Source organism: Physella acuta, unplaced genomic scaffold (genome assembly GCF_028476545.2).
Source record: "Physella acuta isolate Inbredline_101_S28 unplaced genomic scaffold, ASM2847654v3 ptg000017l, whole genome shotgun sequence".
Classification (NCBI taxonomy): domain Eukaryota; kingdom Metazoa; phylum Mollusca; class Gastropoda; family Physidae; genus Physella; species Physella acuta.
This window is the reverse complement of record NW_026731537.1, coordinates 487347-559435: the sequence shown is the minus strand read 5'-3', so window position 1 is coordinate 559435 and position 72089 is coordinate 487347. Positions and strand designations below refer to the sequence as shown.

Sequence of the window (72089 nt, the reverse complement as noted above, 5' to 3'; positions counted from 1 at the left end):
CTACCTTTCAGGGAACGCCACTCTGTCGTGTCTCTACAGCCTGGCAGAAGGGGACACAACCTACGTCACACTGGTCAACAGAAATCTGGAGAGTGACGGCACTTTGCCCCACAAGTTTGTCTGTCTGGTAAGTTTACATCAGTGTCTGTCTGTCTGTTCAGTTTCTGAGGCTGTCGTCATGTTATGTATCTCCTCTCAGAATGTCCTGAATGTCCTGTTTAATAGTTCTAGTGCCCCCCCCCCCCCCTCATTGTGTTGCAGGCGATGATCCTGAACGGCAGCACCATCCTGGTGAGACAGAACTACAGCGAGTGTTATGGTCTGGCCACGCCCACTTCCGTCACAGCTGACTTCATCCTGACGCCATACAGTAAGTTTGTCTAGTGACGTCATCCTGACGCCATACAGTAAGTTTGTCTAGTGACGTCAACGTGACGTCATCAACGTGGTGTTGTAACGTTGCGACCCACTTATTAACTGGACTCACATCACCTTAACATCGGTGTATCAGGAGAACCTTTTAAACCCCACATTACCTCAACTAATTAGGTAGACATCATCTAAACTAATTAGACACCATCTCAATCAACTTATTCATCATTTACACGTATATGTTTTAAAGCTTAATTAATTATTTTTTTATCAATTTGTTTTCCAGATCTCTGCCGTAAGTACGCTTTATTCATCTAAACTGGTTATTCTAGAACAATCATAATGTTGATTGTTCTATCAAAACAAAACGTTGATTGTTTTAGTAAGTGACGAGTAACGCCATCTTTAACGATTTTATCAAATTTTTCAAAGTAGATTCTTAAGCCGTGACGTCAACCTTTCTATAACAGATTTCAAAGTTTGTTAAATACTGTCACTTTCACGTCTACATGTCATTCAAAACGTCTACATGTCATTCAAAATCTCCCATGACATTTGACCTGACATTTCAGCGATCGGCTGCACATTTGCCGCCTTTTTGGTGGGCAACTGGTCGAGCAGCAGGAAGGGCGAGCTGGTGGTGACCAACGCGACGATTGAAGGGTTCGAACCCTACAGTGACGCCTGCAGGTCGGACACCTGCGACAACCTGCCGACCACCTTCGAGTGTTACCTGCGGGATGGTGATCAATACTTGATCAGGTGATTGCTTCATACCTCTCTCTCTATCTCTTCATACCTCTCTCTATCTCTTCACACCTCTCTCTATCTCTTCATACCTCTCTCTATCTCTTCATACCTCTCTCTCTATCTCTTCATACCTCTCTCTATCTCTTCATACCTCTCTCTATCTCTCTATACCTCTCTATCTCTTCATACCTCTCTCTCTATCTCTTCATACCTCTCTCTATCTCTTCATACTTCTCTCTATCTCTTCATACCTCTCTCTATCTCTTCATACCTCTCTCTATCTCTCTATACCTCTCTCTCTTCATACCTCTCTCTCTATCTGTTCATACCTCTCTATCTCTTCATACCTCTCTGTCTATCTCTTCATACCTCTCTCTATCTCGTCATACCTCTCTCTATCTCTTCATACCTCTCTCTATCTCTTCATATCTCTCTCTATCTCTTCATACCTCTCTCTATCTCTTCATACCTCTCTCATTCTCTCTATACCTCTCTCTCTCTTCATACCTCTCTCTCTATCTGTTCATACCTCTCTATCTCTTCATACCTCTCTGTCTATCTCTTCATACCTCTCTCTATCTCTTCATACCTCTCTCTATCTCTTCATACCTCTCTGTCTATCTCTTCATACCTCTCTCTATCTCATCATACCTCTCTCTATCTCTTCATACCTCTCTCTATCTCTTCATACCTCTCTCTCTATCTCTTCATACCTCTCTCTATCTCTTCATACCTCTCTCTATCTCTTCATACCTCTCTCTATCTCTTCATACCTCTCTCTATCTCTCTATACCTCTCTATCTCTTCATACCTCTCTCTCTATCTCTTCATACCTCTCTCTATCTCTTCATACTTCTCTCTATCTCTTCATACCTCTCTCTATCTCTTCATACCTCTCTCTATCTCTCTATACCTCTCTCTCTTCATACCTCTCTCTCTATCTGTTCATACCTCTCTATCTCTTCATACCTCTCTGTCTATCTCTTCATACCTCTCTCTATCTCGTCATACCTCTCTCTATCTCTTCATACCTCTCTCTATCTCTTCATATCTCTCTCTATCTCTTCATACCTCTCTCTATCTCTTCATACCTCTCTCATTCTCTCTATACCTCTCTCTCTCTTCATACCTCTCTCTCTATCTGTTCATACCTCTCTATCTCTTCATACCTCTCTGTCTATCTCTTCATACCTCTCTCTATCTCTTCATACCTCTCTCTATCTCTTCATACCTCTCTGTCTATCTCTTCATACCTCTCTCTATCTCATCATACCTCTCTCTATCTCTTCATACCTCTCTCTATCTCTTCATACTTCTCTCTATCTCTTCATACCTCTCTCTATCTCTTCATACCTCTCTCTATCCCTCTATACCTCTCTCTCTTCATACCTCTCTCTCTATCTGTTCATACCTCTCTATCTCTTCATACCTCTCTGTCTATCTCTTCATACCTCTCTCTATCTCGTCATACCTCTCTCTATCTCTTCATACCTCTCTCTATCTCTTCATACCTCTCTCTATCTCTTCATACCTCTCTCTATCTCTTCATACTTCTCTCTATCTCTTCATGCCTCTCTCTATCTCTTCATACCTCTCTCTATCTCTCTATACCTCTCTCTCTTCATACCTCTCTCTCTATCTGTTCATACCTCTCTATCTCTTCATACCCTCTGTCTATCTCTTCATACCTCTCTCTATCTCTTCATACCTCTCTCTATCTCTTCATACCTCTCTCTATCTCTTCATACCTCTCTCTATCTCTTCATATCTCTCCATATCTCTCTATACCTCTCTATCTCTCTCTATATACATACATCTATATCTCTGCATCTCTCTTTCTTGATAAATATCTCTCTCTGTCTCTGTCTCTGTCTCTCTCTCTCTCTCTCTCTCTCTCTCTCTATATATATATATATATATATATATATATATATATATACATATAGCACTTACTTCCCTTTGATAAATTAGGAAAACACAATTACTTGCCTTTATAAAACATTGGATTAGTGGAAAAGAATTTACTTTTTATTACTTTGTTTTGGTGTTGGGAAAAAAATAATTACACAATTAGCGGGGATTGATCAAGTGCAAATGTTGTAGGTATTTTACGGATAAGCTTGGAGTATTATAATTGTTCATTAGGTTTGGTTTGGCACCTACGTTCGTTTAAGTGAGTGCAAAAGACTATAAATAAATTGGGTACTATAGTTGTTTATTAAGCTGAAACAGGCGATTCTGCCCCGGGCTAGACTGTGAGCACTTTGCGTTTATGTTCGCGTTTGTGTTTTCTTTATGTTTAGGTTGGGTTTGCGTTAGTGGTTGCGTTTTGATTTGGTTCGTTTTTGTTCTTTCTTTTTTCGTTTTCGTTTGTGTTTTTTTCTTTGGGTTTGTGTTTGTGTTTGTGGTAGATTTTGCGTTTGGATTTGGATTGTTTTCGTTTTACTTTTTCGTTTGTTTTTTTCTTTGTATTCGTATTGGTGTTTGTGGTTGTGGTTGGGTTTGTTGTTAGGTTTTTGCTTTCGTTTGCTTTTTTGTTTGTTTTTTCTTTGTGTTTGTATTGGTCTTTGTGGTTGTGGTTGGGTTTGTTGTTAGGCTTTTGTTTTCGTTTGTATTTGTATTTGTAATTGTGTTAGCGTTATGTTTGCGTTTTGTTGTTTTGGTTTTGGTTGGTTGTGGTTTGGGTGGGCAGTGCCGGGTTTATGATGATTAATAAACAAACAGGTAATGGTCTTTAACAGAAAGGTTTTTCACAGAAGCCAGAGCAGGGCCCGGCCGGGACGGCTAGTATATATATATATATGTATATATATATATATATATATATATATATATATATATATATATATATATATATATATATATATATATATATATATATATATATATATATATCTGCCTCTTTAATTGGTCAACAGATCACGCATGGCGGTAACACGTGATATTACTGGTGTCTAAAAATAGATTAATGTTTACAAACAATTCACAGCTGTCAGAGTGGACAAAAAATAAAAATAAACATTTACAGTTCACACCCCCCTCCCACACACCAAGTGTTGAATAATGTAAACACAACTGTAATGACCGCTATTTGAATTGTTCTCCTCCCCCCCCCCCCCCCCACAGATCAGCTCACACATTAATTGGGTCAAGTTACGTCAGGATTTACGCTTGTGTTCACGTGACTTCAGTGGCGACCAATAAGATCATCTACTATCAGGTCATGCAGGGTAAGCCCCGCCCATTTCAATTGGGTTGTCATATAATTAAGGAAGATTGTCGTGTAATTCAGTAAGATTGTCATGAAATTAAGTAAGATTGTCATGTAAAACTTATTTCTCTTGAGAGAATCCCAACAACCCAAACAATCCAAAAAAAACAAAGAAAAAAAAACAATCCAAACGAACAATCCAAACAATATACGGTAGACAATCATTGCTACAATCTTCCCCCCCCCCTTCCACAGAGAAAGACCCGACCCTCCAGGATTACGTCACAACTCTCAACGCTGCCGTGTCAGTTGATTACGTCACTGACATCTGCACGGCGCCACTGCCGTACGACGCGGCACTACACAGCGTGCTCATCAGATCAGGTGTGTCAATGTGTGTTTTAGGTCAGATGAGTTGTGTTGCTGTGTTATAGGTCAGTTGCTGTGAGGGTCAACACACGTTTTAGGCCAAAACCTATTGGAGATAGGACTAACATGGACATTTTGTCCTCGCGTAGGACTAACTAAGACATTTTGCCCTCATGTAGGACTAACTACGACATTTCCTCCGACAGGTCACCTGACCGAGGCCGCGGTCAACTGCCCAGGTGTGTTTGAGGCCATGTACAACACATCCAACCCACAGTGCGACTACACACTGACCACATGTTTTCACAAGACGGTCATCAAACTCTCTAACACAGCGTGTCAAACTAGACCTTTTTATTCGGGTAGGTCAGTCCTAGGTCACCTAGTAGGTCAGTCATAGGTCACCTGGTAGGTCAGTCATAGGTCACCTGGTAGGTCAGTCATAGGTCACCTGGTAGGTCAGTCATAGGTCAATCGGTTGGTACTTAGGTCACCTGGTAGGTCTGTCATAGGTCACCTGGTAGGTCAGTCATAGGTCACCTGGTAGGTCTGTCATAGGTCAATCGGTTGGTACTTAGGTCACCTGGTAGGTCTGTCATAGGTCACCTGGTAGGTCTGTCATAGGTCACCTGGTAGATCCATATTAGGTCACCTGGCAGGTCTGTCATAGGTCACCTGGTAGGTCAGTCATATGTCACCTGTTAGGTCTGACCTCGCCAAAATTTCTGTAACACAAAGTGTTCCCCAGCTGGCGGTGCCATGACCTGCATCTACAACGTCACTTCCGGGTCACGTAACTACCTGACCCTCCTCAACAACGATGACGTCACAGACAACAACGTCACCTACCAGTTTGTCTGTCTGGTAAGTTCCGGTTTTATTATCTCAACAGCTAATTCTCTCTAATCAAATTATAGTGTTAGCTAATGATCTCTAATCTAATTATATTATTAGTTAATGGTCTCTAACAATATTACATTATTAGCTACTGATCTGGAATCTATTTTATTTTTAGTTAATGATCTCTAATCTAATTACATTATTAGCTAATGATCTCCGGTGTCTGTCATTTAAATTAATGACAGCTCTAGAAATTTTTATTTAGATAATTTAATTAGCCAGAGAAAAGTGTACGTCATATAGTGTCTTTTGTACCTCATATATTGTTTTTTGTACATCATACCGTGTCTTTGTCTCCTCCCCCACCCACAGGCCTACGAGGTGTCTGGTCAAACTCTGCGCTTCACCGAGTCACCCAGAGGATGTGACGTCAACCAATCAGCTGATGGGGTCTCGGGGTTCACCTACATCCACATAGGTGAGCTCTTAGGGGTCATCAAATGTAGGGGTCATGACTTAAAGGGGTCGACAGATGTGGGGAGGGAATATGTACAAAAAGTTCCTAGAAATTAGACTTTAAAAAGTTGTATGGTTAGCTAATTGTTTCATCTAATTACAGATTTTTAATTTTTTTCTCCAGGTTCTTGTCGTAAGTAAAGTCTATTTCTCTAAAGTCTATTTGTGTGTAAAGTCTATTTTTGTGTAAAGTCCATTTGTGTAAAGTCCATTTGTGTGTAAAGTCCATTTGTGTAAAGTCCATTTCTGTGTAAAGTCTATTTTTGTGTAGTCTATTTTTGTGTAAAGTCTATTTGTGTAAAGTCTATTTGTGTAAAGTCTATTTGTGTGTAAAGTCTATTTTTGTGTAGTCTATTTGTGTGTAAAGTCTATTTTTGTGTAAAGTCCATTTGTGTAAAGTCCATTTGTGTGTAAAGTCCATTTGTGTAAAGTCCATTTCTGTGTAAAGTCTATTTTTGTGTAGTCTATTTTTGTGTAAAGTCTATTTGTGTAAAGTCTATTTGTGTAAAGTCTATTTGTGTGTAAAGTCTATTTTTGTGTAGTCTATTTTTGTGTAAAGTCTATTTACGTGTAATTTATAACTTGGCCATTAGAGATACAAGCGTGTGTGTGTGTGTGGGGGGGGGGGGGGGGGTTATTTAAAGTAGTCCTTGTATGTTGTTACTGTTTCGTCACTGTGTCGTCACCGTGACGTCACACTTTGTACATTCTCCCAGCCTGACAGTTCAACACACGTGTGCTAATTACTTGTCGTGACGTGTAGATTGGCTTGAGTAATTGACATGTTGTGAATTTCATGACATTAACGGCTAATGAACTTTTGCAGCTGTGGATGAAATTAATTGGGTCATCATCGTGTCAGTGATTGCCGCTGTCGTCGTGTTGGTCATCATACTGTGTCTGCTCTGGTACTGTCTGCGGGGTAGACGGTGTCTTCGGCGGCTGAGGAAGGCGAGGGATGATGAGGAGAGAATTGCCGGCAGGGGAGGGGACGATGGTGACGATCGGAGAGAGGGAGGAGGTGGGAGGGATGAGGAACAATTAAAGGGAGGGTGGAGGGAGTTGGTTGGGAAGGGAGGGGCGGGGTACATGGACATTTTCACCACGTCTGTAGACAAGGCCCCAGAAATTCGACTTTTGAAAAGGTCCAAGTTTAAATTTACGCATGAGCAGCCGAAACCGGAAGTGGGAGAGGGGGAGAATGACGTCACAGATGAGATCGACAGGAGACAGGATGTTGACAACGAAAGAGATGAAGGTGACGATGAAATGAAGGAGACTGATGGTGTCGTGAGAGGAAGTGCTACAGCTACTGTAAGTTTTTTTTTGGTTGGGGTAACTTAAGACGGCGTTCAGTGTTTCTTCCAGACTTTTTTCTCCGGGGGGGGGGGGCACTTGAAATCTTCGGGGGGGGGGGGCGGTAAACTTTCTTCGGGGGGGCGGACACTGTTAAAAGTATATATTTTCTATATAAATTATATAAATTTCATTTCGTTCGGGGGGGCGGTAAAAAATTTTCGGGGGGGCTTTGCCCCCCCCCCCCGAAGAGATGTCTGGAAGAAACTCTGACGGCGTTAGAACTTAAATCTAGAACATAGATCTAGTACATATAATTAGAACATAGATCTAGAACATAGATTTAGAACATAGAGTTGTACATAGAAAATCTAGATCTAGATCATAGATCCAGCACTGGTATATTTAGCCACTCTAGTTTAGTTCAAGCGAGAGGCTATGTTGGACTTCCTGTCTAGACAGATCTATGTTCTATGTTCTATGTTCTAGATCTATGTATCAGATCCAAAATATTTCAGGTTAAAAGAAAGAAGGGGAGGCGACGAAAACGTCATCAATCTGGTGGAAGGTCTAAGACTGAGGTGAGTCTTGTGGTAGGTTTACAGGTGAGTCGTGTTAGGTTTAGATCTACAATTGCCTGATGAACTACACTTGTCAACTGCTAGTGCTGCCTACTTGATCCATTGATAGATTCTTACGTCACCACCTTTGGATTTTTTGTTTACAAATGTCAAGGTCGACGGCAGCGACAGCAGCCATGACGTCACAGACGACAGTTCCGGTTCCGGTGAATCGACCGGTGAGTCGACCGGTGGGACGACCGGTGGGACGACCGGCCGAGGGTCTGACGAGGGCTTTCAAACAGACAGCAGTGGCACCACTGGGTCCGGCTCGGGTTCCAGGACAAGATCTCACCTGGGCTCTGGAACTGACCAGGACTCAGACACCAACAGCGATGACAGCGAGGTGAGTACTTGTTTGTGTCCAGCAGTGATAGACGGTACTCTTGATATTTTTCTTAGCGCATATATTCCATTGAATCCAAACTTGTAGTCAAATTTTGGCGTATTTTAAATGGGGCGAAATATTTTTCTGTGCAGGCAACTGATTTACTTTCACTACTGTCTTACATCGAGTTACTGCCCCTGCTGTCTTACATCGAGTTACTGCCCCTGCTGTCTTACATCGAGTTACTGTCCCTGCTGTCTTACATCGAGTTACTGCCCCTGCTCTTACATCGAGTTACTGCCCCTGCTGTCTTACATCGAGTTACTGCCCCTGCTGTCTTACATCGAGTTACTGTCCCTGCTGTCTTACATCGAGTTACTGTCCCTGCTGTCTTACATCGAGTTACTGCCCCTGCTGTCTTACATCGAGTTACTGCCCTTGCTGTCTTACATCGAGTTACTGCCCTTGCTGTCTTACATCGAGTTACTGCCCCTGCTGTCTTACATCGAGTTACTGCCCCTGCTGTCTTACATCGAGTTACTGGCCCTGCTGTCTTACATCGAGTTACTGCCCCTGCTGTCTTACATCGAGTTACTGGCCCTGCTGTCTTACATCGAGTTACTGCCCCTGCTGTCTTACATAGAGTTACTGCCCTTATGGGCTAACATCGAGTTACTGCCCCTGCTGTCTTACATCGAGTTACTGTCCCTGCTGTCTTACAGCGAGTTACTGCCCCTGCTGTCTTACATCGAGTTATTGCCCCTGCTGTCTTACATCGAGTTACTGTCCTTACAACCAACCCATGCGTTTCACTTTGATTTTCTCCCCGCATACAAACACCCCGTATTCTATTGGAACTGGGGCGGCCTTTTGAAATTATGTAAATCATGGCCCGACCCCACTGCCCGTGTATATCGTGATCTTACCCCAGGGTCAGTCCCATCAATAGATCGAACAGGGGGAGCGGTAGTAGAATCACTGGCTGGGGTCGTGTTAGGGATCGTGGCTGGGGTCGTGGCTGGGATCGCGCCTGTTAGCCGACTTTGTGCACATTGTCTCCCTACAGTTAGAGAAGTTGTTTGACGCCGTTAGCCATTCAATACTTAAATGTTTGGGGGGTGGGGATAGGGGGGGGGGGGTAAGTTGTTTCAGGAGACACTGTTGTCAGTCGTTCAAAACATTTTTATGTTACCACGTGTGTGGGGTTTGTGTGTGGGGTATGTGTGTGGGGTTTGTGTGTGGGGTGTGTGGGGGTTGTGTGTGGGGCTAGACCTCGTAAGATCTTGTAACAGTCAGTGGTCGTTCAGGACTCAGACTGTGTATGTGACTATATCTGGATGGTTTTTGTTAAACTAACCTAGAGGTTTAACCAGTGGTTAAACCAGGCTAGAGGTTTAGCCTGTCAAACGTCAGACATGTGGTAGTGCGCGGATTTAGCCGGAAAACAGGTGGGTTTTAAGCTTAACCTCAGACCTCAAATGTTTATTTGAAGGTTGAAGTTAAGTGTGAATTGTTTGCTCCGCAATGATATTAATTAAATCTTTTCCTAAATAAACGTCAAGTTTATATCATCTTTATGTAATGAAGCTAAAAAGACGCACGATAGATATAATCTTTTTATAATTTTGCCAAGTGCCACACAGAAAGTGATGAGATTTTTATAATTTTGCCAAGTGCTACACAGAAAGTGATGAGATTTTTATAATTTTCATTTCACTGATATTTTGGACACTTTGCAACGGCAACATCTCACTGATATTTTGGACACTTTGAAATCAATCAATTTAACTTTTGACGTAAAAAATCAGCAACCTGAAGAAAATAATGGCCTTTATCGCCTGCAGTATTGGAATTTGGATTTGATGAATTAAAATCTTAATCTTGTAGGACGCCAGACATTCACTGTTCATTTCACTTGGGAGCATTCGTATGCTAATGTGTCGCAATCAATATGCTATCGTCACGACACACTACGACACATTAAGACACACACTGTGTTGCTGGGGGCTTGGTGGCAAGTCTGTTGAAAATTTGCCAGATAAAATATGTTACCTTTGGGACATTTTAATTCCGTGTTGTCATGTAATCAGTAGGTAGGCCAAGATGGATAACGTGTAGTGGATAATCGATTGTAAGTAGCATTGAATGGATGCCATGAACCTTATACTTGATGTGTCATTTGTCATTCAGTTGGATATCATGGGGAGTAAATGACATACTGACGTTTTAAGTAGAATGATAATTATGACGTCATGAAACTGTGTTGTTTTGTCGAATGACGTCATTTCCGTATTTCTGACAGAGACGCGCTAAGATGATCATCGCTAGCCACTACCAGGCCAGGCTAGCTAAATCTTGGGAGCAGAGGGTCAACGACCCAACCTTAGTGCAGGTAAATATAGGGGTCAATGACCCCCACCTTAGTGTAGGTAAATATAGGGGTCAATGACCCCCACCTTAGTGTAGGTAAATATAGGGGTCAATGACCCCCACCTTAGTGTAGGTAAATATAGGGGTCAATGACCCCCACCTTAGTGCAGGTAAATATAGGGGTCAACGACCCCCACCTTAGTGCAGGTAAATATAGGGGTCAACGACCCCACCTTAGTGTAGGTAAATATAAGGGTCAATGACCCCCACCTTAGTGCAGGTAAATATAGGGGTCAACGACCCCACTTTAGTGCAGGTAAATATAGGGGTCAACGACCCCCACCTTAGTGCAGGTAAATATAGGGGTCAACGACCCCACTTTAGTGCAGGTAAATATAGGGGTCAACGACCCCCACCTTAGTGCAGGTAAATATAGGGGTCAACGACCCCACTTTAGTGCATGTATATATATGTATAGTTGTCAACTATCCCTCTCTGTGACTAGACAGCCCAGACTATTTTAAACTCTGCCACAGGACAAGACCAAGCCAAAGTTCCGGAAAGATCTGGAGGCAAGAGACGCCGTCACCAAAACTCTGACGTCATCCGGTGTGGGAATTTCCGTCGATCTGATGACGTCGATGAGAGCGGCGTTAGCCAGGGCAGGATGGGACAGAAAGAGAGGAACCAAGGGCAGGGGCGTGCTGGTGGGAATCAGGTGTGTTGTCAGTCAGGTTTGTTGTCAGGTGCGTTGTCAGGTGTGTTGTCAGGTGTGTTGTCAGTCAGGTGTGTTGTCAGTCAGGTGTGTTGTCAGTCAGGTGTGTTGTCAGTCAGGTGTGTTGTCAGTCAGGTGTGTTGTCAGTCAGGTGTGTTGTCAGTCAGGTGTGTTGTCAGTCAGGTGTGTTGTCAGTCAGGTGTGTTGTCAGTCAGGTGTGTTGTCAGGTGTGTTGTCAGTCAGGTGTGTTGTCAGTCAGGTGTGCTATATGTCAGTATTATCGGCATGACAAATATGTACACGATAAAAAGTCTGCGCAGATTGACTGCAGTACAAAACCTACAGTGGTCCACATCACATTGAACGTTGTGTCTTATCTTTGTACGTGGGACGTATGTTGGTTTTATCGTACGTGGGACGTATGTTGGTTTTATCGTACGTGGGTCGTATGTTGGTTTTATCGTACGTGGGTCGTATGTTGGTTTTATCGTACGTGGGACGTATGTTGGTTTTATCGTACGCGGGTCGTATGTTGGTTTTATCGTACGTGGGACGTATGTTGGTTTTATCGTACGCGGGTCGTATGTTGGTTTTATCGTACATGGGACGTATGTTGGTTTTATCGTACGTGAGACGTATGTTGGTTTTATCGTACGTGAGACGTATGTTGGTTTTATCGTACATGGGACGTATGTTGGTTTTATCGTACGTGAGACGTATGTTGGTTTTATCGTACGTGAGACGTATGTTGGTTTTATCGTACGTGGGACGTATGTTGGTTTTATCGTACGTGAGACGTATGTTGGTTTTATCGTACGCGGGTCGTATGTTGGTTTTATCGTACATGGGACGTATGTTGGTTTTATCGTACGTGGGACGTATGTTGGTTTTATCGTACGTGAGACGTATGTTGGTTTTATCGTACATGGGACGTATGTTGGTTTTATCGTACGTGGGACGTATGTTGGTTTTATCGTACGTGGGACGTATATAGGTTTTATCGTACGTACGACGTATGTTGGTTTTATCGTACATGGGACGTATGTTGGTTTTATATTACGTACGACGTATGTTGGTTTTATCGTACGTGGGACGTATGTTGGTTTTATCGTACGTGGGACGTATGTTGGTTTTATCGTACGTGAGACGTATGTTGGTTTTATCGTACGCGGGTCGTATGTTGGTTTTATCGTACATGGGACGTATGTTGGTTTTATCGTACGTGGGACGTATGTTGGTTTTATCGTACGTGAGACGTATGTTGGTTTTATCGTACATGGGACGTATGTTGGTTTTATCGTACGTGGGACGTATGTTGGTTTTATCGTACGTGGGACGTATATAGGTTTTATCGTACGTACGACGTATGTTGGTTTTATCGTACATGGGACGTATGTTGGTTTTATCGTACATGGGACGTATGTTGGTTTTATCGTACGTGGGACGTATGTTGGTTTTATCGTACGTGGGACGTATATAGGTTTTATCGTACGTACGACGTATGTTGGTTTTATCGTACATGGGACGTATGTTGGTTTTATCGTACGTACGACGTATGTTGGTTTTATCGTACGTGAGACGTATGTTGGTTTTATCGTACGTGAGACGTATGTTGGTTTTATCGTACGTGAGACGTATGTTGGTTTTATCGTACGTGGGACGTATGTTGGTTTTATCGTACATGGGACGTATATAGGTTTTATCGTACGTACGACGTATGTTGGTTTTATCGTACGTCGGTCGTATGTTGGTTTTATCGTACGTGGGACGTATGTTGGTTTTATCGTACGTGGTACGTATGTTGGTTTTATCGTACATGGGACGTATGTTGGTTTTATCGTACGTACGACGTATGTTGGTTTTATCGTACGTCGGTCGTATGTTGGTTTTATCGTACGTGTGACGTATGTTGGTTTTATCGTACGTGAGACGTATATTGGTTTTATCGTACGTACGACGTATGTTGGTTTTATCGTACGTGGGACGTATGTTGGTTTTATCGTACGTGAGACGTATGTTGGTTTTATCGTACGTGGGTCGTATGTTGGTTTTATCGTACGTGGGACGTATGTTGGTTATATCGTACGTTGGTTTTATCGTACGTGGGTCGTATGTTGGTTTTATCGTATGTTGGTTTTATCGTACGTGGGTCGTATGTTGGTTTTATCGTATGTTGGTTTTATCGTACGTCGTCGTATGTTGGTTTTATCGTACGTTGGTTTTATCGTACGTGAGACGTATGTTGGTTTTATCGTACGTGGGTCGTATGTTGGTTTTATCGTACGTGGGACGTATGTTGGTTTTATCGTACGTTGGTTTTATCGTACGCGGGTCGTATGTTGGTTTTATCGTACGTGGGTCGTATGTTGGTTTTATCGTACGTGAGACGTATGTTGGTTTTATCGTACGTGGGACGTATGTTGGTTTTATCGTACGTGAGACGTATGTTGGTTTTATCGTACGTGGGACGTATGTTAGTTTTATCGTACGTGAGACGTATGTTGGTTTTATCGTACGTGGGATGTATGTTGGTTTTATCGTACGTGAGACGCATGTTGGTTTTATCGTACGTGGGACGTATGTTGGTTTATCGTACGTGGGACGTATGTTGGTTTTATCGTACGTTGGTTTTATCGTACGCGGGTCGTATGTTGGTTTTATCGTACGTGGGTCGTATGTTGGTTTTATCGTACGTGAGACGTATGTTGGTTTTATCGTACGTGTGACGTATGTTGGTTTTATCGTACGTGGGACGTATTTTGGTTTTATCGTACGAGGGACGTATGTTGGTTTTATCGTACGTGGGACGTATGTTGGTTTTATCGTACGTGGGTCGTATGTTGGTTTTAAGACGTCCTAATTTTTGATGAACGTATGTTATTGTCCGCGTGTTGTCCATATATGTGTGTTGTGTATGTCTGTTTGTGAACGTCTCAGCGTGATGATTGAGCCACATATTTTTATCTCCCCACCCCCATTCAGCGACAAGAAAGTCCACCCTCTGGATCACAGGAGCCGTCACCCCGGGGGTAGTGAGCCCGGGGGGTCTGCAGACATCCCATATTTCTCCCAGTATCAGCACTACACGACAGCCAGACAACAGCTACAGGAGCAGGGAGTGTTGGACAGTCGGGGGGAGGGGAGGTTTAGGACATCAGAGGAGGAGTTTGTGAGTAGGGGAGGGGAGGGGAGGAGTTTGTGAGTAGGGGAGGGGTGGGGGGAGTTTGTGAGTAGGGGAGGGAAGGAGTTTGTGAGTAGGGGAGGGGTGGGGGGAGTTTGTGAGTAGGGGAGGGGTGGTGGGAGTTTGTGAGTAGGGGAGGGGAGGGGGGAGTTTGTGAGTAGGGGAGGGGAGGAGTTTGTGAGTAGGGGAGGGGTGGGGGGAGTTTGTGAGTAGGGGAGGGGTGGTGGGAGTTTGTGAGTAGGGGAGGGGAGGGGGGAGTTTGTGAGTAGGGGAGGGGAGGAGTTTGTGAGTAGGGGAGGGGTGGGGGGAGTTTGTGAGTAGGGGAGGGGAGGAGTTTGTGAGTAGGGGAGGGGTGGGGGGAGTTTGTGAGTAGGGGAGGGGAGGAGTTTGTGAGTAGGGGAGGGGTGGGGGGAGTTTGTGAGTAGGGGAGGGGAGGAGTGTGAGTAGGGGAGGGGTGGGGGGAGTTTGTGAGTAGGGGAGGGGAGGAGTTTGTGAGTAGGGGAGGGGTGGGGGGAGTTTGTGAGTAGGGGAGGGGTGGGGGGAGTTTGTGAGTAGGGGAGGGGAGGAGTTTGTGAGTAGGGGAGGGGTGGGGGGAGTTTGTGAGTAGGGGAGGGGAGGAGTTTGTGAGTAGGGGAGGGGTGGGGGGAGTTTGTGAGTAGGGGAGGGGAGGAGTTTGTGAGTAGGGGAGGGGTGGGGGGAGTTTGTGAGTAGGGGAGGGGTGGGGGGAGTTTGTGAGTAGGGGAGGGGTGGGGGGAGTTTGTGAGTAGGGGAGGGGAGGAGTTTGTGAGTAGGGGAGGGGTGGGGGGAGTTTGTGAGTAGGGGAGGGGTGGGGGGAGTTTGTGAGTAGGGGAGGGGAGGAGTTTGTGAGTAGGGGAGGGGAGGGGAGGAGTTTGTGAGTCATGTTGGGGAGGTTCAGGAGAGGAGGACTTGGATATGGTATCGTTGTCACTCAATTCAACTTTGACCTTGACCTTTCAGAGGTTCAACGAGCTGGAGAACGAGCTCAAACAACACCAGGAACTGATGAAGTTGTCAGGGGCAGATAATGCTGGTGGTATGGTGAGTCAGGGGTTAGCAGGGGCAGATAATGCTGATGGCATGGTCAGTCAGGGGTAGAAGGGGCAGATAATGATGATGGCATGGTGAGTCAGGGGTTAGAAGGGGCAGATAATGATGGTGGTATGGTGAGTCAGGGGTTAGCAGGGGCAGATAATGGTGGTGGTATGGTGAGTCAGGGGTTAGCAGGGGCAGATAATGCTGGTGGTATGGTGAGTCAGGGGTTAGCAGGGGCAGATAATGCTGGTGGTATGGTGAGTCAGGGGTTAGCAGGGGCAGATAATGCTGATGGCATGGTCAGTCAGGGGTAGAAGGGGCAGATAATGATGATGGCATGGTGAGTCAGGGGTTAGAAGGGGCAGATAATGATGGTGGTATGGTGAGTCAGGGGTTAGCAGGGGCAGATAATGGTGGTGGTATGGTGAGTCAGGGGTTAGCAGGGGCAGATAATGCTGGTGGTATGGTGAGTCAGGGGTTAGCAGGGGCAGATAATGCTGGTGGTATGGTGAGTCAGGGGTTAGCAGGGGCAGATAATGCTGATGGCATGGTCAGTCAGGGGTAGAAGGGGCAGATAATGATGATGGCATGGTGAGTCAGGGGTTAGAAGGGGCAGATAATGATGGTGGTATGGTGAGTCAGGGGTTAGCAGGGGCAGATAATGGTGGTGGTATGGTGAGTCAGGGTTTAGCAGGGGCAGATAATGGTGGTGGTATGGTGAGTCAGGGTTTAGCAGGGGCAGATAATGCTGGTGGTATGGTGAGTCAGGGGTTAGCAGGGGCAGATAATGCTGGTGGTATGGTGAGTCAGGGGCAGATAATGCTGGTGGCATGGTGAGTCAGGGGTTTCCAATGAGGATGTGTTGTATCACGCTTGTAACATCAAAACTTAACACGGGATACTGTCCACAGACTTTGATGAAGTCGAGCCCAAATGTATCATCGACTGCTCCACACTCTACTGCCCTGAAGGCAGAGACCTCACTCACAGGAGAAGGGGCATTGGGAGGCATATTGGGCAGAAGGCAGACATTGGTGGGCGGGGCACAAGCAGGTCTACTGGGCAGAAGGCAGACACTAATAGGTGCCACATTGAATGACAAGGTAGCTATCACAACACAGCGAACCCCTTCAACTACCAGCCCCCCCCCCAATCTCACTCCCACTAACATCCCTAGTCCCACTACACCCACACTACCACCACCAGTCCTACCCCACTACCACCCCCACTACCAGTCCTACCCCACTACCACCCCCACTACCAGTCCTACCCCACTACCACCCCCACTACCAGTCCTACCCCACTACCACCCCCACTACCAGTCCTACCCCACTACCACCCCCACTACCAGTCCTACCCCACTACCACCCCCACTACCAGTCCTACCCCACTACCACCCCCACAACAAATTGAATGCCAGGATTTATGTCCGTGCTGATCTCTAGCAGCTAGACAATCCTAGTTAATCCTAAGCGACAATCCTCGTTAATCCTAAACGACAATCCTAGTTAATCCTAACTGATCGAACGCCAGCCAGCCGTCAATACCAAACTGAACAAGTTTCCCCGTGTGGGAGTCGAGTATTGGATCAACGTGGGGGGGGGGGGGGGGGTCGAGTCACGTGACGGGCTGGTGTTGAGGCTAGAGTCACGTGAACAGGACGTGTTGTTGTCGCGTTGATTTAATGTTGCTGCTGCTACTTGGATTTGGTTTTAGTCGTTTGAGTCACTTTTGTGTTCTTCATTTTGTCACTTGATTTTAATGTGTCAGTTATTTTATCAATCGTTCTCTGGAAGAAGTGAAATGTGTTGTACTTAAAAGAAAAATTCCGGCACAAAGCAACTACACAGACAGCAGAAATTAAAAAAAGAACAAGATTCTGTTATTTGGGAACATTTCTAGAAGTTTCTCATGTACCTCTCCATGCTCACGACGCACCCCACAGAGTCCCAACACTTGAAATGGTTTGGGACAAAGGAAGGTTCCAGCAAAACTTTTGTTGACTACGAGAGGCTGTTTTTTGGGAGGACAGAACACTCTGAGGCTGAGAGGGATGTTCTTATAACAGGGAGTGAATGTGTTATATCAGCTAGTGCTGATATAGCCCGTGGGGAGAGGGGAGGGAGGAAAGTGTTGGACAATACAAGCTCTTCTGCTGGATTGACTGTGAGTTGTTTTAAAAGAACGGTTTCCAAATGGATGGGCTTTAAACATGGAACAAAATGGAGTGTGTGGATTACCCGCTTTTTTGCGTTTAGTTTATCCACATCATCCATATGTGCTTTCTGGCGAGATCATATCGACAGTTTGTGTGTTATCTGTGTGTGTATGTGTAGTTGCGTCTAGCTGTGTAACTCTTGTTTTGACCTTTACCAGCAACCAGCTCTGGGCCTACAGAAGGACGAAGGTTCTAGACTGACTGAGAGACGTCAGACGCTTCTAGAAGGTCAGGACAGCACGGGGGAGGCTGGATCCAGACACAAGGTAACGTGGTGTGTCTCGGTGTGTCTTGGTGGTGTGTCTTGTGTCTTGGTGGTGTGTCTTGTTGGTGTGTCTTGTTGGTGTGTCTTGTTGGTGTGTCTTGTTGGTGTGTCTTGGTGGTGTGTCTTGGTGGTGTGTCTTTGTAAGTCTTAGTGTGTCTTGGTGGCTAGTCTTGGTGGTGTGTCGCGGTGTGTCTTGGTGTGCCTTGGTGGTGTGTCTTGGTCTTGTGTCTTGGTGTGGTTTGGTGGTGTGTCTTGTTGGTGTGTCTTTTTGGAGTGTCTTGTTGGTGTGTCTTGTTGGTGTGTCTTGGTGAGTCTTGGTGTGTCTTGGTGGTGTGTCGCGGTGTGTCGCGGTGTGTCCTGGTGTGTTTGCCATACTTTCTAGTCTTTGCCCTTGACCTAACTGTTGTCATGACGTCATCAGCACAGGAAACGTGTGAAGACAGCAGACAGAAGACAGCTCAACAAACTGTTGATTGGCGCTAGCATTGAGTCCAAAAACCAGAAGGGTCATGGGAGGTCAAGGCTGCGGCCTGGAGACATTAGCGTGCCGCTTGCACGTGTGGATGCACGTGCGGTTAAACTGAATAGACCTGCTCACACGGGCAAGGCTGACGTCAACTTCACGTCTGGCAGATGGTCGAAGGACGGTGATGGTACAACAGGCAAGGTGAGGCTAAACCCTGGTCAGGTTAAACCCTGGCACGCTCAGGTTAAATTCGAGGTCATGTTAAACCCTGGCAAGGTCAGGTTAAACCCTGGGCAAGGTCAGGTTAAACCCTGGGCAAGGTCAGGTTAAACCCTGGGCAAGGTCAGGTTAAACCCTGGGCAAGGTCAGGTTAAACCCTGGGCAAGGTCAGGTTAAATTCAAGGTCAGGTTAAACCCTGGCAATGCCGGGGTCAAACTTTTTTTTACTCCTGCTACAAACTCTTTATTTCCAGACCTTGTTGGTTGGGCCAGTTCCAGAACGGTCACCACCTGCAACAAACGGTCAACTTCCTGCCACAGGCGGTCAACTTCCTGCCACAGGCGGTCAACTTCCTGCCACAGGCGGTCAACTTCCTGCAACAGGCGGTCAACTACGTGCTACAGACGGTCAACTACGTGCAACAGACGGTCGACCATATGAAACAGTTGACGCATCAATCATGATGGAAGGACAGCACGAACTGACAGACGAACCAAGCACACAACTACACCAGTAAACGAATTATCATTATGTTTTTTTTTAGGAATTTCTATTAACAACTAGATAAGCAATAAACGTCTATTAGTCTTTAGTCGTGAGACCTATAGAGTTTCATTAGCCGCAATATGTACATTGAGACCTTGTGAAAACAATTGTCTTTGTTCTATGCAGACCTCAGGTTTTAGGTCCAATCAGACATGGGATGTTCAACAGATTATATCAGCCAACCAGAGCACAGAGGTCAAAGTTCAGCCAATCACAGGGAACCCTGGAGGGCATGAAGAGAGATAAGGCGTTTCTTCAGAGGATACAAAATGGACGTAAGTAGAGAGATAAGGCGTTTCTTCAGAGGATACAAAATGGCCGTAAGTCGTGTTCTCCATGTCTGAATCTGCTCTTGTGGTCAACACAATCTTAGAACACATAATGTTTGACCAACATAATGTTTGACCAACATAATGTTTGACCAACACAATATTTGACCAACATAATGTTTGACCAACATAATGTTTAACCAACATAATGTTTGACCAACATAATGTTTGACCAACACAATGTTTGACCAACATAATGTTTGACCAACACAATCTTAGAACACACAAATGTTTGACCAACATAATGTTTGACCAACATAATGTTTGACCAACATAATGTTTGACCAACACAATGTTTGACCAACATAATGTTTGACCGTTGACCAACATAATGTTTGACCAACACAATCTTAGAACACATAATGTTTGACCAGCACAATGTTTGACCAACATAATGTTTGACCAACACAATGTTTGACCAACATAATGTTTGACCAACACAATCTTAGAACACACAAATGTTTGACCAACATAATGTTTGACCATTATAATGTTTGACCAACATAATGTTTGACCAACATAATGTTTGACCAACACAATGTTTGACCAACATAATGTTTGACCGTTGACCAACATAATGTTTGACCAACACAATCTTAGAACACATAATGTTTGACCAGCACAATGTTTGACCAACATAATGTTTGACCAACACAATCTTAGAACACACAAATGTTTGACCAACATAATGTTTGACCGTTGACCAACATAATGTTTGACCAACGCAATGTTTGACCAACATAATGTTTGACCAACATAATGTTTGACCAACATAATGTTTGACCAACATAATGTTTGACCAAAATAATGTTTGACCAACATAATGTTTGACCAAAATAATGTTTGACCAACATAATGTTTGACCAACATAATGTTTGACCAACATAATGTTTGACCAACATAATGTTTGACCAACACAATGTTTGACCAACATAATGTTTGACCAACACAATCTTAGAACACATAATGTTTGACCAACACAATGTTTGACCAACATAATGTTTGACCAACATAATGTTTGACCAACACAATGTTTGACCAACACAATGTTTGACCAATGTTTGACCAACATAATGTTTGACCAACATAATGTTTGACCAACATAATGTTTGACCAACATAATGTTTGACCAACATAATGTTTGACCAACATAATGTTTGACCAACACAATGTTTGACCAACATAATGTTTGACCAACACAATCTTAGAACACATAATGTTTGACCAACACAATGTTTGACCAACATAATGTTTGACCAACATAATGTTTGACCAACACAATGTTTGACCAACACAATGTTTGACCAATGTTTGACCAACATAATGTTTGACCAACATAATGTTTGACCAACATAATGTTTGACCAACATAATGTTTGACCAACATAATGTTTGACCAACATAATGTTTGACCAACACAATGTTTGACCAACATAATGTTTGACCAACACAATCTTAGAACACATAATGTTTGACCAACATAATGTTTGACCAACATAATGTTTGACCAACATAATGTTTGACCAACACAATCTTAGAACACATAATGTTTGACCAACATAATGTTTGACCAACATAATGTTTGACCAACACAATGTTTGACCAACATAATGTTTGACCAACATAATGTTTGACCAACATAATGTTTGACCAACATAATGTTTGACCAACACAATCTTAGAACACACAAATGTTTGACCAACATAATGTTTGACCAACATAATGCTTGACCAACATAATGTTTGACCAACATAATGTTTGACCAACATAATGTTTGACCAACATAATGTTTGACCAACATACTGTTTGACCAACATAATGTTCGACCAACACAATGTTTGCCCATCACAATGTTTGACCAACATACTGTTTGACCAACATAATGTTCGACCAACACAATGTTTGACCAACACAATGTTTGACCAACACAATATTTGACCAACATAATGTTTGACCAACATAATGTTAAACCAACATGATGTTTGACCAACATAATGTTTAACCAACATAATGTTTGACCAACATAATGTTTGACCAACATAATGTTCGACCAACACAATGTTTCACCAACACAATGTTTGACCAACACAAATGTTTCCACCAATGTACAGGTCAAAATGGACAACCCCATTGGTCGTGGCAGGATGGTCGCTATGGTGATGGTCGCCATGGTGATGGTCGAAATATGGCCAGCCATGAAGGGGAGGGTCAGGTATGTCTATGTTAGTGTGTCTATGTTGGTGTGTCTATGTTGGTGTGTCTAGGATAGTGGGTCAGTTTTTATGTGTCAATGCCTCTGTTTAAAGTTAATGTTATAGTGCCACAATTTTTGGTTCCAAATATTGATGTAAATGTATATGGTAGTCACGTGTGTAGTCTGACGTCAATGACTGTCTCGAGAAGAATTGCCCCCCCCCTCCCCCACAGAAAAACGTCTCCCATCTCACCTATGGTGTGTGTGGACAGGTGGTTGCTATGCAGCTAGATGGGTGGGGCACAGAAACACACACACACACCGACACACCTGTAGACCACGTGACACACACACACACACACACAGACCTACACACGTGTAGACCACGTGACACACACAGACCTACACACGTGTAGACCACGTGACACACACAGACCTACACACGTGTAGACCACGTGACACACACAGACCTACACACGTGTAGATCACGTGACACACACAGACCTACACACGTGTAGACCACGTGACACACACAGACCTACACATGTGTAGACCACGTGACACACACAGACCTACACACGTGTAGATCACGTGACACACACAGACCTACACACGTGTAGACCACGTGACACACACAGACCTACACACGTGTAGTTCTGAAGGTCTCCACATGGTGTAGGGACAAGTTTTAAGATTCCCCAAACTTTGACTGAATGTCTCCACATGCTGTAGGGACAAGTTTTAAGATTCCCCAAACTTTGACTGAATGTCTCCACATGCTGTAGGGACAAGTTTTAAGATTCCCCAAACTTTGACTGAATGTCTCCACATGCTGTAGGGACAAGTTTTAAGATTCCCCAAACTTTGACTGAATGTCTCCACATGCTGTAGGGACAAGTTTTAACATTCCCCAAACTTTGACTGAATGTCTCCACATGCTGTAGGGACAAGTTTTAACATTCCCCAAACTTTGATCCCAGGACTTGGGGCAGGCAGCACCCACTGCGCCCGGGGGTCGGGCTCTAGCCTGGAGCTACAACATGCCGGGTCAGAAGACTAGCGACTCGACCACGCAGGCCAGCCAGTTCTGGGATCCTGTGTTCAAATCCCAGCTGGACCAGATCGATGACCTCAAGTTGAGAAAACTTCTGGAGGAGTTGTACAGGGATAAAAAATACATGGACAAAATGATTGGCTCGCTCGGTAAGTCCGCTCATTGGTGGTTAGGTTTGCTAGCAGATGATTGGTGGGTTAGGTTTGCTAGCAGCTGATTGGTGGGTTAGGTTTGCTAGCAGCTGATTGGCTAGTTCTGTTATCGTAACGTTACGCGTCAAGTTTGTAGCTGTGTCCCACTTAATGTTTGGGTCAACTCAAGTCCCCTGGCTTTATGTTCTTGAAACTTTTTAAACGTTCTGAGATTGTTAAGTCTGGAAATGTTCTAGACTCCCTGGGGTAGTGGGTTTATAAGGTGGATTTATGGGGTAGTGGGTTTATCCTTTGTGTGCAGCTTGTTTAATTTTGTTTATTTCAGTCTGTATTGAATAGTCCATTAAAATTAATTAAGATTTTAAAACGTTGTTAAAAGTGAGTACAGTGGATAACAGTGTTCTTGACTTAACTTTCCTAAACGTTGTTAGCAGTGAGTACAGTGGACAGCAATGTTCTTGATTTAACTTTCTTGCAGACGGCGCTGAGCAGGACGACATTCTCGGGTCTTTCGTGCAGGGTCGGGAATACCTGCTACAGCGGGCCCAGTTCTGGCTGGAGAGGGGGCCCCTCCCGCCCCGACCCCCGGCTACTGGCCTGGGGTTGAGACTATTGAATCAATCGTCGTTGTCTAGCAAAGTTGCTTCGATGGAGAGTGTCCGGCCATCGGAAAGTGTCCGTACAGTGGAAAGTGTCCGGCCATCGGAAAGTGTCCGGCCATCGGAAAGTGTCCGGCCAGTGGAAAGTGTCCGTACAGTGGAAAGTGTCCGGCCATCGGAAAGTGTCCGGCCAGTGGAAAGCGTCCGGCCAGTGGAAAGTGTCCGGCTGGAAAACAGCAACACCTCCCAACCCAGATCGAAACTGGTGGATGCTCATGACTCAGACGAGAGAGACCCATCACAAAGTAAACCAGGTCACAAACTCAACCATCCCTCAGACCACCGTTATGACAACCATGCTGACAACCATCAGGACAACCAGCCTGACAACCCTAAAGATGAAACCGCTAAAAGCTCGGGCCTTGCAAACCACCAAGAAGAAGAAAAGAAAAGGGGCGATCACTCTCATGAATCAGATGAAATAAAGGGCGATCACTCTCATGAATCACATGAAATAAAGGGCGATCACTCTCATGAATCAGATGAAATAAAAAGCGATCACTCTCATGAATCACATGAAATAAAGGGCGATCACTCTCATGAATCAGATGAAATAAAAAGCGATCACTCTCATGAATCACATGAAATAAAGGGCGATCACTCTCATGAATCACATGAAATAAAGGGCGATCACTCTCATGAATCACATGAAATAAAGGGCGATCAACACGACACAAGGCCCAATGGTCAGGCGCTAGCGACTCTACCATAGACGACTACAACCATTTTCTTCCAAAACTAAAACTTTTTTTTGTTTTTTTTTTTGAGTGCGCATCAGGTCACAGCGTAGGTCAGTGTTAAAAACATGGTGACCAGATGTGTGGGGGAAGGAGAGGACATCTATGTGTGTGTGTGGGGGGGGGGGGGCTGTATGTGTGGGGGAGTGGGTTGTGGTGACTGAGTTACGAATGGTTTGTAACGACAAGTGTACGTGTGTGTGTGTGGGGGGGGGGGTAGGTTGGACTGAGGTATTTGTATAAAGCTGTTGTTAGTGTTGTTGTACAGTGAAAATTTTGTTCGTGTTTTTAAAGTTTGCATTCAGTATTAGCTTTAGTGCCTACAAGTGACGTCATACCACCCAACAACTGACGTCATACCACCCAACAACTGACGTCATACAACCCAACTCTACAACTGACATCCAACAATTGCTGTAGAACATTCAACAGCTTAATCTTAACAATACTGTGGATAATTGGACTTCCCTCCCCTTGATAGAGACTTATTGTCTAACATGTTTGCTGTCTGTGATAGATGACATGAGCTTATGCCAATCAGTTTTCTCAACCACAACTGAATAAAAAGTTGTGATAATTAACGTGAACCAGGTGTGATAATTAACGTAGCCCAACCTGTCACGTCACTGCTGTTGTTTGAACTGTCACTTGTTGCCCAAATGTGTCTGTCAGTCAACAGAAACTGTCATGGATTTTTCAAACTTCAAAATAAAATGTTCACATTTAACCGCATTGATACAATATTTTTATTCAACATTATTTAGGCGACAGATAAAAAATGTAATCAGTAAGATGATGTAGACCAAACATGTCAATAAAATTATGCCAGCATACAACATTTTCAATGATGTTTATAAATTGACGACAAAATTTTAAAATGTTGGCAGTCAAAATAAATGCTTTTGAAATTATGTTGACCCTTACATGGTTTATGAAATGATGTTGACACTAAAATGGTTTATGAAATGATGTTGACACTAAAATAGTTTATGAAATGATGTTGACACTAAAATGGTTTATAAAATGATGTTGACACTAAAATAGTTTATGAAATGATGTTGACACTAAAATGGTTTATAAAATGATGTTGACACTAAAATAGTTTATGAAATGATGTTGACACTAATATGGTTTATGAAATGATGTTGACACTAAAATAATTTATGAAATGATGTTGACACTAAAATAGTTTATGAAATGATGTTGACACTACAATAGTTTATGAAATGATGTTGACACTAAAATGGTTTATGAAATGATGTTGACACTAAAATAGTTTATGAAATGATGTTGACACTAAAATGGTTTATGAAATGATGTTGACACTAAAATAGTTTATGAAATGATGTTGACACTAAAATGGTTTATGAAATGATGTTGACACTAAAATAGTTTATGAAATGATGTTGACACTAATATGGTTTATGAAATGATGTTGACACTAATATGGTTTATGAAATGCTGCTGACATTTTCAAGTAAAATCAAAATCTTGAAAGATCTGATGCGTTTGCCGACCCGCAGCCAAATATAAATAAAAAACATTTTCTTTATAAAAGTAAAAAAAAAAAATTGACACAATGACATCAGCTAATTGGGCTGCATAATTTGGTGATTCACAACATACAGTTCATAAACACCATAATGTAGCTTCTACAACTGGACGACATACCAGAACTATACACAGTAAAACATACCAAAAGTGTACACAGTAAAACATACCAAAAGTATACACAGTAAAACATACTAAAAGTATACATAGTAAAACATACCAAAAGTATACACAGGAAAACATATTAGAACTATACACAGTAAAACATACGAAAAGTGTACACAGTAAAACATACCAAAAGTATACACAGTAAAACATACTAAAAGTATACACAGTAAAACATACCAAAAGTATACACAGGAAAACATATTAGAACTATACACAGTAAAACATACCAAAAGTATACACAGTAAAACATATCAAAAGTATACACAGGAAAACATACCAGAACTATACACAGTAAAACATACCAAAAGTATACACAGTAAAACATACCAAAAGTATACACAGTAAAACATACCAAATGTATACATAGGAAAACATACCAAAAGTATACACAGGACAACATACCAAAAGTATACAGAGAGAAACATACCAAAAGTATACAGAGATCAACTCACTAGCAGACTTTTTGGGCAACATACCATAATTACATGTATGGGAACATCTCAGAAGGGCTACATATTAGAAGAATGTTTTATAAAAGAACATTCACAATTTATATTCAAATAGATTATAGTTGGCACCAACACAAGTATTTTGAGCTGCCTATGGTTCTATTTATAGCTAAGATGATGTGTACCAATCACCTGATTTATGTCTATGTTGCTGCATAAATTACGTGATGTGGTACTGCCCAGGGTTCAATCATTGACTTCAACAATCATTGACTTCAATCATGACTTCACCAATCATTGACCTCCCCAATCATTGACCTCACCAATCATTGACCTCACCAATCATTGCCCTAACCAATCATTGACCTCACCAATCATTGACCTAACCAATCACTGACTTCACCAATCACTGACTTCAATCATGACTTCACCAATCATGACAGCAAGTTAAACAATCTTGTCCACTTTGTGGCTAACCACAATCACCGGTCAAGTTACACAACATAGGGCCACATGAGGTCAACATGACACCACACATGGACCCCCTCCCCTCGCCCCTCCCCCCTAAGGCAGGAACATGACCCGGCACTTGAGGATGATCCTGTCGTCCCGGATGTACTGCCGCTGCCGGATCATGTCGTGGGAGACGAACTCGATGAGACCCCAGCAGTCGCTCTCGGCGTCAGCCACCCCACACGGCTTCGTGTACTGGAACTGGTTCCCGCCGGCCTTCAGGGAATCGCTGTGGTTCCCTGGGGAACAGAAGTATATTTATTTGTATGTGTACCAACGGGGTTGTGTGTGTGTGAACACTTTACATTAAAGTAAGAAATCCACTGCTAGACAACACATTACGATAGAAACCCTCCAATCAAAAGTGCCGTGAGTGCATACAGCGAGTAAAACGTTACCTGATTGGTTGACGAGGATGACAACAAACTGCAAGTTGACTGGCCACTTCAAATGACGGTCAAAGTCGCCTTTTAAGATCCGCAGGAACACGGACATGCACCTGTTAGTGGCGGTACCGTTTCCGTTCAGGTAGGCTTCCATTTGGGCCCTGCTCAACACAGAGGGTGGGGCGGGGGGGGGGGGGGAGGTTAGAACATAGTAGCACCATTTACGTAGCAAGGGTTGGGTTATTAAAACATTGTAGTACCATTCACGTAGAACATTTTGAAATTTTGTTAGAGAACATATTTTCTTGTAAAAGTTCACACACGTGACCAGTCACCACTCACGTGACCAGTCACCACTCACGTGACCAGTCACCACTCACGTGACCAGTCACCACTCACGTGACCAGTCACCACTCACGTGTCCAGTCACCACTCACGTGTCCAGTCACCACTCACGTGTCCAGTCACCACTCACGTGACCAGTCACCACTCACGTGACCAGCCACCACTCACGTGACCAGCCACCACTCACGTGACCAGCCACCACTCACGTGACCAGCCACCACTCACGTCACCACTCACGTGACCAGTCACCACTCACGTCACCACTCACGTGACCAGTCACCACTCACGTGACCAGCCACCACTCACGTGACCAGTCACCACTCACGTGACCAGTCACCACTCACGTGTCCAGTCACCACTCACGTCACCACTCACGTGACCAGTCACCACTCACGTGACCAGCCACCACTCACGTGACCAGTCACCACTCACGTCACCACTCACGTGACCAGTCACCACTCACGTCACCACTCACGTGACCAGTCACCACTCACGTGTCCAGTCACCACTCACGTGACCAGTCACCACTCACGTGACCAGTCACCACTCACGTGACCAGTCACCACTCACGTGTCCAGTCACCACTCACGTGACCAGCCACCACTCACGTGACCAGTCACCACTCACGTCACCACTCACGTGACCAGTCACCACTCACGTCACCACTCACGTGACCAGTCACCACTCACGTGTCCAGTCACCACTCACGTGACCAGTCACCACTCACGTGACCAGTCACCACTCACGTGACCAGTCACCACTCACGTGACCAGTCACCACTCACGTGATCAGTCACCACTCACGTGACCAGCCACCACTCACGTGTCCAGTCACCACTCACGTGACCAGTCACCACTCACGTGACCAGTCACCACTCACGTCACCACTCACGTGTCCAGTCACCACTCACGTGACCAGTCACCACTCACGTGACCAGTCACCACTCACGTGACCAGTCACCACTCACGTGACCAGTCACCACTCACGTGACCAGTCACCACTCACGTCACCACTCACGTGACCAGTCACCACTCACGTGACCAGTCACCACTCACGTGACCAGCCACCACTCACGTGACCAGTCACCACTCACGTCACCACTCACGTGTCCAGTCACCACTCACGTGACCAGCCACCACTCACGTGACCAGTCACCACTCACGTGACCAGTCACCACTCACGTGACCAGCCACCACTCACGTGTCCACTGACCTGTAGCCACAGTGGCTGAGGTAGAAGGGGCTGGAAGATTCCTTGAGCCCACGGATCTGCTCGTCCCTCAGTTTCTTGGAGTAGTCGGTGATGGTCCACCTGAAGGTGATCTCCACGGGGCGGATCTCCTGGGGGACGATGGGGAGGGGCAGGGGAGAGGTGGGTCGACCTGGGGACAGACATGGACAGTAGACAACACTTGACACAGCTGGGGCAGTAGACAACACTTGACACAGCTGGGGCAGTAGACAACACTTGACACAGCTGGGGCAGTAGACAACACTTGACACAGCTGGGGCATTGTGTTATTTGAGGACTGGGATGGTAAGGTTCATGACAAGTCTGGTGACAACTTTAATGACAAGTCTGATGACAACATTAGTGACAAGTCTGATGACAACTTAAATGACAAGTCTGATGACAACTTAATTAACTGATGAGAACTGACCTGCTACAAACTTGGAACGGTTCTCAGGTTCTGGTGTCAGCCCCACTTTATCCAGACGACCCTCAGACTTGGCAGACTTCATCTGGGAGCAGGGAAGGGGCGGGGTCATGCCGAATGGGGGCGAGGTCATTCCAAACGGGGGCGAGGTCATGCCAAATGGGGGCGGGATCATGCCGAACGGAGGCGGGGTCTGTCCGAAGTGGGGTCTGGTTGGTTTGGCTGAAAGCTGCTCTTCTAGTTCTGAGATCTGGAATTGTTTAGATGGACATGTGCAGGGTTAAATGGATCTACAATCTTTAGACCTACAATCTTTAGACCTACAATCTTTACACCTACAATCTTTACACCTACAATCTTTACACCTACAATCTTTAGACCTACAATCTTTAGACCTACAATCTTTAGACCTACAATCTTTACACCTACAATCTTTACACCTACAATCTTTAGACCTACAATCTTTAGACCTACAATCTTTAGACCTACAATCTTTAGACCTACAATCTTTACACCTACAATCTTTAGACCTACAACCTTTAGACCTACAACCTTTAGACCTACAATCTTTAGACCTACAATCTTTAGACCTACAATCTTTAGACCTACAATCTTTAGACCTACAATCTTTAGACCTACAATCTTTAGACCTACAATCTTTAGACCTACAATCTTTAGACCTACAATCTTTAGACCTACAATCTTTAGACCTACAATCTTTAGACCTACAATCTTTAGACCTACAATCTTTAGACCTACAATCTTTAGACCTACAATCTTTAGACCTACAATCTTTAGACCTACAATCTTTACACCTACAATCTTTAGACCTACAATCTTTACACCTACAATCTTTAGACCTACAATCTTTAGACCTACAATCTTTAGACCTACAATCTTTAGACCTACAATCTTTAGACCTACAATCTTTACACCTACAATCTTTAGACCTACAATCTTTACACCTACAATCTTTAGACCTACAATCTTTAAACCTACAACCTTTAGACCTACAACCTTTAGACCTACAATCTTTAGACCTACAATCTTTAGACCTACAATCTTTAGACCTACAATCTTTACACCTACAATCTTTAGACCTACAATCTTTACACCTACAATCTTTAGACCTACAATCTTTAAACCTACAACCTTTAGACCTACAACCTTTAGACCTACAATCTTTAGACCTACAATCTTTAGACCTACAATCTTTACACCTACAACCTTTAGACCTACAACCTTTAGACCTACAACCTTTAGACCTACAATCTTTAGACCTACAATCTTTAGACCTACAATCTTTAGACCTACAATCTTTACACCTACAATCTTTAGACCTACAATCTTTACACCTACAATCTTTAGACCTACAATCATCACTGACCTTCTTCCTCAGCTTGATGTTCGTCTCCTTCAGCGAGCTAATCTCACTGAGAGCGATGGCGTCGTAGTAGCCGCCATCTTTCTTGGCGTGGCCCAGCACACTCTGGATGGTCTTGGTGGGGAAGTGGAGGCGGTGGAAGTTGGCGTAGAGCTGCTCCAGCTGCACATAGATGTGCTCCTCCGTGAACACGGCCTGGGCCTAAATATAGGGCACATAACGTCATCACAGGGGAGGGTGAGGTCATCGAACATGTACTGACAGTTGATCACGTGTCACCGTGATAGATCACGTGTGACTGTGATAGATCACGTTGTTGAACTAAACTTTGTTAGATACTAAAGCCACGTGATCAAGCACCAAAGCCAACACAAAATAAACAGAAACACCTAAAAGATCTAAGTTAGGACTATAAGAGCAAAATTTTTGTAAGTCACCAGAAAGATCTTGCCTGCCCCAAATTGACACCCCCTTAAACCAATCACCATTTACCCCCCCCCCCCCCCCTACCCGTGGTACCTGAACCAGAGAAAGATGAAAGATGTTGTTGTACCAGTGGACTGTTGCTGGCGTTAGCGTAACCGTGCGAAGGTTTCCTCAAGCGGTTGCTGTTGCGGATAGACTCGAGTCTCTTGTGGACACACGGCTGTGGAGATGGTCGAGACGTCAACAATCTACGGCTTCAATCATTCAAACAATCCACATCATCAGCTTCAATCATTCAAACAATTTACTTGATCATCTTCAATCATTCAAGCAATCAATGGCTTCAATCATTCAATCTACATCATCAGCTTCAATCATTCAAGCAATCTACAGCCTCAGCTTCAATCATTCAAGCAATATACAGCTTCAGCTTCAATCATTCAAGCAGTTTATAGGCTCTGCTTCTATCGTTCATACAATCTCAAATCTTAGCTTCACTCATTCAATCTACATCGTGAGCTTCAATCATTCAAACAATTTAATGAGCTACACATTTAAAAGCTTACCCCTTCCACGCAAGTCTCATCCCCAACACACCCAAACCCACGTCTCCCCCACCACACGTCTCGCCCACCCCATGTCTCCCCCACCCCACATCTCCCCCACCCCACGTCTCCCCCACCCCACGTCTCCCCCACCCCACGTCTCCCCCACCCCCCCCCCCCACGTCTCCCCCCACCCCGGCTACCTCCCGCTCCAACAGCTCCTTGAGATGCTTGTCGTGGTCCTCCTGTAGCTGTCGCATCCTCTCCTGCTCCTGCTTCAGGCTCTCGATGGTCCGGAGCAGTGACAGCTGGTCCACGGGGCTGATGTCGTCATCGCTCTCAGAACTGGAGCTGGACGAGCGGGAGAAGCTGATTGGGGGCTTAGCGATGGACCTGCGTGCTGGCACCAGCTGCTTGACCTCTGGAACAACAGCGCTAGGGTCAAACTTTTTAATTAACTCAAGTGTTTGAGAAAACACACCTTAGTATCTCACCTGCAAAACCACCCACCTGTGTGTAACACGTACCAACACCCACCTATACCACTACCCACCTGCAACACCACCCAGCTGTACTACAACCCACCTACACCACCCACCTGTACCGCCCATCGTGTGTCACCTATACACAATCCACATGTAACACCACCCACCTGTGTGTCCCTTGTACCACCACCCACCTCTACAACCCACCTGTGCCACAAACCAACCTGTACCAACACCCACCTGTTTGTCACCTGTGACACCACCCACCTTACTACCACCTACCTGTACTACAACCCATTTGTACTACAACCCATCTGTACCACCACCCACCTGTACCACCACCCACCTGCGTGTCACCTGTGTCACCACCCACCTGTACCACCACCCACCTGCGTGTCACCTGTGTCACCATCCACCTGTGTCACCACCCACCTGTGTCACGACCCACCTGTGTGTCACCCGTGTCACGACCCACCTGTGTGTCACCTGTACCACCACCCACCTGTGTGTCACCTGTATCACCACCCACCTGTGTGCCACCTGTGTTACCACCCACCTGTGTCACCACCCACCTGTGTCACCACCCACCTGTGTGTCACCGGTGTCACCACCCACCTGTGTCACCACCCACCTGTGTCACCACCCACCTGTGTCACCACCCACCTGTGTGTCACCTGTGTCACCACCCACCTGTGTCACCACCCACCTGTGTCACCACCCACCTGTGTGTCACCTGTGTATCACCACCCACCTGTGTGTCACCTGTGTCACCACCCACCTGTGTCACCTGTGTCACCACCCACCTGTGTGTCATCTGTGTCACCACCCACCTGTGTGTCACCTGTGTCACCACCCACCTGTGTGTCACCTATGTCACCACCCACCTGTGTGTCACCTGTGTCACCACCCACCTGTGTCACCACCCACCTGTGTGTCACCTGTGTCACCACCCACCTGTGTGTCACCTGTGTCACCACCCACCTGTGTGTCACCTGTATCACCACCCACCTGTGTGTCACCTGTGTATCACCACCCACCTGTGTATCACCACCCACCTGTGTCACCACCCACCTGTGTGTCACCTGTATCACCACCCACCTGTGTGTCACCTGTATCACCACCCACCTGTGTGTCACCTGTATCACCACCCACCTGTGTGTCACCACCAACCTGTGTCACCACCCACCTGTGTGTCACCTGTATCACCACCCACCTGTGTGTCACCTGTATCACCACCCACCTGTGTATCACCACCCACCTGTGTCACCACCCACCTGTGTGTCACCTGTATCACCACCCACCTGTGTGTCACCTGTATCACCACCCACCTGTGTGTCACCTGTATCACCACCCACCTGTGTGTCACCACCCACCTGTGTGTCACCTGTGTGTCACCACCCACCTGTGTTATCCCGCAGAGAGTCGTAATCTGGCGGCCTCTCCTCGTACACCAGGGTGGCCAGTGGGCTGTCGAGTGGCGAGGACAGGTCTCTTGCTGCCTGCTTCAGCTGCAGGTAGGCAATAGATATAGGCAGGTAGGCAATAAACATAGGAAGGTAGGCAACAAATATAGGCAGGTAGGCAACAAATATAGGCAGGTAGGCAATAGATATAGGCAGGTAGGCAATAGATATAGGCAGGTAGGCAATCGATATAGGCAGGTAGGCAATAAGTATAGGCAGGTAGGCAACAAACATGGACAGGTAGGCAACAAACATGGGCAGGTAGGCAACAAAACCTTCGCCTGCGCTAGATGTCAAATAATGTGACAGGATGACAAATGAGGTAGATGACACATGATGTAATGACACACAAGGTAGACGACACGACATAAGTTAGATGACACATTACGTAGATGACACACTAGGTATATAAAACATGAGGTAGATGACACATAATGACAATGTAGGTATATGACAAATGATGTAAACGACACACGAGGTAGATGACACACGAGGTATGTGACACGTGACGTAGTTGATAGATGAGGTAGATGACACATGAGGTAGATGACACATGAGGTAGATGACACATGAGGTAGATGACACATGAAGTATATGACACACGAGGTAAGTGACATATGAAGTAAAGGACATATGAGGTAGATGAAGGATGAGATAGATGACACATGAGGTAGAAGAGATATGAGGTAAACGACACACGGAATATATGGCACATGAGGTAGATAACACATGGTGACACGAGTAGATGACACGTATAGATGACACATGGGGTAGATCACACATGAGATAGATGACACATGAAGTAGATGACACATGATGACACAAGTAGATGAAACGTGGGGTGGATGACACATGAGGTAGATGACATGATGACACGAGTAGATGAAACCTGGAGTAGATGACGATCTCACCTGAGACACGCCCCTATGTTACGTGAACCAACAACTTACCTGCGCGTCTTTGAATTCTTCCTTCAGTCTGTCGCCGTCCATCATGGGGTTGGTGTCTGGGATAGAAGGTGTATACACAAATTTAGGATAGAAGGTGTATACACATACACATTTAAGATAGAAGGTGTATACACATACACATTTAGGATAGAAGGTGTATACACATACACATTTAGGATAGAAGGTGTATACACATACACATTTAGGATAGAAGGTGTATACACATACACATTTAGGATAGAAGGTGTATACACATACACATTTAGGATAGAAGGTGTATACACATTAAGGAAAAAATGTTTATACACAAACTATTTAGGATAGAAGATGTATACAAATACATATTTAGGATAGAAGTTGTATACACATACACATTTAGGATAGAAGGTATATACACATACACATTTAGGATAGAAGGTGTATATAGATACAGATTTGAGATTGAACGTTTATACATATACACCTTTAGGTTTAGTTTGGGGTGTTTGTGGGTGGGGGTGGGGAGTTGCTGTGTGGTTAGTGTATTGAAAAATTAGAATAGCGGTATGTGCGTCACGCTAGGTGTTGAAAATATGTGCCAACATTGTGCCAACATTGTGTAAGGGACAGATAGCCCCAAACATTGTGAAGCCATCTTGTGAAATCCAGTAACATGACTAGCGAGACCTACGGGGACCCCGGAAATAGCTGCAGATTGCGAAATCGTAACAACCCATCAGGCGAATAAATGGGTTGGTGTGTGTAAACACCACTTCGGTTCCAAGTATGGGACAAAACGCTGACTGTTCGTGTAACGAAAAAACAGATACAGGTGAAAACATATGAAATCAAATGATCATAGTATGAACTAGTTTGAGGAATCAGAATTACAGTCAGGGGCGTAGCGAGGGGGGGGGGGCGGGGGGTGCGGACCGCACCGGGTGACACCATTTAGGGGGGTGACACCAAGGCAAAAAATAGCAAAATATATAGAGAAAAACTCGAGGCGGGGTGTGCAAATCGAAAGTTTGAGGGGGGGGGGGGCGCAAATCGAAAACTTGAGGGGGGGTGCAAATCGAAAGTTTGAGGGGGGGGGGGGGTGCAAATCGAAAATTTGAAAGTTTGTCCCTGGGAAGGGTCTCTATGCCTCTGGGGGGGGGGGTGACACCATTAAGTGCCGCACCGGGTGACACCCGACCTCGCTACGCCACTGATTACAGTAACCCTTTCCGGTTACTCAATTTACCGGCTTTTGAGAAATCCTATATGTAGTGTAAGTATCATTTCCGGTTACCGGAAATAACTTTAAAAAATGATAGAATACGACAATGTGGGTATAACACTTTATTGGTTAACTTACCGGAACTTGCGATAAAACCTTTCCTGCTGGGCAATGAATTGACACGTGATGGGTCAAGGTCACTGGTCATCTGGGGAATACAGGTCAAGGTCATATGTTTTACACAGGGAAAAGTGTGTGCTAAATTACAGAAAATTGAATTACACTAAATTACACTCCATTACCACTGCACTACATTACACTATACAACAACTACTCTACACAATACAACGGCGTTACGTTTAGCTAGATCATAGGAAATTACACTAGACTTATTTAAATTTTACTAGACTTATTTAAATTACACTAAACAAAAGAGATTACATTAATCTAAATTACACTAAACTACACAACAAGACTATATTCCACTGAACTAAAACACATGACACTGAAGTACAGCACATCACACTGCAACAAATCCACAGGTTTCGAAATGTGTTCAATGAAGGTTAGCTCCAGTGGACTTGTAGCTGTTGCAATGTTTGAACAAGGTGATGACGTCTATAGGGCCCCGTCGACTCGCGAATGTTTTTTTTTTTGAGAATAGCCCGAGAGGGTGGGGGTGTGGCAGTGAGGTATGGGTGTGACAGATTGTCATTGTCACACTCACGGAGTGACAATATCGGCGTCACAATCTCGGCGTCACAACTTTGGCGTCACAGCCACCGTACGGGGATGTGTGTCAAAGTCACAGTCAAGTCAAGTCAAGATTGTAAACAAGTCCCCCAGGTCAAGTCATCACCTACCCGAAGTCTGGACACCCGAACTTTACGTCTGTCGTCTGCTAGAATATGACGGCTGTCTACCGGGACACAACTGTCGTCTGCTAAAACATCTGACGTGTGAGGGCGAGTTGGAACAAGGATAGAAATTCCTGGACTTTCCAGCTCGGCTTCAACTTCAGTGCTGGAGTTTTCTCACGTGTGTTGGTAAATGTGGCATGTGGCAAGTGTGGCGCATGTTAATCCAGGAACTGGAGCGGGAAGAAAGTTCTAGAACAATGGGCGCTAATTGGACCACCCTCTGCCCTGAGATTATCGAGCCGTCCATGAGTAAAAGATGGCCGTCCATGAGTACCAAGATGGCCGTCCATGAGTAAAAGATGGCCGTCCATGCTGGCTTAGTAGGACGTTGAGATTACTTGTATGGTTACCATCATGACCGTCCATTCTGATCTGTGCACTAGAACTATTCTGGCCGTCCATGAATGTTCTGACTGTCGGTGTTTGGTGTAGCCGTCCTAAACAGCCAGGCCGTCCAAAACAGCTGTCCGCCTATCAGCACAGAGAAAAACAGCTTCAAATACCGCAGCAATAAAAGTTAAGACGGCGACCTCTATGGGGTGGTGGGGGTGGGGAAATGAAGAGAGAATGGACATAGTGGGGGGGGGGGGGGGGGAGGGGGTTGAGGTTCTTCTGGTTGGTAAAAATCTGGCCACCCGGACGTTTGAAGAAATATTTTCCAGGAAATCTTCCCGAGGTTTGTTGTGACACTTAAACAATCATTGTATGCTAAAACAATCATCGTACGCTAAAACAACCATCGTACGCTAAAACAATCATTGTATGCTAAAACAATCATTGTATGCTAAAACAATCATTGTATGCTTAAACAATCATTGTATGCTTAAACAATCATTGTATGCTAAAACAATCATTGTATGCTAAAAGAATCATTGTATGCTAAAAAAATCATTGCATGCTAAAACAATCATTGTATGCTAAAACAATCATTGTATGCTTAAACAATCATTGTATGCTAAAACAATCATTGTATGTTAAAAGAATCATTGTATGCTAAAACAATCATTGTATGCTAAAACAATCATTGTATGCTTAAACAATCATTGTATGCTAAAACAATCATTGTATGCTTAAACAATCATTGTATGCTTAAACAATCATTGTATGCTAAAACAATCATTGTATGCTAAAACAATCATTGTATGCTAAAACAATCATTGTATGCTAAAACAATCATTGTATGCTTAAACAATCATCGTATGCTAAAACAATCATCGTATGCTTAAACAATCATTGTATGCTAAAACAATCATTGTATGCTAAAACAATCATTGTATGCTAAAACAATCATTGCATGCTAAAACAATCATTGCATGCTAAAACAATCATTGCATGCTAAAACAATCATCTTATGCTAAAACAATCATCTTATGCTAAAACAATCATTTGTATGCTAAAACAATCATAGCATGCTAAAACAATCATTGCATGCTAAAACAATCATTGCATGCTAAAACAATCATTGTATGCTAAAACAATCATTGTATGCTCAAACAATCATTGTATGCTAAAACAATCATTGTATGCTCAAACAATCATTGTATGCTCAAACAATCATTGGTCCTGAGAGAACGATGTTAAAACAAAAGCCCCGCCTTATCGCTGGTCAATAAAATATTTGTGAAAATTTAAATATTATTACTCCCACTCTCTCCCACCCACCCCGCCCCATAATATTCAAGATTTGTATTGCCTTGAAGAAATAGGTTGAGAGAATTATTACAAGTCCCACTGTACAGGGACATGTGCACTGGCCGCCAAACTTTGTCTCGGCAGAGAGGAAACTAAATACCAAGACATTTGTAAATCTTTCCGGGCGCTAAACATTAGAGAAAAATAAATGTTCCAGATGATTCTCCGGCCTATTTTTACATCAATTTACAGGTTCTATTTTTTACATCGATTCTTAGGTCTATCTTTTACATCGATTCTTGTCTATTTTTTACATCGATTCTTGTCTATTTTTTACATCGATTCTTGTCTATTTTTTACATCGATTCTTGTCTTCTTGTCTATTTTTTACATCGATTCTTGTCTATTTTTTACATCGATTCTTGTCTATTTTTTACATCGATTCTTGTCTATTTTTTACATCGATTCTTGTCTATTTTTTACATCGATTCTTAGGTCTATTTTTTACGTCGATTCTTAGGTCTATTTTTTACATCGATTCTTAGGTCTATTTTTTACATCGATTATTTCCGCTGGCTTTGCTCGGTTATAATTATGTTGATTGTTATATTTGTCTTACGGCTTTTTTTTCCCCTGTCGCTCAACACATTATGACGGAAGGGTTCACACGACGATATAACGACAGGGTTCGGGCTTGGGATTCCACACTGGGGTAGTGACGTTAGGTAGGGCTATGACGTAACTTACCTCTCTACTTCGCAGTTTTGGTTCCTCGTCATCCGAGCTGAGGTCATCACGTGACTCGAACTCCTTCGTCAGGGTCTCGTCGCTTGTCTCGTCCATGCTCAGCTTGCTGGAGGGGGGGGGGGGGAGGGGGGAAAACAAATCAATATGATAAGTCTGCCGGAACCGGACAACCGGCTCAGTCAATACAACACGATGTGGCCATGTTGCTGTCGTTCAGTAGAGAGGAGAGGTGATGATGTGGTCATGTTGCTGTCGTTCAGTAGAGAGGAGAGGTGATGATGTGGTCATGTTGCTGTCGTTCAGTAGAGAGGAGAGGTGATGATGTGGTCATGTTGCTGTCGTTCAGTAGAGAGGAGAGGTGATGATGTGGTCATGTTGCTGTCGTTCAGTAGAGAGGAGAGGTGATGATGTGGTCATGTTGCTGTCGTTCAGTAGAGAGGAGAGGTGATGATGTGGTCATGTTGCTGTCGTTCAGTAGAGAGGAGAGGTGATGATGTGGTCATGTTGCTGTCGTTGTCAGAAAATAGAGATGAGGCCAGGGAAGACATGAGCTTGCTGTAGCGACGTTTTAGTGACGTCGTTGTTGACTAGCGCGTGTACAAGATATGACAGACACAGACAGAGGACAGACACAGACAGAGGACAGACACAGAGGACAGACACAGAGGACAGACACAGAGGACAGACACAGAGGACAGACACAGACAGAGGACAGACACAGACAGAGGACAGACACAGAGGACAGACACAGAGGACAGACACAGACAGAGGACAGACACAGACAGAGGACAGACACAGAGGACAGACACAGAGGACAGACACAGACAGAGGACAGACACAGACAGAGGACAGACACAGAGGACAGACACAGAGGACAGACACAGACAGAGGACAGACACAGACAGAGGACAGACACAGACAGACACAGACACAGACAGAGGACAGACACAGACAGAGGACAGACACAGACAGAGGACAGACACAGACAGAGGACAGACACAGACAGAGGACAGACAGAGGACAGACAGAGGACAGACACAGACAGAGGACAGACAGAGGACAGACACAGACAGAAGACACAGACAGAGGACAGACAGAGGACAGACACAGACAGAGGACAGACACAGACAGAGGACAGACACAGAGGACAGACACAGACAGAGGACAGATACAGACAGAGGACAGACACAGACAAAGGACAGACACAGACAGAGGACAGACACAGACAGAGGGCAGATACAGACAGAGGGCAGACACAGACAGAGAACAGACACAGACAGAGGACAGACACAGACAGAGGACAGACACAGACAGAGGACAGACACAGACAGAGGACAGACACAGACAGAGGACAGACACAGACAGAGGACAGACACAGACAGAGGACAGACACAGACAGAAGACAGACACAGACAGAGGACAGACACAGACAGAGGACAGACAGAGGACAGACACAGACAGAGGAGAGACACAGACAGAGGACAGACAAAGACAGAGGACAGACACAGACAGAGGATTGACACAGATAGAGGACAGACACAGACAGAAGACAGACACAGACAGAGGACAGACAGAAGACAGACAGAGGACAGACACAGACAGAGGACAGACAGAGGACAGACACAGACAGAGGACAGACAGAGGACAGACACAGACAGAGGACAGACACAGACAAAGGACAGACGCAGACAGAGGACAGACACAGACAGAGGACAGACACAGACAGAGGGCAGACACAGACAGAGGACAGACACAGACAGAAGACAGACACAGACAGACACAGACAGAGGACAGACACAGAGGACAGACACAGAGTACAGACACAGACAAAGGACAGACACAGACAGAAGACAGACACAGACAGAGGACAGACACAGACACAGACAGAGGACAGACAGAGGACAGACACAGACAGAGGACAGACACAGATAAAGGACAGACACAGACAGAGGACAGACACAGACAGAGGACAGACAGAGGACAGACACAGAGGACAGACACAGAGGACAGACACAGACAGAGGACAGACACAGACAGAAGACAGACACAGACAGACACAGACAGAGGACAGACACAGACAGAGGACAGACACAGACAGAGGACAGACACAGACAGAGGACAGACACAGACAGAGGACAGACAGAGGACAGACAGAGGACAGACACAGACAGAGGACAGACAGAGGACAGACACAGACAGAAGACACAGACAGAGGACAGACAGAGGACAGACACAGACAGAGGACAGACACAGACAGAGGACAGACACAGAGGACAGACACAGACAGAGGACAGATACAGACAGAGGACAGACACAGACAAAGGACAGACACAGACAGAGGACAGACACAGACACAGACAGAGGACAGACAGAGGACAGACACAGAGGACAGACACAGACAGAGGGCAGACACAGACAGAAGACAGACACAGAGGACAGACAGACAGACACAGACAAAGGACAGACACAGACAGAGGACATAGAAACAGAGAGATGTTTACCGTCTACTTGACTTGACTTGAAACAGATACAAGCAGATACAAGCAGATAAAAGTAGACGCAAGCAGACAAAACGATGTTGACGCCTGCTAGTTCAATACTCAAATAATTTCACAGAATAACTTTAAAAAGGAGAATTGAATTGGAATGACATCATCTAATTGAAAGGTTATGATTGTGGACCACTTGATGATAGCCAGACAAGCAGGAAGTTGATCAATTGTTGGATCTGGGTTGTTGGATGTTGGATGCTAGTTGTTGTTTGTTGGATATTAGTATTATAGCCCAACGGATTAGGATTTAAGCTATTGTAGTCCAACAGATTAAGATTACAGTTATGTTGATTGTGATTAAAGTCAACACACCGACCGTCATGTAGTCCATGATGTCAGGTGTTGGAGCTAATTACATCTTACATAATTTGGTTACATTTCCTGACCTCTCTGTAAGCTTCTGCCCCCCCCCTGTACCCTTCCCCCACCTCACTCCCTATGTAGTACCACCCATTGTGGATCATCAAACTTTTGCCCCCCCCCCCCCCCCCCTAATGTCGACATGTCCCACGCCACTTACAATGTGCGGTACTTTCTCGTTTATCAGCCAATGGTGATCATACATCAACATTCCCAATCACCATAGCAATCATTATCCCAAACACTATCCTAAATCACCATCCACAACACCATCCCCTCACCATCCCAAATAACCATCACAATCACCCTCCCGCGACGAATAACCTCCCACACGCCGCTGTTAGACTTGGCTAAACGACAACTGGGTGATTGGAATGTGACGATTCACGTTTGTAATGTGAGGTTTGTAATGTGGGGTTTGTAATGTGAGGTTTGTAATGTGAGGTTTGTAATGTGAGGTTTGTAATGTGAGGTTTGTAATGTGAGGTTTGCAATGTGAGGTTTGTAATGTGAGGTTGTATCGTCGTGCTGAAGAAACGGATCGGCTTGACGAGGGTATCGATACCGCTGCATTACGTCACCACGACAGATCTGTCCTATTGTGTACACCGTCGTGACCTTGACCTGGGTTCCAACTTCCTGGATCTAAAAATAAATTATCAGTCGACTCGGTAAAGTGACTATCACGTGAGAAACAAAGTCGGTTTGATTGGCTGGTTAAGATTCATTAAGTGGGGAGAAGGGAGGTGTGTGGTTGTCACAGGCAGTCAACATACTCGGTAGGGGGTGGGGCGACAGTGGGGTAGGGGGTGGGGCGACAGTGGGGTAGGGGGTGGGGCGACAGTGGGGTAGGGGGTGGGGCGACAGTGGGGTAGTCGTACAACGGCCTCCATAAAAGACAGCTAAATATTTTCCCCAAATTTTTTTTTCCCAAGAGGGAGAAACATACAACGCTGACTTTGTGACAAGTAACGGCTAACACCGGTGATTCAGCAATGGATCTTAAGAAACCAACCTCTTGGACACAGTTAATGTATAACTTTATGAACAACAAACAGTATACTATTTATATTACCTCATTTTACAGAAGGCTATACGAGCAACTTATTGCGTAGAATACATTTTAAAGGAATTTTTCTTTTCTCCACATTTTAAATATCATTCAATTTTGTATTTATTGAAGAACTACGGAAATTTAAAGTTGAAATTCCCGACACATTAATTATCCCTTTATGTAGGTATAAGTTCGCGGAAAAAAACTTGTTAATATTTATTACTTTTCACACCTATTTGTAAATCGTTTTGTTTAAATTTGAAAGAAATTTTCTTTTGTTCAAAATGTTTTCTTCGGTTTTTTTTGTGTGCATGTAGTCAAAGAATGGGGAAAATTAAAAGTTAAAATTCCTGACACTCTTACGTCCATTTAATAATTAAAATTGAGGAGTAAAAGCGATCAATTATTAACATTAATTATGACATTTATGAGAATCTGATATTTTTTCAGTTGCCTACGACACCAGAACTAGCTCCTTGTCAAATATCAAAATTTTGTCGCATCAGCAAGTGGTGGATCTAATTCAAGCACTTTATAAAAATGTAGAGTTTACATAAGGCTGCGGTCACTCTAGGTCATTTTAGGGTAATTTTAAACTCGATTACTGAGATTACTCTAATTGTCCCGTTTAAAACAAAGTGAACGGCTAAATTATACAGGAACAATTTCCCTGCAAGTCCTCGATCTAATAGGTGTGAGTAACAAACATCACCCGCTTTGGTTTTATAGATCTAGACAACTTATGAAAACAATGGAACACAAATATAAGACAAGTAGTACACAAGGCAATAGAAAACAGTGCATATTTCAAGTGTATTATGTACATGTTTAAATCCCAGAGGTATGTGGGCTATAGAGAGCTCCAAATGTGGGCTATAGAGAGCTCCAAATGTGGGCTATAGAGAGCTCCAAATGTGGGCTATAGAGAGCACCAAATGTGGGCTATAGAGAGCACAAAATGTGGGCTATAGAGAGCTCCAAATGTGGGCTATAGAGGGCACCAAATGTGGGCTATAGAGAGCACCAAATGTGGGCTATAGAGGGCACCAAATGTGGGCTATAGAGAGCTCCAAATGTGGGCTATAGAGAGCACCAAATGTGGGCTATAGAGGGCACCAAATGTGGGCTATAGAGGGCACCAAATGTGGGCTATAGAGAGCACCAAATGTGGGCTATAGAGGGCACCAAATGTGGGCTATAGAGAGCTCCAAATGTGGGCTATAGAGAGCACCAAATGTGGGCTATAGAGGGCACCAAATGTGGGCTATAGAGGGCACCAAATGTGGGCTATAGAGGGCACCAAATGTGGGCTATAGAGAGCACCAAATGTGGGCTATAGAGGGCACCAAATGTGGGCTATAGAGAGCTCCAAATGTGGGCTATAGAGGGCACCAAATGTGGGCTATAGAGGGCAGCATTATCCTGCAATGTGTACACATTTTATGACCCGTTAACTACTTCGAACTCCCAGCGTGAAAAATGTCACACTTGGGTGGATTCGAACCCGCCCCACTTGATGGGTGTGCTCATTGTGTAGTTGTATCATAAGGTAGAATCATTATCTATACATATCAATTAAAATACAGGCTGTCATTTATCAAGTCTGCATGATATGTAAATGTATGAGGTGTGGTCGACTTCAAACTACTTGATGAAAACCTCAAGTTAAAACATTGTGTGTGTGTGTAGTAGTAGGCCTACCTGTAGTACGTGTGTGTGTGTGGTGTAGCTGTAGTATCCCAAACTAGCTGCACCTAGAACAGTGAGAGCCTGGCCATGACAGTGAGAGCCTGGCCATGACAGTGAGAGCCTGGCCATGACAGTGAGAGCCTGGCCATGACAGTGAGAGCCTGGCCATGACAGTGAGAGCCTGGCCATGACATGACAGTGAGAGCCTGGCCATGACATGACAGTGAGAGCCTGGCCATGACAGTGAGAGCCTGGCCATGACATGACAGTGAGAGCCTGGCCATGACATGACAGTGAGAGCCTGGCCATGACAGTGAGAGCCTGGCCATGACATGACAGTGAGAGCCTGGCCATGACAGTGAGAGCCTGGCCATGACAGTGAGAGCCTGGCCATGACAGTGAGAGCCTGGCCATGACAGTGAGAGCCTGGCCATGACAGTGAGAGCCTGGCCATGACAGTGAGAGCCTGGCCATGACAGTGAGAGCCTGGCCATGACATGACAGTGACAGCCTGGCCATGACAGTGAGAGCCTGGCCATGACATGACAGTGAGAGCCTGGCCATGACATGACAGTGAGAGCCTGGCCATGACATGACAGTGAGACCCTGGCCATGACATGACAGTGAGAGCCTGGCCATGACATGACAGTGAGAGCCTGGCCATGACATGACAGTGAGACCCTGGCCATGACATGACAGTGAGACCCTGGCCATGACATGACAGTGAGACCCTGGCCATGACATGACAGTGAGACCCTGGCCATGACATGACAGTGAGACCATGGCCATGACATGACAGTGAGACCCTGGCCATGACATGACAGTGAGACCCTGGCCATGACATGACAGTGAGACCCTGGCCATGACATGACAGTGAGACCCTGGCCATGACATGACAGTGAGACCCTGGCCATGACATGACAGTGAGACCCTGGCCATGACATGACAGTGAGACCCTGGCGATGACATGACAGTGAGACCCTGGCCATGACATGACAGTGAGACCCTGGCCATGACATGACAGTGAGACCCTGGCCATGACATGACAGTGAGACCCTGGCCATGACATGACAGTGAGAGCCTGGCCATGACATGACAGTGAGAGCCTGGCCATGACATGACAGTGAGACCCTGGCCATGACATGACAGTGAGACCCTGGCCATGACATGACAGTGAGACCCTGGCCATGACATGACAGTGAGACCCTGGCCATGACATGACAGTGAGACCCTGGCCATGACATGACAGTGAGACCCTGGCCATGACATGACAGTGAGACCCTGGCCATGACATGACAGTGAGACCCTGGCCATGACATGACAGTGAGACCCTGGCCATGACATGACAGTGAGACCCTGGCCATGACATGACAGTGAGACCCTGGCCATGACATGACAGTGAGACCCTGGCCATGACATGACAGTGAGACCCTGGCCATGACATGACAGTGAGACCCTGGCCATGACATGACAGTGAGACCCTGGCCATGACATAACAGTGAGACCCTGGCCATGACATGACAGTGAGACCCTGGCCATGACAGTGAGACCCTGGCCATGACATGACAGTGAGACCCTGGCCATGACATGACAGTGAGACCCTGGCCATGACATAACAGTGAGACCCTGGCCATGACATGACAGTGAGACCCTGGCCATGACAGTGAGACCCTGGCCATGACAGTGAGACCCTGGCCATGACATGACAGTGAGACCCTGGCCATAACAGTGAGACACTGGCCATGACATAACAGTGAGACCCTGGCAATGACATGACAGTGAGACCCTGGCCATGACAGTGAGACCCTGGCTATGATATGACAGTGAGACCCTGGCCATGACAGTGAGACCCTGGCCATGACAGTGAGACCCTGGCTATGACATGACAGTGAGACCCTGACCATGACATGACAGTGAGACCCTGGCCATGACATGACAGTGAGACCCTGGCCATGACATAACAGTGAGACCCTGGCCATGACATGACAGTGAGACCCTGGCCATGACATGACAGTGAGACCCTGGCCATAACAGTGAGACACTGGCCATGACATAACAGTGAGACCCTGGCAATGACATGACAGTGAGACCCTGGCCATGACAGTGAGACCCTGGCTATGATATGACAGTGAGACCCTGGCCATGACAGTGAGACCCTGGCCATGACAGTGAGACCCTGGCCATGACAGGGAGACCCTGGCCATGACATGACAGTGAGACCCTGGCCATGACAGTGAGACCCTGGCCATGACAGTGAGACCCTGGCCATGACATGACAGTGAGACCCTGGCCATAACAGTGAGACACTGGCCATGACATAACAGTGAGACCCTGGCAATGACATGACAGTGAGACCCTGGCCATGACAGTGAGACCCTGGCTATGATATGACAGTGAGACCCTGGCCATGACAGTGAGACCCTGGCCATGACAGTGAGACCCTGGCTATGACATGACAGTGAGACCCTGACCATGACATGACAGTGAGACCCTGGCCATGACATGACAGTGAGACCCTGGCCATGACATAACAGTGAGACCCTGGCCATGACATGACAGTGAGACCCTGGCCATGACATGACAGTGAGACCCTGGCCATAACAGTGAGACACTGGCCATGACATAACAGTGAGACCCTGGCAATGACATGACAGTGAGACCCTGGCCATGACAGTGAGACCCTGGCTATGATATGACAGTGAGACCCTGGCCATGACAGTGAGACCCTGGCCATGACAGGGAGACCCTGGCCATGACATGACAGTGAGACCCTGGCCATGACAGTGAGACCCTGGCCATGACAGTGAGACCCTGGCCATGACAGTGAGACCCTGACCATGGGAGTGAGACCCTGGACATGACAGTGAGACCTTGGCCATGAAAGTGAGACTAGAAAGAAACAATGAGACCTTACCTGAGTGAGGGGAACGTGATGTAAGCGTGAAACCTCCTCTCCACCAGTTTTTGGTGCGATGTGTTCATGTTTACAGCGGCCTGAGTGCTGTGTTCACGACACAGGAAACGGATATTTGGTCCGCCTTTAGCACAAGTGGTGTGTTGTACTAACGGGAGGGGCGGGGGAGACGAAATCAGGTCAGGATACACAAGTCGACACTGTCACGTGTCGTGTGCACAGCGACACGGTGTTTTTGTGCAGGTTCCAAAACTGGCCGCACGAACTCTTGGAGTCATACTATGACATGCAGGAGATAGACACGTGACTTGCAAGAATTAGAGAGACAAGACACAATCATGCGTCCTGAAATGTCTGCACCACATGGGGGACCACATGTCATGTACACAGCAGTTAGCATATGACAGGCACACACAGGGCATCTAAATGTCATCCTCATATTTTCAAAATGTAGCGTCAAGACTGTACAATCATATTTGCTGCATACATTGCTACATGTCATGCCCACATGAGCTAAATGTCATGCCCACAACCGGCTGTCATACTGATGGGTCCCTAAAATATGTAAGAGATTTCATGAGCTTCTTCTTCTGCTTCTTCTTCTTTTTTAACTTTTAGTGTTGTGAGGGATAGATCCTTATCTGTAGAGGGTTTGAACTCGAGCCTTTGTCCAACCAACAACAAACTACAAGGCAGCAGTTGTTTGATTTGGAGTTGTCTCTCCTAGAAGAGTTGCTGTCCCCAGCTAACGAGCTACATCTACCCGAGGGTTCGAACTCGAGACATTTCGGTTTGTGCAACCATGAGCTTTACCGACTCGACCCCTAATTCATGAGTGACCAACGTTGTTATTAAAGAAAGTATATTTTATTTTTCTAATTTTCTGTGCATTTAACAAACTTTTAAAATTTCATTTGTACTTCTGAGCTTTATCAAAATGAAAATAATAATTTGACCAACAATTTTTTTGGCTGTAAAACACAGTCTGTAAAAACGTGTAAACTAGTCTTTAATGTTTGAAGAAAACTGGGCCAGCATTTGAAAACGAGGCTTGATGTCCTACATTCACTAGAGATGTAGGAATATTTTATAATAAAATACTTAAAAAAAACTTTTTAAAAAACCACGTTTTTCTTGTGGACTAAAAAGTAGAAAATAACTATTTACATACATTTGATGACAAAAAACGTGGGTCGGGCAGATGGGTCGGGAAATTTGATGGTGAACGTACCCACGTTTTTTGTCATCAAATGTATGTAAATAGTTATTTTCTACTTTTTAGTCCACAAGAAAAACGTGGTTTTTAAAAAGTTTTTTTTAAGTATTTTATTTTCTCCTTTTTAGTCCGTTGCTACACATGAAAAACGTGGTTTTTAAAAAGTTTTTTATATAGTTTATTTTCTACTTTATCTAATCACTTGATTAAGTATGACTTGACTAAGTGTTTTTAAATACACGGACTAAAAAAATCTTGAGCGACCGATACGCTTTAAACAGAGAAAGGGTGTAATTTACGTTGCTGGCGTGGAGATCTACTCACGAATCACGTGATCAAATCTCCCATAAACAAACAAATAAACGCGAAACTGAGTTAAGGAAAAACGTGTTTATGTGTATTTTAGCATGCCCAGCGTACCAACCGTGTCACCGTTAACAATGTGTTACCGTGTCCGTTCTCCTTTTTAGTCCGTTGCTACACATAAAAAACGTGGTTTTTTTAAAAGTTTTTTTTAAGTATTTTATTTTCTCCTTTTTAGTCCGTTGCTACACATGAAAAACGTGGTTTTTAAAAAAGTGTTTATAAATACACGGACTAAAAATCTTGAGCGACCAGGATTCGAACCTGGGTTGTCGCGGCCACAACGCGAAGTACTAACCACTATACGATCACGGCCAGCGCGCTCACATCGATTGGGGCCGAAGTAACTGTGTCAATAGGCCTCAAGTCTTGTCGGTATCTTTAGAAATCATGTCCTCAATTTTATGGTCCTTGGGGCGTAATTAAATTAAGCTAATTACGGTCACTAATTGCTAGTTTTTATGATTGCATCTGAAATTGTTAGGCGAAAGTAGCATGCATGCCAAATTTCAGGTCTCTAGAGCAATCAGAAGTGGGCTAATTTTCGATGTCAATTTTAACAACAAACAAACAAACGCGAAGCTGAGTTAAGAAAAACGTGTTAAAAACGTTTTAAAAACGTGTTAAAAATAAACACAGGTAGTGTGGTGTGGTGGTAGTGTGGTGTGGTGGTAGTGTGGTGTGGTGGTAGTGTGATGGTAGTGAGGTGTGGTGTGGTGGAAGTGAGATGTGGTGTGGTGGTAGTGTGGTGTGGTGGTAGTGTGATGGTAGTAGGGGGTGGTGTGGTGGTAGTGTGAAGGTAGTGTGGTGTGGTGGTAGTGTGGTGTGGTGTGGTGTGGTGGTAGTGTGATGGTAGTGATGTGTGGTGTGATGGTAGTGAGGTGTGGTGTGGTGGTAGTGTGGTGTGGTGTGGTGGTAGTGTGATTTAGTGAGGTGTGGTGTGGTGTGGTGGTAGTGTGATGGTAGTGAGGTGTGGTGTGGTGGTAGTGAGGTGTGGTGTGGTGGTAGTGAGGTGTGGTGTGGTGGTCGTGTGGTGTGGTGTGGTGGTAGTGTGATGGTAGTGAGGTGTGGTGTGGTGGTAGTGTGGTGTGGTGTGGTGGTAGTGAGGTGTGGTGGTAGTGTGGTGGTAGTGTGGTGGTAGTGTGGTGTGGTGTGGTAGTGTAGTGTGATGGTAGTGAGGTGTGGTGATCGTGTGGTGTGGTGGTAGTGTGGTGTGGTGTGGTAGTGTGGTGTAGTGTGGTGTGGTTTGGTGGTAGTGTGGTGTGGTGGTAGTGTGGTGTGGTGTGGTAGTGTGGTGGTAGTGTGGCGTTATGGTCACGTGTTTCGGTGTTCGCATGATGTTGTCACCACACCCTCCAGTCATGACGACACGCTAAAGGCCCCAGTAAATAAACGTTCCTTTCAAATCTTGCCGGAATTTCCAGGGACTATTTCCTTATTCCGAAACTTCAAACTTTCCAAGTGAAAACAGATGACCCAGAACGAAAACTGAATGGGTCTTGGGATAATCGTGGGTAGATGGCACCATATCTTGGGTCAAGGTCGTGTGGGTTCACAGAGTCGTGTGGATGGTGTCTGGTTGGATGGTGTGTCTAGTTGGATGGTGTGTCTAGTTGGATGGTGTGTCTAGTTGGATGGTGTGTCTAGTTGGATGGTGTGTCTAGTTGGATGGTGTGTCTAGTTGGATGGTGTGTCTAGTTGGATGGTGTGTCTAGTTGGATGGTGTGTCTAGTTGGATGGTGTGTCTAGTTGGATGGTGTGTCTAGTTGGATGGTGTGTCTAGTTGGATGGTGTGTCTAGTTGGATGGTGTGTCTAGTTGGATGGTGTGTCTAGTTGGATGGTGTGTCTAGTTGGATGGTGTGTCTAGTTGGATGGTGTGTCTAGTTGGATGGTGTGTCTAGTTGGATGGTGTGTCTAGTTGGATGGGGTGTCTAGTTGGATGGTGTGTCTAGTTGGATGGTGTGTCTAGTTGGATGGTGTGTCTAGTTGGATGGTGTGTCTAGTTCAGGGGTCGGCAACCTGCGGCTCGCGAGCCGCATGCGGCTCTTTTGACGTTAAGATGCGGCTCTTCAGCTCCCTGCACAAATATTAATAATTGTTTTATTTTATTTTCAATACTCATAAAAATATTGTTCTGCTACACTTGGTAATGAACGATAAAATAATAAACATAAACAATAAACATTCGCCTTTATTTTAGAATATTTAGTTACGCCATACACCATTTAGGGGGGGGTGACACAATTTAGGGGGTGACACCATTTAGGGGGGGGGTGACACCAAGGCAAAAAAGCGTATACACATACATATACGCGAAGCGGCATATATTTAAATTACAGGCTTATGTAGGCCGACACAAACACACACACACACACACACATATATATACATATATATACATATATATATATATATATATATATATATATATATATATATATATATATATATATATATATATATATATATATATATATATATATATATAAAATCCTAATCTAATAGCATAATATTAAAATAAAAATGTTCGTGGCTCTTTAAAAACTGGGATATTTGGTAAATTATTACTTTTGGCTCTTACGTCCCAAAAGCTTGCCGACCCCTGGTCTAGTTGGATGGTGTGTGTGGTACACAAATCTAAATTTAACACTCTCAATTGCTTCAATAACTCACATAAATACCCAGGACAGCGCAGGCTACATCTGAAATACACCAAGACATTTGAATAGTGGCAGAAATCAAGACTACGATGCCCATACCATCTGCACACAATGTCAATCATAGATGGGGTCAAGTAGGGGTCAAACCACACATCAAAACAAACTACCAAAATATAAATCTTGGTTTAGATGGATAAATGGATGTGAGGTAGACCAACGACTAGATGGATAATGGATGTGAGGTAGACCAACGACTAGATGGATAATGGATGTGAGGTAGACCAACGACTAGATGGATAATGGATGTGAGGTAGACCAACGACTAGATGGATAATGGATGTGAGGTAGACCAACGACTAGATGGATGATGGATGTAGAGATAGACCAACGACTAGATGGATAATGGATGTTAGGTAGACCAACGACTAGATGGATAATGGATGTGAGATAGACCAACGACTAGATGGATAATGGATGTTAGGTAGACCAACGACTAGATGGATAATGGATGTGAGGTAGACCAACGACTAGATGGATAATGGATGTTAGGTAGACCAACGACTAGATGGATAATGGATGTGAGGTAGACCAACGACTAGATGGATAATGGATGTGGATATAGACCAACGACAGCTGGGTCCAGAAATGGAAGCAGACGACACAGGACCTGTTTGATTGGCAGACGATTGTCAAGTACACCAAAGCCCTCTGGCAGTTTTTCTTCCAGACTTTTTTCTCCGGGGGGGGGGGGGGGGGACTTGATGTGTTTGGGGTGGGGGAACATTTTCCGGTGGGGGGCGGACACTGATAAAAGTATATGTTTTCTACATAAATTCCATGCCTTTCGGGAGGTGGGTAGACTTTCTTGGATGGGTAAAGCCCCCCCCCCCCCCCAGAGATGTCCGGAAGAAACTCTGCCCTCTGGGTATTGTGGAGAGGGGGGATGATGTCAACATCAGGTGTAGATGTTTGTGCTCTAATGGGTGGGGGGGGGGGTATCTAATGGACAACCTTATAGAGGGTTTATGCACTGGGTTGTTCTCTGATGTCAAATTGGTTGTTCTTCAGAGGGTTGTATTAATGGGTTGTTCTCTAGATATCAAATTGGTTGTTCTTCAGAGGGTTGTATTAATGTGTTGTTCTCTAGAGGGTTGTATTAATGGGTTGTTCTCTAGAGGGTTGTATTAATGGGTTGTTCTCTAGAGGGTTGTATTAATGGATTGTTCTCTAGAGCCACCACCCTCCCTTGCGTAAGATAAGATTCTCGACATAACTGATTTATTTAGATCCTTGTTTGCCCCCCCCCCCCCAATCACACATAACACACCCACATACACGTACAAAACCATTACCCAGGTTTTTATCTTTTTCGTGTAGCCGGAAGTAAATTATCAGGGCGTATGGCTAGCCTGGTTGTCTGAAGAGAGAGAGCGGGTTGGTGTGGTTGGTGTGGTTGTCTAAATAGCGGAGCAGGGAGTGGCTCCATTTCTCTGAAGTTTATTTCTGCTCGTGCGATCTGACGATTTTATGAAAGGCTGTGGTTCGGGGGGGGGGGGGGGGGGGGGAAGTGATCGTTGGATGTTTTATTATGCTTCAGCGGACAGGTGAAAAACAACACCTGCATCCTTCTCTGGGTGAAAGTGACAATGGGGAGGGTGGGGTGGGGGGAAGGGGGGGGGGGGGTTCTCCCGAAGATTCCAGATGAATATCAGTTAATTATTTAATCATTTCTAATCTATTACCCAGTAAAAATTGGCTCATATTAATTAAATTATTCTCACGTAATTTTTTAGCGCAATTTCCATTCTGGAGAACTGCGTTTATTAACCCGTCATTTCTGGATGTATGAATGTATGAATGTATGAATGTGTGTCCGCAGCTGTAAGTCGTATCTCCTCCTCAACGAAGCAATATCGAGGGTTAGTTCCAAAGCAATTATGTTAAGCAAGTTACCAGGATGATAGTGGGCAAAAAAAATTCCGGGTTTCTTTCATAGATTTCCCGGAAAAATCAAAAAACCTCGAAAAAAATGCAGTTTTTGGCCCATATCTCGGCAACTAGACCACTTAGCGACTTGAAACATGTACCAATCGATTCCTGCCATAATTTAGAACAATATTGCCGAAGAAAGTTTTCAAAAATATCCTTTCGTTCGGTCCCAAAAAATTGTTTGAATTAATTAAAATTTGGACCGAATTAGTAGGCATGTTTATCCAACCACACCACACGCGTCACCACGTTCAATAGCTGCGCCATCACGTTCAATGGCTGCGTCATCACGTTCAGTAGCTAGGCGCGCAATGGTTTTTAGTCATGTAACTCTATTGTAAATAAAACATGTAAAATACTGAAAAAAAAATTAATAAAAAACGTTTTAATAACTAATTAACTAACCAATGGTTTTACTAACCCTGCCCTTGATTTACGCTACGACAGAGCTATTTTTAGATAACATAAGGAAATTGCGCTAAAATTGTCACTAGACTTTTTAATTACCTTGTTTTATAGGAAAACGCTTTAGTGTGTTCACACATGTCCAAAAATGTACTAACACAATGAGTGTGGTGTAACATTACTAAAGCTATAGGCCTGTGCTGCTATGACTAACAATAATGAGGAAATAGGAACATAAGTCTTATGGTATCTGACGTCAACACGCCAATCTACAACATATAAAAGGGAACATACGTGCACCAGCAGATTTCTACAGTCACCACAAATCACAAGCAATAATGTAACAGGTGTATGTTGTCATAATATGATGTGTTAGCTGGGATTTCTATAATTAACAGGTGTATGTTGTCATAATATGATTTGTTAGTTGGGATTTCTATAATTAACAGGTGTATGTTGCCATAATAAGATTTGTTAGCTGAAATTTCTGTGAATTACAGTAAATTGGCGACAAAAAAATCCACATCGGGCGGGCTTAAGCTATAGCTTGTTTAGGTTGTTCGTGAATCTGACATTATTGATAACAATATCGATCTACAATACCCAAATAACCATAACAAAATAGGTCTACCATACCCAAATAACCATAACAATATAGGCCTACCATACCCAAATAACCATAACAATATAGGCCTACCATACCCAAATAACCATAACAATATAGGCCTACCATACCCAAATAACCATCTTTATAGCCGTCTTTATATTTAAGGGCATTAACCAGTATTACATTTTTCGGTATCTGAACAGTAAGATCCATTTTTTTTTTTTTTTTGCCATAGATGTTAGAAGGAATGAACACAGTGGTTTTTTTAAACAGCACTTTTTAATAAGGGGAGATAGACTGGTTAAATAGTAAAAAGTGTTTGTTTTGTATGGATTACTTCCCTTGTTAATTGAATCACTCGAGTAGGATTACCTCTGTCAAATTTTGAACATCAGTCAGTTGTTGACGCGTCAGTCAATAGTTGTCACGTGACTCGTCAGTCAGTTGTTGACATGTCAGTCAGTTGTTGTCACGTGACTCGTCAGTTACTTTTTTAACTCACTAAAATTTCAAAAGTAGACCTGACCCACATAATTGTGTACCTGACCTTCAGTGTCCAGCAAATGGAACAAGAATTGAGGCCCATATAAACTAACGGCGACTTACATATCACTTTTTCTTTGTTAACTAGATCTCGGTTTCCTGCTATTTTTATTTGTTTTGTCAAATCTTATTTGTTAATTATGTCAAATCTTATTTGTTAATTATGTCAAATCTTATTTGTTAACTTTGTCATATTTTATTTGTTTATTTTGTCAAATCTTATTTGTTAATTTTTTTTCCATAATTTTCTTTGTTAATGTTGTCCTAATTTTTTTTTTCATTTTTTCTTTAATTTTCTTTGGTGTTTTCATTGCAATTTCTTTTAAATTTCATTGTAATTTCTTTGTTAAATGTTATGTTTAAATTTTTATTGTAATTTAAATAAAAATATTTCTTTGTTAATTTTGTTGTAATTTTCTTTGTGTCAGATCAGTGTTGGTTGTTGATGTGGCGAATGTGAGAAGTTGAGTAAAATGTGGCGATGTGGCGAATGTTGGTTGCTTTACAATATCGGGGAGCTTACACGTGTTCCCTAGGGTGGGGGTGGGGCTGGTTGGTATTTTAACATAGAGGTGTGAGATAGTTTACAAAATAACAGATGGAGGGGGAGGATTTGAGAACACTGTACGCGGTGTGTGTGTGTGGGGGGGGGGGGGTAGATAAGTCATAGAAAAAAGTCACAAATGTGTATTTGCATGGAATTTGTTAATACTTTTAAACGTCAAGAACACACAATATGTACGGACAAGGCCGACTGAGGAGAAGCCGACCAAGTATAAGGGCTACGGCAAAAACATATGCAAACACAATGATGGGCCTACAATTATTTTAAAATAATTTTCAACCGTGTCTTTAACTAAATACGTAACAAATATTGACGTTGGTATATTATTTTACATTATATTAACTTATTATTGTTATAAACCATAATGCTTTTAAAGTTTACAAATATGCTACGGGAAAAATTACCAAGCACATTAATAAACAACACAAATTTTACAATTATCAAAAATTTCTCATAATAAGTTTTCTTTTGTGACTTTTTTTCTGTGACTTTTGATCCTAACAAAAACTGTTAATTTTTTCTTTTCTTTTTCCCTGTGATTTTATTTCGTTCACCGTTTATGGATGGCACTTAAACATTTAAAAAAGAAAATAATCACAATAATTAATTTTTAATAATTGTAGGCCTAAAACTTTAGTCATTTTTATAGACCTTCTCAGACGCCACCTGCCCTATTCGCCAGTTTACCGATCAGCCTGAAACTTCTGACATTAAGAGTCTTGATCACCCGCCAAAAACCCGATGAATAAAATAAAAACAAACACACGCCGCAGCGAAGATCGACCTTCGACACAGTAACCCGCTGAAAACTGGGTCAGGCAGCAGCCGACAACTCTCGTCCTTCTGACACACAGCTGGTGATGGAGGTTAGCTGTACGACACACAACATACGTCTGTGCTACATAAATAACACATACTAGATTCTACACAAACGAGATTCTACACTACTCAATTTGGATTCAATAGGAAATTCCCGATGGTTATTTTTGTTTGTTGACACACGAGTGAACTACACACCATCTGGCGAGGTTCTATATTTAGCGGCGAGTCACTATCTTTGTTGACTGTGTGTTGGGGCAGTCTTCGCTTGCTGCTAGGCCTGAATGTAAGTAGGTTAGTCCAGTTTCTTGTGTGTCCAGTTTCTTGTGTGTCCAGTTTCTTGTGTGTCCAGTTTCTTGTGTGTCCAGTTTCTTGTGTGTCCAGTTTCTTGTGTGTCCAGTTTCTTGTGTGTCCAGTTTCTTGTGTGTCCAGTTTCTTGTGTGTCCAGTTTCTTGTGTGTCCAGTTTCTTGTGTGTCCAGTTTCTTGTGTGTCCAGTTTCTTGTGTGTCCAGTTTCTTGTGTGTCCAGTTTCTTGTGTGTCCAGTTTCTTGTGTTCAGCGTGTGAACTGTGTATGGCGTGGCTCTGAGAAAGGTTCGATTTGTTGGGAGAGTTTGCTTGTGTCTGTATTCTCCTTGTTCACCATAGTGTGTTGTATCACCATAGGCCATCGTGTGTTGTATCACCATAGGCCATAGTGTGTTGTATGATATAGCTGGTGTGCTTGATGTTTACAGAAACATCTAGCCTTTATTACACCATGTATTTTACAAATTCTTCCCGTTAACGTTCTCAACACAACATAAACTCACCACTATCTCACCCCACCCTCGACTCACCACTGTCTCACCACACCATTGTCTCACCACATCACTGTCTCACCACACTACTGTCTCACTACACCACTGTCTCACCACACCATAAACTCACCACTGTCTCACCACACCATTGTCTCACCACACCATAAACTCACCACTGTCTCACCACACCACTGTCTCACTACACCACTGTCTCTCCACACCATTGTCTCACCACACTACTGTCTCACCACACCACTGTCTCACCACACCACTGTCTTACCACACCACTGTCTCACCCCACCATTGTCTCACCACACCATTGTCTCACCACACCACTGTCTCACCACACCATCACCACACCATCACCACACCATCACCACACCACTGTCTCACCACACCACTGTCTCACCACACCATTGTCTCACCACACCATTGTCTCACCACACCACTGTCTCACCACACCACTGTCTCACCACTTCATTGTCTCACCACACCACTGTCTCACCACACCACTGTCTCACCACACCATCACCACACCATCACCACACCATCACCACACCACTGTCTCACCACACCACTGTCTCACCACTTCATTGTCTCACCACACCACTGTCTCACCACACCACTGTCTCACCACACCATTGTCTCACCACATCATTGTCTCACCACACCACTGTCTCACCACACCATTAACTCACCACTGTCTCACCACACCATTGTCTCACCATACCATAAACTCACCACTGTCTCACCACACCACTGTCTCACCACACCATTAACTCACCACTGTCTCACCACACCATTGTCTCACCACACCACTGTCTCACCACACCATTAACTCACCACTGTCTCACCACACCACTGTCTCACCACACCACTGTCTCACCACACCATTAACTCACCACTGTCTCACCACACCATTAACTCACCACTGTCTCACCACACCATTGTCTCACCACACCATTAACTCACCATTGTCTCACCACACCACTGTCTCACCACACCATAAACTCACGTTCCTGTATGAACATTAAACAATGACCTTGACATGTCTCAAATGAATAAAAGCACACGTCATGTGGCTCACCATCTGATGCGCGCGAGTATAGATTCGATTAGGTCACCTCTGGCGGTGTGTTGATTGGTGTTTTATTGTGAGGTCAACTCTGGTGGTGTGTCGATTGGTGTTTTATTGCAACATCTTAAGCTCCAGTGTGAGGGTCGGACGTTGATGTTTTTGGGTCAAGGTGACATAGTGTGGGATAGTTGGGGTGTCATAGTACGGCAATAGTCTATCGTACGGCAATAGTCTATCGTACGGCAATAGTCTATCGTACGGCAATAGTCTATCGTACGGCAATAGTCTATCGTACGGCAATAGTCTATCGTACGGCAATAGTCTATCGTACGGCAATAGTCTATCGTACGGCAATAGTCTATCGTACGGCAATAGTCTGTCGTGTTTTAACATCCAACTTTGGTTGACAGGCGAGTATATTTACTTCAAACATCACGTGATCATAGACAGACCTTGAGTTTTTGTCACGTGATCTACCTTTAACTAGCTACAACTGTTGGATGTGTGTAGTGTAGTGTGTACTGTATCTGTGTAGTATGCACTGTATGTGTGTAGTGTAGTGTATATGTGTAGTGTGTGTAGTGTATGTGTGCAGTGTGTACTGTATGTGTGTAGTGTGTACAGTATGTGTGTCGATTCACGTGACACTATAAACAAACATGGTGTATCTGTTTGTTTACTATTTGTGTTGTAGTAAACAGTTATTTAAAGGTCCTTAGGTTGCGGTGGGAGGGATGGACGGGGTGGCAGATGTTGACCTTCAGATAACACACATATTGACATCTAGAGATGTAAGAGCTAAAGTAGCTGCCTACTTTAGTTTGGGGGAGTGTGTTTTATGGCTTTGTTCTCACAGCTAGTGAAAGTATCATGCAAGTCTTTAACCATGTAAGTATGTAACATGTCAGTGTGTAATCATTGACCTAGCTAACCATGTAAGTATGTAATGTGTGAGTGTGTAATTATTTACCTAGCTAACCGTTGTCGTCAGTTGGTGACCTACAAACTGTCAAACACTCACTCACCAACTAGCAATAGAAGCACGCTGTGTTCGGTGTGTGCTGGCACTATTTTACACTTTCCTCTCGTGTGGTGTGGGGGGGGGGGGGGGAGATGCACGCGGTGTGTATACCGGGGGGGGGGGGGGCAGCACGCAACAATCAATTCACAAATCTAACAATGGACTAGATTAACTGCACCTTGAGGCCTGAGGCCAGTCGCATTCATCATGATGAATTTCTTCCACTGTCGTCCCCCCCCCCCCCCCCCAACAAGTCGCCACAACAAATCCTCATGTTTTTTTAGCCATCACTGCTCGCCACCCGCGGCTGATAGATGGATTCACGAGGGCTTGGCGAGTTGTATCTTAGAGATCAATAATCACACCCTCCCTCTTTCTCCCTCCTGCCCGTCAGTGACGATAGACACCCCCTCCCTTGTGGTGACCTATAGACGCCCCCTCCCTTGTCGTGACCTAAAGACACCCCTCCCTTGTGGTGACCTAAAGACACCCCCTCCCTTGTGGTGACCTAAAGACACCCCTCCCTTGTCGTGACCTAAAGACACCCCTCCCTTGTGGTGACCTAAAGACACCCCCTCCCTTGTCGTGACCTAAAGACACCCCCTCCCTTGTCGTGACCTAAAGACGCCCCGTCACTTGTCCTTACCTAAAGACACCCCTCCCTTGTCGTGACCTAAAGACACCCCTTCCCATGTCGTGACCTAAAGACGCCCCGTCACTTGTCCTTACCTAAAGACACCCCTCCCTTGTCGTGACCTAAAGACACCCACTCCCATGTCGTGACCTAAAGACGCCCCCTCACTTGTCCTTACCTAAAGACACCCCTCCCTTGTCGTGACCTAAAGACACCCCTTCCCATGTCGTGACCTAAAGACGCCCCGTCACTTGTCCTTACCTAAAGACACCCCTCCCTTGTCGTGACCTAAAGACACCCCCTCCCATGTCGTGACCTAAAGACGCCCCCTCACTTGTCGTGACCTAAAGACACCCCCTCCCATGTCGTGACCTAAAGACGCCCCCTCACTTGTCCTTACCTAAAGACACCCCCTCACTTGTCCTTACCTAAAGACACCCCTCCCTTGTCGTGACCTAAAGACGCCCCCTCACTTGTCGTGACCTAAAGACACCCCCTCCCTTGTCGTGACCTAAAGACGCCCCGTCACTTGTCCTTACCTAAAGACACCCCTCCCTTGTCGTGACCTAAAGACACCCCCTCCCTTGTCCTTACCTAAAGACACCCCTCCCATGTCGTGACCTAAAGACACCCCCTCCCTTGTCGTGACCTAAAGACACCCCCTCCCATGTCGTGACCTAAAGACGCCCCCTCACTTGTCCTTACCTAAAGACACCCCTCCCTTGTCGTGACCTAAAGACACCCCCTCCCTTGTCCTGAGTAGTAGGCGCCCACTCCTTTGTCTCAAGCAATGCGCACCTGCTGATTTTACCTCCTGCACCATCAATCCAGTCGTTAACACACAAGCAGCTACCCTACACACATACACACACACACACACACACACCTGATGCCATATTTTACCCATACATCCAATCATTGTATACAGCCATTCAATCATTCCAATCACCAGTGTAGCGTGTCAATCGTCCATCTTATTTAGCCAAGCCTCCATCCAATTAATTAGGTGATTTTTTTGTCAAACCTGCCCGTCTGTCTATCTGATAGACTCGGCTATCAGACTCGATGATTGTGTGATGTCAGACGCCGGTGACATGTGTCATAGTATGTGCCAGTGTCACACCGAAATGACATTTGTCCATAACATATCAATGTCAACAGTCAATGCCATGTGTCAGTGTCGTTTGTTAGTGCCATTTGTCATGTATCAGTGTCGTGTGTCAGTGTCATATGTTTGGCATGACAAGGAAATACATCCAGGCCAATCAACCCTTCCATTTTCTATTGACATCACTGTTGCCATGGAAACGGCAATGATTATTTTGAAAGCCTGTAGAGATCTAGGTCAGACCACGTGACACGTACATCAGTGAGTTCAGTGCCGAGTCCTGGTCTGTCTAGAACGAGAATTCTTAGCATCATCATTGACGTCACAGTGTGTACCATCAGACTTTGACGTCACATACCGACCTTCAAACTGACGTCAGACAACATATTTTTTGCAGTAGCACTTGTGTCAACCTGAGGGCGGGAATCTATGCTGTGTCAGCACCCCGTCAACCCAGCACCCCGTCAACCCAGCACCCCGTCAACCCAACACCCCAACACCCAATCCCAGGCTTGGTCCACCCGACCTACTGACCTAGTTTAAACTGAATCACCCCAATGCCTTGATTACATCTTGTATCACCACCGACATATTGATGCGGTCAACTTGTCCGCTTTCTCCGCCGTTATCTCTCTTGTTCTATTTTTAGCCGGGCTATTTAACCCACTTTAGTGCAATCTTTATACTGACCGATATTAAAGGCCAACAACTCGTACACTATGTACTAGCCAACAACTAGCCAACAACTCGTACACTATGTACTAGCCAACAACTAGCCAACAACTCGTACACTATGTACTAGCCAACAACTCGTACACTATGTACTAGCCAACAACTAGCCAACAACTAGACAACAACTAGCCAACAACTAGCCAACAACTCGTACTAGCCATCAGTAGCATGTAGCCAAGTTAGCGACAGTCAGTTTTTAATTTGTTGGTTGACCAGACAGTCTTCTGTCAGCCACATTTATAAACCATGCCAGATTTCTTTAAATCTCCCAACGTCCGTTCTATGAGTGCCCCGAGAGATTCGTGCCAAGATTCCATTCTTGTCTGGCCTAAAATATCTGTGACGTAATCAAACACCTCGCCAACATGTTTGTAAATATTTTCTTTGACAAATCGAAACAAATCGATGAACGATTGATTAGTTCCAACATTAGCACGGTGACATGACGTCATCGTGTAGAATAGGACTGGCCTTCATTGGCTCAACTGTACTGATTGATGTATCTCCAGCAATTATATCCAGCTATGCTAATGATGTGTTAATTGGTGTGAATGTGTGGTGATGAGGTATGGACGTGACGTCATATTTCTTCTGCTTACGTCAACATGTTTTGTTGTAAAACAAAATCATAAGATATAATGTTACATTTCCGACAGGTCTAGCTACCGATGATTGTGTCACAGTACTTCAGTGATTGTGTGCTAGAAGTCAATGATTGTGCCACCAGGTCCATGATTGTGCCATGGCTACCTGGGTGTGCTCGACCAAAAAGTTCCTGTCGTCTGCCATCACGTCCATAGCTGGGGAGCTCGAGCAGACGGTACTCGACTTTAACGGTAAGATTTGGTATCGATACTGTCCGTTTAGACATCGATGCCGCCAAACTAACAATAGATATCGATAATTTAGATAATAGTAACAAAATGAATCATCAATATCGGTTAAAAAAACTTAAACTGCCAGTTATGTAAAGTAGTCATCAAATCCAGTCATACACATAGATACCAGTAAAATGGTATCGATTACCATCCTATGAATCTAAACTGCCTCCCGAAGCTTTAAACAAAACTGACCACTGCACCACGACCTACCACACGTCTGCCAATTTAAAATTTCTGGAATATTTTTTTTTTCGCAGACGCGATCCACAACCTGAGCAACAAGCAGGAAGCCGCTAGAGTACATGGCGCGCCCAGCGAGATCCACCCGCACTCCACCGTGGTGGAACATCCACCTCAAGCCGCTAGAGTACATGGCGCACCCAGCGATATCCACCCGCACTCCACCGTGGTGGAGCATCCACCTCAAGCTAAACCACTCACTAACAAGTCTGATGTGGTTCTTGCTTTAGACCCCCAGCAGTGTGAGACTAGCCTACCTCACCTGCAAGAAAGTGAGACTAGCCTACCTCACCTGCAAGAAAGTGAGACTGTATCTCACCTGCAAGAAAGTGAGACTAGCCCACCTCACCTGCAAGAAAGTGAGACTGTATCTCACCTTCAAGAAAGTGAGACCTGTCCACCTCACCTTCAAGAAAGTGAGACTTACTTTCAACTTCCTGCAGTAACAACCAAACAGCCGCAGACGATTGGCTTCGCGCCAATTTTAAATGCCCGACTCTCCAGGTCATCCCCCTCCCTATTCCCGGATGATGCATCATGGGAGAGGAAATCAGAGAACAGTGACAGATCCTCCCCTCTCGACTCTATCTACTCGGCCTCCTCCCCCTGTCTGTACCAGCAGACACACACACAAACACATACACAGACACAAACACACACACAGACACAGGGCTGTCTCCAGACCAGGCGACTTTTCTATCGGGAAAACCCAAACTTCTCCCAGACGATCAATCTACCGGGACCGGAAGTCATCTCACGCGGAGATACGCTGGAGTTCCAGGGTTCGAAACCCGGCAGGTTCGGCAGGTCCCGGGTCGTCTGCCAGAAACGCCCGGGGCGGGTAGTGCGGACCTCGGGGGCAGACGAGCAGCAGACGGCAGAAGGCGAGCAGACCACTGACAGCAGCAGTGACGTCACCGACAGGCAGTGCGTGTTGGTCAACGCCCCGACCCACGTATCCATCGAGAGGGACCCACATCCGCTCAGGTGGATGACCCTGGAGCCCTTGTCACGTGTCTTGTCCTTCGCCTTCAGCCAGTTGGCCAACATCATCCTCATGCTATCAGACGACCAGCAGACGTACGACAGACCCCCCAGCCGACAGTTGACCTACGACAGACCGCCCAGCCGACAGATGACCCTGACGTACGACACGCCTCGCCAGCAGACGACACCAGACTTGCAGACGCGCGAGGGACATTTCCAGACGATCTGTGACGTCATCTCGCCAGACTCGTCCATCATTCGGTCAACATACTCGTGCGAGAGCTTCGAGATCATCGACCCCTGTGACCCCTGTGACCCCTGCAGCCATGAACCCTGCAGCCATGACCCCTGCAGCCATGACCCCATGAGGGTTCGACTCACCCCTCCACCCGGTGAGAGATCCTTCCTGTCGAGGCTGTACCACGGTAACCATGACAACACGGACTCCCTGAGTGTATCCGCCTTTGTCAGCGTCAACCCCGGTCTAACGTCAAGCGCTGAGTTTGTTAACTTCAACTTTAAAGAGCTCATCATCAACCGACATTTCAACACGCTGAACCCAGTCCTAGCTGCTGACGTCACACAGCCGCCTGACGTCATACAATCTGACGTGTCAGCTGACAGTCCGGCCCTGACGCAAGCCGGAGCAGACGATGACGGTGATGACGACAGCACATCGTTCTCCATCATCTCTGACAACGACAACGAGGAGTTCATTGTCGTCTGATTGTGTCGTCTGATTGTGTCGTCTGATTGGTTGTGTCGTCTGATTGTGTCGTCTGATTGATTGTGTCGTCTGATTGTGTCGTCTGATTGTGTCGTCTGATTGATTGTGTCGTCTGATTGTGTCGTCTGATTGTGTCGTTCGTCTGATCGTGTTGTCTGATTGATTGTGTCGTCTGATTGTGTCGTTCGTCTGATCGTGTCGTCTGATTGATTGTGTCGTCTGATTGTGTCGTCTGATCGTGTCGTCTAATTGACTGACGTACACACTACCCTGTCGTACAAGTCATGACCAGAGTTTCTACCAGGCATCTCTTCGCCCCCCCCCCCCCCCCGAACGAAATGAAATTTATATAGAAAACATACTTTTAATAGTGTCCGTCCCCCCCCCCGAAGAAAGTCTACCCTCCCCCCCCCCCCGAAAATTTCAAGCGCCCCCCCCCCCCTCTGGAGAAAAAAGTCTGAAAGAAACACTGGTCATGACTGAAGTCAACTTTGTGTTGTCAACTTATGTCTTACTATTTCTATTTGAAAACTCAAACAATGTAAAAAGTTGTCATCTGCCTGACATTCGGCTAATGACATTCGGCTAATGACATTCTGCTAATGACATTCGGCTAATGACATGAGCATCCTGTCTCCATTACGTGACGTCATTGATATTTGTAAAGCTGTTTGCTGAAGCTAACATCAGCTAGAACCACTAGCTACAGCTAAACTTGTGTACCAGAATTTTGTGTACTAGACATGTTTTTACCAGAATTGTGTGTACTAGACTTGTGTACCAGGATTTTGTATGAGATTTTAATGTATCAGACTTTGATATACCAAACTTTTGTTGTACACCATAATTGTGTGTACTAGACTTGTACACCATAATTATGTGTACTAGACTTATACATTATAATTGTGTGTACTAGAATTGTACACCAGAGTTGTTTTTTTCTATAATGTGGTGGCGGCTCCTTCATTTTTTTTTTGGTTAATTTTTTCCCGGGAGTTTTTTTGATGTCTTTCAAATGTTCTATCTCTAGACTTTACGGTACATTTGTTTCTTGATATGTTCGATCTCTAGACTTTACTTACCAACATATCTTATGTTTGTATTGGATAAAATGTGCTTGAAATCTTCTAATTCTACCACAAAGCTGATATTCCACACGACAAACTGGTAGATTCTCCTTGTTCTAGACTTTATGTGGTAGCTTCTCCTTGTTCTACTGCGGTCCTTATTTATGGAACCATCTCACGTGACTTTAAGGACTGAGGTCTCTCATCCATGACTCCAAGACACTGTAGTTGTGTCTCGGGACATTTTCCCCTCATTAAGAGATTAGGTCTAGATTCCAGCCGGGACTAATGTCCCTCAAAATGTTCTTTGAGATTCTGTTGCTGTCAACTCCACACTTTACCTACACTCATGTTTTTTTTTAACTTTACGCTTTGTGTTTGGTGGCTTCAAGAATGTGACGGTTTTAATCAGTTTAACGTGTGTTTCTATAATTAAACAATTTTAATTAATTTAAATGTGTGTTCATGTTTTTCATACGTTGTTAATATAATATTTCACTTATATTCGGTATATGTGGGCCGGTGATATGTTGACTGTCAATGATGGTCAGTGTCATGTCTGTCAGTGAGGGGACGTATCGTGGTGTCTGCTGTCATGTCTGTCAGTGAGGGGACGTATCGTGGTGTCTGCTGTCATGTCTGTCAGTGAGGGGACGTATCGTGGTGTCTGCTGTCATGTCTGTCAGTGAGGGGACGTATCGTGGTGTCTGCTGTCATGTCTGTCAGTGAAGGAACGTATCGTGGTGTCTGCTGTCATGTCTGTCAGTGAGGGAGGTCAACTGTCAAGTTTGGCACTGACCTCCAGGAACTGAACGTCCAATTGCTTGCGTCCATTGTGACAGTGTGACATGGGATTTGCGCATGACAGGATGTAGACGGTCACGTGCATCACCCACGTGTCAGCTGGTGTGATGTTGCCGCCCTCAGCCCTCAGACATTGGCCCGGGGTTCAAACCTCGTGGAAAATACCAGAAGAAAAGTCTGACGGTTGAAAAGTGCCGTACAGCCCGGGGAGGGGGGCGGGGCACGATGGACGTCTGCGTGATAAAATCAATAACATGAGAAGGTAAACATCGCTCACGTGGTTGGTACTAATGACCGCTCTAACATGTGACCACCCCCCCCCCCCCACTAACAGACGTCACTGGCCAGACGCCGAGGGTTTTTCTGGGAATGTGAGTGGTCGAGGTTGTAGAGTACTCAACCCTCAACAGTGGGTAGAGAACCAAGTCTGCGATGTGAGTGGTCGAGGTTGTAGAGCACTCAACCCTCAACAGTGGGTAGAGAACCAAGTCTGCGATGTGAGTGGTCGAGGTTGTAGAGCACTCAACCCTCAACAGTGGGTAGAGAACCAAGTCTGCGATGTGAGTGGTCGAGGTTGTAGAGCACTCAACCCTCAACAGTGGGTAGAGAACCAAGTCTGCGATGTGAGTGGTCGAGGTTGTAGAGCACTCAACCCTCAACAGTGGGTAGAGAACCAAGTCTGCGATGTGAGTGGTCGAGGTTGTAGAGCACTCAACCCTCAACAGTGGGTAGAGAACCAAGTCTGCGATGTGTGTGGTCGAGGTTGTAGAGCACTCAACCCTCAACAGTGGGTAGAGAACCAAGTCTGCGATGTGAGTGGTCGAGGTTGTAGAGTACTCAACCCTCAACAGTGGGTAGAGAACCAAGTCTGCGATGTGAGTGGTCGAGGTTGTAGAGCACTCAACCCTCAACAGTGGGTAGAGAACCAAGTCTGCGATGTGAGTGGTCGAGGTTGTAGAGCACTCAACCCTCAACAGTGGGTAGAGAACCAAGTCTGCGATGTGAGTGGTCGAGGTTGTAGAGCACTCAACCCTCAACAGTGGGTAGAGAACCAAGTCTGCGATGTGAGTGGTCGAGGTTGTAGAGCACTCAACCCTCAACAGTGGGTAGAGAACCAAGTCTGCGATGTGAGTGGTCGAGGTTGTAGAGTACTCAACCCTCAACAGTGGGTAGAGAACCAAGTCTGCGATGTGAGTGGTCGAGGTTGTAGAGCACTCAACCCTCAACAGTGGGTAGAGAACCAAGTCTGCGATGTGAGTGGTCGAGGTTGTAGAGCACTCAACCCTCAACAGTGGGTAGAGAACCAAGTCTGCGATGTGAGTGGTCGAGGTTGTAGAGCACTCAACCCTCAACAGTGGGTAGAGAACCAAGTCTGCGATGTGTCTGTTCAAAGCTTTGTCTTAGGGTCTGTTTGATGATAGCCCTTGTGTCGGGTTGGATCTCAGGACATGTAGGACATTGTCCTGGGATCTATTTGATGATTGAATCTTAGGACGTGTAGGACATTGTCCTGGGATTTATTTGATGGTAGTCCTTGTGTCGGGTTGGATCTCAGGACGTGTAGGACATTGTCCTAGAGTCACTTAAGTCAGGCGCATTAGGAAATGTTTTACACCTCACCCACCCAGCTGTCCTGGGGGATCCCAATAGAATCTTCGCTCGTCATTACACCCCCCCCCCCACACACACACACCATGATTAGAATACACACAACCGTTAACCCTAACCGTACACCCACCCGAATACCCCCTCACCCATTCCCTCCCACTACCCCTACTCCCCTACCCCCATTCCAATACTACCCCGTTATCCTACCCCATCTACCACATTTCCCCACACTACACCCACACCGCCCAAACCCCACCACTCCCCCCACCAACCCCCCCCCCCCCCTACTTACTCACATGTTGATCAAACACTGTTGACAGATAACAGGAATCTATTTTTAGCACGTTACGACACCGATTGTGGAAAATTCACGAAGGAAATATAACCATGGAAAATATCAGTCACATGACATGTTTATATGCAGTTAGCTCCCCTGCTCCTAACGACGAGAAGGAAAATTAGAAGCTCTGAGACGACAATCGCGGTAATAACACAAACATGTCTTGTAAATATGCATTTACGATTGAAAAATTCTACTGCATGATATATTGTATGGACAATAAACGTTTTATTTATTGATATGTTGCCTGTCTAGACTCTTGCAGTACAGAGCTGTATAACATTTACTAAATATCTAAACCAACATATAAGGGACGGTTTTTCTTGCTTTAAATCGTCTCTTTACCTTAAAACAAAAGTAACTGCTGCGGCAAGATATTTGTTTGAAGGCCATGGATGGGCGATGGTCGCCCAGGGGGTGGCGGGGGGGGGGGGGGGGGGGGGGGCTGTCTAATTCCAGATCTGTGGGAGTAGAGGTAGTTATGGAGGGCGGTCCCATGAAATTTTTGTTTACAGTTGAGTGGATACCTGGGATTGACGTCATTTCCGCTGGAACCGTCCAGGTGTTGCCTGAGATTTCCATGGAAAACATAAAGATTAGAGCAGTGACCTACTTGGCCGTCTAGTGACCTACTTGCTGTGGTCAATACGGTATTTTCCTCCCGGCTAGTTTGTTGCGACATGACATGGCACTGTCCGGTAGATGTCATCAGTTGAGTGAATGTCAGATGTTAGTTGTGATATGACCTCAGCTTTACAGTAGATGACAGTTGTTGTCATATGTCACATTAATGACATGTACGTGACACATTAATTCAGGTTTTATCGAACAGTTCGCGGTATTGACATGTTGCTGTTTGAAAAGATACTGAGAATATGGGACATAACTCCAGCTAGAAATCTTATGGGACACAACTTCAGCTCACACCTTTTCAAAAGTTTTATTCCCAAAGTTAAAATTCAGTCCCAACCCTGCCTTATATCAAGTTCTATCACACAACAAAAGGCCATTAGATCCAGATATATTTAGTTTATCCTCAGCCCACTCTCTCGCCCAGCCCTACCCTTTGATAGTGACAAAATAATTTCGGGTTCCGAACGCTTCGTGCTACGAACGTTCCAGGCCATGATACTTCCCGCTTACCTAACGGCGGGATCACCGTCAGAGTTTTTTCCAGGCATCTATACAGCTTCCGCCCCCCCCCCCCGGAAATTTTAGTCCGTCCCTCCGCCCCCCCCCCCCCTATGGAGAAAAAAGCCTGGAAGAAACACTGATCACTGTAAGGTTCTAGCACTTGCTACAGTACTGTCCATCACGTCTATGTGTGACCTACCTGTCTAAGTGTGACCCACCTGTCTTGTAACGTCTAAATCCACATTCAACGCAAGACTGTGACGGACGACGTTAATTAGGCGATTTGACCACAATCAACACTGACCTCTAATTAGGTGATTGACAACAATCAAACCGGGACGACCTTAAGTAAAAGACTGACCACATTCAACTGGGTTTAATGAAATAATTGACCACTACCTACGCTGACCTTTAATTAGACGATTCCATTCATGCCAGAGTTAAAGCCGACGACACAGATTCCCAATCAGACACCCAGTACCCTGGTCAAATGTAGGTCAAGGTCGGTGAAACGTGTGTGGTCCAGTACGGCGGTTCGAGTCTTGGGTGTCAGTAGCCGGGATAGGCTGGTCACATATATCGCCAGGATGACGTCATACACTCACCTGTGGAGGCGGGGGGGGGGGGGGGGGTCACCATGTTGGTATAACAGTAAATTCGGTCGGAACAATGTTATGTAACAACATTTTGAAAAGTTTATAAGAAAATCTACGCTAGAAAATGTTTAGTGATGTCGTTATGAGAACTGGTCTGTTCTCATGGCAACCAGTCAACACCATATACTTCCGCTCACTATCCAACAGCAGTGGTCATGCCTTGACCTTAGCTACGGGGGGGGGGGGGGACGTAATGTCTAAGACTGTCGTCACGGTTGGGTGAATGCGGTCACTGGTCAAGTGACACGCGACGACCGTGTGGTGGTCACGTGATCGACATGTGCTTTAGGTACACACTTGTCACCGTCACACGACACACTTGAACCTTGACCCACTTGACCAAGTGCTCAGTGTTGTTGTGTCACATAGTGCAAACCGTGCTCTGGTTGATAGCCCTAAACTTGACGCTAAACTTGACGCTAAACTTGACGCTAAACTTGATGTTAAACTTGATGCTAAACTTGATGCTAAACTTGACGCTAAACTTGACGCTAAACTTGATGCTAAACTTGATGTTAAACTTGACGCTAAACTTGATGCTAAACTTGACGCTAAACTTGATAAATAAAACCCTCAGTCTACCAGTAAACCCCAGTCCATCAATTAAACGGTAAACGGAAAAAAAGTCACAGGAAAAAAAAAACACAGAAAAAAAGTCACAGTTTTTGCTAGGAAAAAAAGTCACAGAAAAAAAGTCACAGTGGAAAAATTTTATCGGAAAAAAAGTCACAGAAATAAAGTCACAGAAAAAAAGTCACAAAAATCTTTTTAGAAATATTTTTATTAATTTGTTAAGAATTGTAAAATTTTGTATGTTTATTGTTGTGGGTTGTATTTTTTGATAGCATAAATTATTTATAGACGTTAAAAAGCATTATGATTTATAACAATTGTAAGTAAAAAATACTATAAGATAATTTACACAACAATCTCAACTTGTTACGTACTTAGTTAAATACGCGGTAGAAAAGTTAATCATAAAAGAACTTTAGGCAAATTTTGCCGTAGGCTATTCTTTGGTCGACCTCTCCTCAGTAGCCATTGTCCGAACATATTTTGTGTTGTTGACGTTACGCGTCAATGACAGCCTTTGAACCTTGTCGGCTTTCTGTTTTGATCCCAAGTTTTGCTATGTAATGAGCGTGATAAATGTGGGCAGTAAAGGTGGTTGAACTAAACATAACTATTGTTGCCATGAGTTGAGGGCAGCAAGTCAGATGAACTTACCATTTCACGGTAATTTAATATTGGTATT

General features: G+C 44.8%; 3 protein-coding genes across 6 annotated transcripts in view; 2 read left to right on the top strand and 1 right to left on the bottom strand.

Annotated features, from left to right (window-relative positions):
* LOC131938666 (uncharacterized) overlaps positions 1-24552 on the top strand; it is a 30151-nt gene extending 5599 nt beyond the window's left edge. The window contains exons 7-30 of the mRNA XM_059296794.1: positions 12-127; positions 262-370; positions 945-1134; positions 4249-4352; positions 4589-4717; positions 4909-5064; positions 5451-5566; positions 5915-6020; positions 6183-6191; positions 6885-7372; positions 7873-7935; positions 8090-8320; positions 10605-10694; positions 11209-11390; positions 14370-14556; positions 15547-15627; positions 16533-16724; positions 17998-18105; positions 18526-18771; positions 19044-19303; positions 19463-19611; positions 21776-21876; positions 22839-23061; positions 23543-24552. Coding sequence (XP_059152777.1) covers positions 12-127; positions 262-370; positions 945-1134; positions 4249-4352; positions 4589-4717; positions 4909-5064; positions 5451-5566; positions 5915-6020; positions 6183-6191; positions 6885-7372; positions 7873-7935; positions 8090-8320; positions 10605-10694; positions 11209-11390; positions 14370-14556; positions 15547-15627; positions 16533-16724; positions 17998-18105; positions 18526-18771; positions 19044-19303; positions 19463-19611; positions 21776-21876; positions 22839-23061; positions 23543-24435 — 4529 coding nt within the window. The 3' untranslated portion in view covers positions 24436-24552. The remainder of the gene's footprint in view (positions 1-11; positions 128-261; positions 371-944; positions 1135-4248; positions 4353-4588; positions 4718-4908; positions 5065-5450; positions 5567-5914; positions 6021-6182; positions 6192-6884; positions 7373-7872; positions 7936-8089; positions 8321-10604; positions 10695-11208; positions 11391-14369; positions 14557-15546; positions 15628-16532; positions 16725-17997; positions 18106-18525; positions 18772-19043; positions 19304-19462; positions 19612-21775; positions 21877-22838; positions 23062-23542) is intronic.
* Positions 24553-25192: 640 nt separating this feature from the next.
* On the bottom strand, positions 25193-47998 carry LOC131937133 (uncharacterized). Of its 3 annotated transcripts, XR_009386165.1 has the most exons (13): positions 47852-47998; positions 39283-39388; positions 36122-36191; positions 34783-34838; positions 33772-33877; positions 32088-32305; positions 31467-31559; positions 30917-31114; positions 29533-29779; positions 29085-29253; positions 27540-27688; positions 26995-27380; positions 25193-26962 (listed from the first exon to the last, which is right to left on the bottom strand). XR_009386165.1 is itself a non-coding variant. In XM_059294328.1 (12 exons), the coding sequence occupies exons 1-12, from the start codon at positions 47917-47919 to the stop codon at positions 27193-27195; spliced, it is 1668 nt and encodes a 555-aa protein (XP_059150311.1). In that variant the 5' UTR covers positions 47920-47998; the 3' UTR covers positions 25193-27192. The 3 variants fall into 3 exon arrangements, 2 of the variants coding, with proteins under 2 accessions (XP_059150311.1, XP_059150323.1); XM_059294328.1 differs by having other exon boundaries at positions 25193-27380; XM_059294340.1 differs by lacking the exon at positions 47852-47998 and adding an exon at positions 41784-41889 and having other exon boundaries at positions 25193-27380.
* Positions 47999-57007: 9009 nt separating this feature from the next.
* On the top strand, positions 57008-65541 carry LOC131937084 (uncharacterized). Of its 2 annotated transcripts, none has more exons than XM_059294281.1 (3): positions 57008-57305; positions 63047-63226; positions 63529-65541. In XM_059294281.1, the coding sequence occupies exons 2-3, from the start codon at positions 63133-63135 to the stop codon at positions 65223-65225; spliced, it is 1791 nt and encodes a 596-aa protein (XP_059150264.1). In that variant the 5' UTR covers positions 57008-57305; positions 63047-63132; the 3' UTR covers positions 65226-65541. The 2 variants fall into 2 exon arrangements, with proteins under 2 accessions (XP_059150264.1, XP_059150271.1); XM_059294288.1 differs by having other exon boundaries at positions 57008-57313.
* The last annotated feature ends 6548 nt before the right edge of the window (positions 65542-72089 follow it).

What these genes read in the sequence shown, in the direction of transcription:
- LOC131937133 (XM_059294328.1), bottom strand. Translation starts at nt 47,919, where the DNA reads ATGAACACATCGCACCAAAAACTGGTGGAGAGGAGGTTTCACGCTTAC. An exon ending in AGGTTTTATCGCAAGTTCCG is followed by an intron (nt 34,839 to 36,121) that starts GTAAGTTAACCA and finishes CTTCTATCCCAG; the next exon opens with ACACCAACCCCATGATGGAC. An exon ending in AAGAATTCAAAGACGCGCAG is followed by an intron (nt 33,878 to 34,782) that starts GTAAGTTGTTGG and finishes GCCTACCTGCAG; the next exon opens with CTGAAGCAGGCAGCAAGAGA.
- LOC131937084 (XM_059294281.1), top strand. Translation starts at nt 63,133, where the DNA reads ATGGCTACCTGGGTGTGCTCGACCAAAAAGTTCCTGTCGTCTGCCATC. An exon ending in GACGGTACTCGACTTTAACG is followed by an intron (nt 63,227 to 63,528) that starts GTAAGATTTGGT and finishes TTTTTTTCGCAG; the next exon opens with ACGCGATCCACAACCTGAGC.